This window comes from Puma concolor, chromosome D1 (genome assembly GCF_028749965.1).
Source record: "Puma concolor isolate L17-30 chromosome D1, mPumCon1.1.hap2, whole genome shotgun sequence".
Lineage (NCBI taxonomy): Eukaryota > Metazoa > Chordata > Mammalia > Carnivora > Felidae > Puma > Puma concolor.
Genome location: NC_141676.1, coordinates 44,729,512 through 44,801,600, shown reverse-complemented (window position 1 = coordinate 44,801,600; position 72,089 = coordinate 44,729,512). Strand labels below are relative to the sequence as shown.

The 72,089-nt window shown below is 39.9% G+C and overlaps 1 protein-coding gene and 2 pseudogenes across 3 annotated transcripts; 2 read left to right on the top strand and 1 right to left on the bottom strand.

Moving 5' to 3' along the window:
- Window positions 1-33,131: 33,131 nt before the first annotated feature.
- LOC112865530 (calcitonin receptor-stimulating peptide 1-like) lies at window positions 33,132-37,768 on the top strand. Of its 3 annotated transcripts, XM_025928636.2 has the most exons (5): window positions 33,138-33,271; window positions 34,258-34,352; window positions 34,669-34,806; window positions 36,840-37,019; window positions 37,569-37,768. In XM_025928636.2, exons 2-4 carry the CDS (start codon window positions 34,267-34,269, stop codon window positions 37,003-37,005), a joined length of 390 nt encoding a protein of 129 aa, XP_025784421.1. In that variant the 5' UTR covers window positions 33,138-33,271; window positions 34,258-34,266; the 3' UTR covers window positions 37,006-37,019; window positions 37,569-37,768. The 3 variants fall into 3 exon arrangements, with proteins under 3 accessions (XP_025784420.1, XP_086535526.1, XP_025784421.1); XM_025928635.2 differs by lacking the exons at window positions 36,840-37,019; window positions 37,569-37,768 and adding an exon at window positions 35,726-35,957 and having other exon boundaries at window positions 33,132-33,271; XM_086679400.1 differs by lacking the exons at window positions 36,840-37,019; window positions 37,569-37,768 and adding an exon at window positions 36,027-36,210 and having other exon boundaries at window positions 33,133-33,271.
- A 22,236-nt stretch (window positions 37,769-60,004) lies between these two features.
- On the top strand, window positions 60,005-61,269 carry LOC112865418 (heterogeneous nuclear ribonucleoprotein A1 pseudogene; annotated as a pseudogene).
- LOC112865642 (thymosin beta-15A pseudogene) lies at window positions 60,942-65,106 on the bottom strand (annotated as a pseudogene).
- Between the last annotated feature and the right edge of the window lie 6,983 nt (window positions 65,107-72,089).

The window sequence follows — 72,089 nt, the reverse complement described above, 5'->3', positions numbered from 1 at the left end:
ATTTACCTCTTTTTATGTTGTTTATTCATTAAAAATTTATAGCACTATAGTTATTTTTACTACTGTTTTCCTTTAAACTTTATACTACAGTTGAGTGGTTAAAATACATTTTTATCTATATTAGTGTGCTGTGTACTTTCCTGTGTTTTCATGTTGATTACTATCTTCTCATTTCAGCTTTGAGAACTCCTTTCAGCATTTCTTGCAATGCAGTGGTGATGAACTCTCTCAGCTTTTGTTTGTCTTGGAAAGCCTTTATTTCTCCTTCATATCTGAAGAATAACTTTGTCAGATAATATATTCTTGACTGGCAAATTTTATCCTTCTACACTTTGAATATGTCATTCCACTCTGTCTGCCTATAGAGTTTCTGCTGAGAAATCCACTGATTGCCTAATGGGGGTTTCTTTGTAAGTTACATTGTTCCCTGCCCGCCCTCCCCCTTCCTCCAGCCCCCAGCTGCATTTAGGATTCTTTCTTTGATTTTTGACAGTTTCAGTATAATGTGTCTTGGAGGAGGTATTTTTTCATTATGATAATAGGGTGATTTATTAGCTTTCTGGACTTGATGTTCAAGCCTTTCCCCACATTTGGGAAACTGTTCTTTCTTTCAATAAATTCTCTTCCCCCATCTATCTCCCTCTGGAACCTTGGTTATTCTGATATTTGTCTTTTGATGGATTCCCATAGTTCTACATATAGGTTTTCCTTCCCTTTTAAAATCTCTGTTATTTCATTTTTTTTCACTGTGTTATTTCAAAATTCCTATCCTCCAAGGCACATATTTGTTCTACCATCTGGTCTGCCCTGCTACAGAGGCTCTCTATTGCATTCTTCATCTCATTCATTGACTTCTTCAGCTCCAGAATTTCTGTTTGGTGCTTTTCTAGGATTTCAATCTTTTTGGAAAATAACTCATTTTGTTCATTTTATTCCTGATGTTATTGACTTGCCTTTCTCAGTTTTCCTACAACTCACTGAATCTTCACAACTGCTATTTAGGTTCCTCATCAGTTATATCACAATATCCCATGCCTTTGAGCTCAGTTGCCAGAGACTTGTCATTTTCTTTTTGTGTTGACATATTTCCTTGATTTTTTCATATTCCTTATTTGAACTAAAGGAGATCTGCTTAACTCTGTGCTCAATGCCTTCAGCAGATGGGGTATTACATTCTATGGCATTGGTATTATCTGGGTTTTTCCTCTGTGCTTGTGAAGCTGAACCTGCTGCACTCTTTTTGCTCTGTTCTACAGCAGAATTTTTTAAATGTTTATTTGTTTATTTTTAAAATTTTATTTAAATCCAAGTTAGTTAACATATAGTGTAATAATGATTTCAGGAGTAGAATTTAGTAATTCATCACTTACATATAACACCCAGCACCCATCCCAACAGGTGTTTTCCTTAACGTCTATCACCCATTTAGCCCATCTCTCCACCCAACACCCCTCCAGAAACCCTCAGTTTACTCTCTGTATTTAAGAGTCTCTTATCGTTTGCCTCCCTCTCTGTTATTATTTTTCCTTCCCTTCCCCTATGTTCATGTGTTGTGTTTCTTAAATTCTACATATGAGTGAAGTCATATGGTATTTGCCTTTCTTTGACTGACTTACTTTGCTTGGCATAATACATTCTAGTTCCATCCACATTGCAAAAGGCAAGATTTCATTCTTTCTGATTGCTGAGTAATATTCCATTGTAAATCCATTGTATAGACATATTGCTGGGTTACAGGGTAGCTCTATTTTTAATTTTTTGAGGAACCTCCATACTGTTCTCCAGAGTAGCAGCACCAGTTTGCATTCCCACCAGTAGTCTGGCAGAATTTTTAAGCTTCTTACGTTTTCTCTGGTTCTTAAAATTCACCAGGCTGGTTACTGGAAACTTCTTTTGTTGTCCAGAAGGTGGTGCTATTGCTCAAGTTTGTGTTTCTTCCCTGCCTGCCAACCACTATTTTCTGAGGGTGCTTTTTGTCTCTAGAGAGCTCTGGCAAGCACACCTGAAAGCATTAACAGGGCGCCTGCATCAGAGTGCCCAGAGGTGTGAATTTAGCGGTAGTGCATTGAGGGGTGCCTAGTAGCCTATCGGGGAGATCCTTGGTGGTGGTACTCCCAGAGGATAGTGGATGGACTTCTTGTTGAGCACAATCCCTTCGAGGTGGTTTGAACTTCGTATCTGCCTCTTTCCCAATAACTCTCCTTACTAAGTCTTAGAGCTCTCATTTTAGTACTCCCAGTGCTGACGGAGACAAAATGGGTTTTTCCAGCCACATTCTGCCCAGCTGGGGCAGCCAGGGATTCACTTGGCACTTTCCTTTTCCCTGTGGGCAGGTCACCATTGCCAGATAAATCAACTTTGTTCAGTGTTTCCTTAGGGAAGAGGAAAAGTGACAGGAAATTGTCTCTTACTGCCTCCAATGCAACCAAGTTCATATTTTTTCTTTTCTTCTTTTTCCAACGGGATGCTTGAGTCTCCTGCACATAGTCTGGACTTCTATAAGTTGTCACTCAGGTGTGAGTGACTGTCCTGTCAGCACTTACCTGGTTTTTGACTGAGGGCAGCTAAGGGGGTCTAGGCACTTTCGCTGGCTCTACCTGTTCTGCAGCCTGTTATGGAGGCTTGTCTGTCTCTTACTAAGTGCACTGGTGGGTGAGATTCCTCCCAGGCCCCTTGGAATAAGGTTCTCAGACCCAAAAGACCAATCAAGGCAAATCTGTTCATATATGGATGACTAATTCATTGATTAAAAAGGAGGATAAAGAGGAAAAATGGCTTAGGCCGCCATATTGCTGACATTACTCCCATATTGCTTTTAGTTATCGCATCACCATGGTCTCCTCTGATTCTTTTAATGGATTCTTAGTCTTTCCTAGCTTTTTCTGACTTTGACATTTTTGAATGCAATAATCATATATTTCTTAAACTGCCCCCGATTTAGGTTATCTGATGTTTTCTCAAGGTTACAAGTTATGGATCTTGGGAAAGATGAGAGGTGCCTATCTCATTGATCCAGTCAGGGAGTTCATGATGTCAAGATGTATTACTAGCAATGTTAATCTTGATTGATGAAGGCAGTGTCTGTCAGGTTTCTCCTGTTACTAAAGTTTTTATTTTTCCCTTTCTCTACTCTGTGTGTTAGGTGATGGTCACTATGTCCACCCCCACAGTTTGGATACTTGAGTGCTTCCTTACTTTCTGGCACTACAATAAATATGTTCCAGACCCATCTTGTATTTTTCCTTCACCTGCCCTGGAATCAGCTAATTTCCCAAGGATTCTTGCTTTGTTTTATGGGAATGTTATATAAACATTTACAGAGTGTGCTGGTTACAATGCTATGTGCTGGGGATGGAGAAGAAACCAAGAAAGGGATGGGGTTTTGCTCTCAAGGTGCTTCAGTCAGGTGTGACAAGCATTATAGAAAGGACGTGCATGGAGCTACAGGGCAGATAATAAGAGGATTTAAGCACCTTTGGGGTTAAAAAGCTTCCTAGAGAAAGTGGCACTAATGCTGAGGCTTTAAGGAAGAGCAAGAAATGGGGAAGAGAGGAAACCAAGATCTGGGTTTGTGCTACATCTTGTGATTGGCTTAAACCTCAAACAACTCATCTATTATCATTGTTTTGTGATTAATTCCCTAATCCCTTCCCTACTCCTAATCGTTTCCCTGAGCAAGATCCTACACTCTAGTATCCCTTCATTCATTCATCCATTCAACATTTTTTTTGAGAATAGAGGAAGGAAAAGCATTCTAGGTGGAAAGAACAGCCTATGGGAAGGCCAGGATATGAAAAAGAGCATGGTGTGTGCTCAAGGAACTGAAGGAAACTTATTATAACAAAAATGAGAGAGCAGGAGAAAGAGTGGCAAGAAATGAGGCTAGAGACATGGGAATGCACCAGGTCCTGTAGCTCCTTAAAGTCATTTGAGGGTTTTGGACATAATTCCAAGGGCAATGGAGAGCATGGAAGGCTGTCGAGACAGTGAGTGACCAGACTGGGTCACCTAGCTGCAGAGGGGAGGGTGGGTTGACAGGGAGAAAGGCATCAACCTCTGTAAGGCTTAGTAAGGTTAGATTCCTTCCTGCCTCACAGGATTGGGGTGAGGATTAAACAAAGGAACACATATAAATTCCCTGGAAGGATGTTTGACACATGACAGGCAGTCAGGAAATCATTTAATTCAACAATTGTGATTCTCTTTCATCTGATCTTGCTTTTCTCTTTGTTCCCCTGACTATATTTTGGTTAAGAAATTACCTTTTCAACTTTTTGCTCCAATTAAAATTGAATACCGTGCTAGCCAGTGAACAAATGTAAATAAGGCCTGGGTGCTTAAGACACAATTATAAGCAGCCATAACATGATGGTATGAACCACATTAGTGACATAAGCCCAGACTGTTAGAGGGCAAAGACAGCATCCTTCAGCTCTCTGCCCTTAAGGTCAGGCAAAATATGTGTCATGGAGGACTTCAGCATGGACTTTTCTACCAAATGAATGCATGCTCTGGGAGCTCAGAAGACAAAGCAGGAGCCTTGGATGCACTGTAAATCGAATCTCTTAGGATTTAGTATAAGCTCATTGAGGACAGTGGCTTACCTTCCTTATATTTGGTTGACATATGTTTGGGAGTATAGTTAGTATGTTTTCTGTTTTATTTCATGAAAATTGCTTCAAAGTCATTGTTAATCACATTTTTAAACAAAAAACTTTCCTATCATGAAGCGCACTGTAACATGAAAACATCAAATCTATACTGAGATGCTTGTCTTGATAAAGTTAAGTTCCTAATTATCTATTTCCATCTGAGTCACAGATAATATGGGAGAAATTTCATTCTTTATCACTCCCTTTTCCCACCACCTATCTGTACCCTGGTCACCTAACCTAACTCCTAGCTGATACGTGTCTAGAAAATCAGAGTGATTTTATCCTTAGCCCGAGTAATACACCAGTAGACTAGTGTGAGAATTCTGTAATGTCAGGTAAAGTAAATGACTGCGGAGGTCATAACTAACACGGTTCCCTCTATTAATGTGTGTAGTTTATACTAATGTATTTTATTTCTGAGGCCAATTGAAAAATGAGGTAAGTAATCATGTTGGCTGTGGGAACACTTAGCATTATTGTGGGAAATTAAAGCTGTTTTATTCTTGTATTTATGGTTCTTCAGATTCTTATGGTGGAATCAAACTTGGTCACATGGCTTACATTTTCTTCAAGAGTTTTACTGTTCCAGATGGAAGCCCTGGCTGCCTGTCCTTAAACTCACTGGAATCGGTGGCTCCGTCTGTGACAGCTGTTGTGCACCAACATGATCATCCAGGGAGGACAAACACACTTCAGATGCTTACTAGTGCCCCTCAGGTAAATAATACTGTTTTGAAAAAAACTTGGGAAGTAATTCTGATATTTCATAATGAATCTGTACTCTTTAGCTGCATTTTGAAAGTATATTATAAGGCCTAAACTCAAAGTAAGAAATTTAAAAGTACAGGGAATGTAGAAAAGGAATATATGCTCCTATTTCCCAATTCTTAGTTCATAATATTATGGTCTTATTGATTTTTTAATCACGGATATCCGTATTTTCTTGTTTTTCCTGGGGTCTAACTTTGAATATGTTTTTACTAGAACCATAAGTGTGCAGGTGTAATGCTTATGGCAGGTCCCCATTGTGGCTAAAATCTGTTGTGCTTGCATGATCATCAACATGAGAAGCAATTTATTTTGTTTTACCTTTTACCTTCCATTTAGCACAGCATCCATTTATTATTATTCTTTTTTTTTTTTAAACGTTTTTATTTATTTATTTATTTTTGGGACAGAGAGAGACAGAGCATGAACGGGGTAGGGGCAGAGAGAGAGGGAGACACAGAATCGGAAACAGGCTCTAGGCTCCGAGCCATCAGCCCAGAGCCTGACGCGGGGCTCGAACTCACGGACCGCGAGATCGTGACCTGGCTGAAGTCGGACGCTTAACCGACTGAGCCACCCAGGCGCCCCTATTATTAGTTATTCTTTTTACTATTTTTGCATAGGAGATACTGTATCTTCACCGATGAGTCAATCTAGGAAGATGGAAAAACTTTTCTAAAATCACTTCAGCGTTACAGATGGGATTGAACCTAGATCGTTGTTCTTACCTTTTTACTGTTCATTAAAATCTGTGTCAAGCTTTGGGTCAAGAATTAGGTGTCGAGTTTATTGGTAGGAAAATACTTAGTCATGATTCGATCCAAGTGAGCTGTGACACTCTCCAAAAATATGTGTCCTTGGATCTTTCATGCCAGGGATGTGGGCTACATACAGATTTGCACATGAATATTACTATGTCTGTTCTGTGTAAGAGAATACTTACACTAATATAACAAAGCAAGATCTAAAGATACGGTATGGAGAAAACTAAAATATTCCTTCTCAATTATTCTACCAATTCAATTTCATGATTCTGTAATGCATTGATTAAATGTCATAATAAATAAGGAGTTAGGAGATAAAAGGAGGCACAGAAATTTTGTTAATATAAAAAGAATTACAGAATGCTTCCAGAAAGAAGCTGATCTTGATCAGTGAGGTGAAGGAAAGGGAAGATCTATTGTGAAGACTGACAGTTTAAAGTCAGAGTGCATCAGAATCGTCTGAGGAGGATAGTAACTATTCAATGCTCAGGTCTGAACACTGGAGATTCAGATTCAGTTGGCATAGGGTAGGGCCTGGGAATGCATGTCTTTATCAATGCATGGATGATGCTAGTGTCATAAGCCTTCAGACTTTTTTTGTTTTTGTGTGTTTTGTTTTGTTTTTTTGAAGACAAAGGTTTAGGATGCAGTCAAAAGTTTTTTTTTTTTTTTTAATTTAAATTTCAATCTTTAGCGTTTTAAAAAAGTTTTGATGTCATTCTCTCGTATCATCAGGTTTTCTTTCTAGCTTTCTTTTGTGGGAGTATGTACAAGGGAATGTCTGTTCTTTAATAGAAGCCAAGATTCTGATCCATTTTTGCTGCTATCATATTAAGTTATTCTTGTATCTCTTGTGCTGAATCAGATGAAAGTCTATTTTCTTGTTTCCTTTGAATTAAAAATGGAATAAAACTCTTAGAGTATATGATTATGGGCTACTAGCTATGTTAGTAGTTAAATTTCCTTTAAATCTCAAAGTTTATTGCCAGTGAATTATAATAGTAGTGTTTGGCTGCACCTTCTTTTTTAGTACAGAAATGACTGCCTTCTAGAATCATCTTTCTTTCTTTCAATGTTTGCTACAACTTTGAAAATTGGATAAATACTCCAGTGACTTACCAAAAGGGTCTCTCCAAGTAGTGAATTATTATTATTTGGCATTCATCAGTATTTCCTAAATGCATCTAGAAGTCTCTTAGCCCCTTCCTTCTCTAATCAAAAAGTGCACTGAGGATGTTTCCCTACAGCTGTTTGAGGATTTTTATATTGGGCCTCAATCTCAGGAGGAAATTCATTAATTCAATAGTTTTTTGAGCATATACTATATTCTAGGCCCTAGATATACAAAGGCAAACAAAACAGACACCATTCCTGCTCTAATGGTGCTTACAGTTTGATGTGAAAGAAAACGGATCATTATATAATCTGGTAGAATAATTTTGTCAGGCAGTGTTCCACCAGAGAAATAGAAGCAGAAGAGATATATATCTGAAAATGTGTATATGATTGTATATGTACATATGTAAATATGTATTTATGTGTATATACATATACATGTATTTCAAGAGAGAAATTGAGGAATTTAGTGCAAAGAATTGGCATATGAAAATGTGGGGCTGGCTAGTCAAGTTCAAATTTCCTAGGGTAGGCAGTTAGCAGAGAAAGGCTGGAATCTCTCAAGCAGGAGGTGACAATGCATTTCACAGATGGAATTTCTTATGCCACAGGAAAGGTTTGTTTCTGCTCTTAAGGCCTTTCAACTACTTGGAACAGACCCACCATGACTGTGGGAGATGATCTTTACATAAGGTCAACTGACTGTAGATGCTAACCCCATCTATAAACTACCTTGATAGTAATACGTCAATTAAAGTTTGATTGAATAACTCAGCACTATAACCTAGCCAAGGTGCACATAAAACAGTATCACAGCAATGACTGGAAAATGCTATGTCAGAGAAAGTATAAAATACCAAGGACAGACACAACAGGAACATTTATCTTAGGCTAAAGGGGAATCAGATGTTTTCCTGAAAGATGACAATTAGGGTAAGACCTGAGAAATGAGTAGGAACTAGTTAGATAAAGAAGTAGATAGAGAATATTCTAGGATGTGGGAAGTGTAAGCAAATACCCAGAAATCACAGAGTAAGAACTAGGGATGTAATATTCTTTTATCGCATTTTTTTCTCTTTCTTTTCTCAGAATACCTATGAGGTGATGGTTGTTCTCTAACAGGAGCCACAATTTGATTCTTTTTTTGGTAGTTATTATATTAACTTGTAAATGTTCTTAGTGCTGAATCAGTTGAAAGTACCCATTTTCATGTTTTAATTAGCATTTCTAATAACTAGTGAGATAAAGCACCTTTTCGTATATTTAGTTGACATTCAGGTTTTCTTCTCTATAGATTGGCTGTTTGTAACCTTTGAACATTTTCTGTTGGGTGAATTTCTTTTCATTATGTATGATTTGGATATTACTAGAAATCTTTTGTCTCTATATGCATTTCAGATATAGTCCCCCAGAGAACATCAGTCCAAACCAAAAGGAGGAGCTGTGTAGACTACAGTTTGTAAGTGAATGCAAGGGGACCTCATTAAGTCAGAGAGTACTGGGGCGATCTTGATTTTGGACCCTATCACTTCTCGGACAGAATCCTCATATTGAGCAGGAACAATAGGGGCAAAGAAAGTAAAGGGGACAGCACAGTTCACAAAGTACAGTATTTTTAAACAATTCAAATAAGTGCCAGAAGAGGGAGCTCTAGAATCTTGAAGCCAGGAAAATTACACTGGCTCCCTTCTAGTACAAATAACTGGTCTCACTGAAATATGAGCAATAGGAAAGAAAAGCAGTCAAACTCATCAAAGATTATCAGTGGGAACCAGGACAAATAAAAAAGGGGTACCTGACTGGCTCAGTTGGTAGAGTGTGCACCCTCTTGATCTCGGGGCTGAGTGCAAGCCCCACATTGGGGGTAGAGATTACTTAAAAACAAAATCTTAAAAAAAACTATTATCAGAAAAAAGGAAAATTAGAAGCAGAATAACATTCTTTCAAGCAAACATACCAGAAAGACAGGATAAAGTGAATGAAAACTGTATTCTAATATTTTAAATAAACAAGCTAAAGGAAATTAAGAAAATAATAGCAGTTATAAAAGAACAGCTTAAATTGGAATCAAAATAAATTGGAATCAAAAATTATCAGAGAAAAGAAAACATGAAGATTTGAAATGGAGCTTAGAAAACCAAGGAAAGTGTTAGAAATAAAAGAAACAACATCATAGAAATGGAAACTAAACTAGAAGCAATATATTAACTAATAAATACCATGGGCATTGCATAAAGAGAAACAGAAGATAGAAAGGAGGAAAATTTTAAATTAAAAGCATGAAAGAAATGAAAAAGGATTTCGGAGAAAGTGACACAGAACCTCAGCAAAGTGTCTGTGTGTGTGTGTGTGTGTGTGTGTGTGTGTGCATTTGCGCGTAAATTCCTGAGAAGAAAACCAAAGCTACTGAACAGAATAGACTGAATGCTACAAAATAATCATTGAAGAGAACCATTGTGAAATAAAAGGCAACTTGAAGTCACATATTGAAAGAAGACGCTGCATACTCTGGAAAATCAACTCAGAGTGCCTGACTTGACTTTATTCTGGTAAAATAACTGGAACTGAAGAAAAAAAGAAAAATGAATTAAAAATAAAGATCCAATAACAAAAATTTTAAGAGTCCCTTTCAGCTAGCTATGAAACAAACATGCTTCAGGATTCATCCTGAGGGGTAACAGCAGGTGAATGTGTCATGGCCTCCTGCCAGTCCTTGGGCAGCTGTGGCCTTAGCCCTGGGTGCCCACCCCACAATGCTCTTCCCGCACTGAGTGAGGCAGCCAGCACCCATTTGGGCCCTTTGTGCATTCCAGTATGTGCACTTATGAGTGTGTTTTATCAGAATGAAGGAGACTGAGGGTCTGAGATGGGACAGCCTAATTCATAACCTCAGAGGTAAAATTATACAGGAGAATATACTGCATTCCTAGGCAGTAAGAAATGAAAGGTTAAATGAGGGCTTTGTCTTCTACTGGATAATCATAACCATAAAGTACCTGCAGGCCAAATGTAAAATTTGTAGAAATCATTTATGTGTTAATACCTGAAGAGCTCTCCCAATGCTAAGAGAAAAAATAATTTCTCTTACTGATAGATGAAGTTCCATTATTAGACATTCATTCTTTGGTTTAAGTCTTAGCTTTGGCACACTGGAAATATTCAAAGCACTTGGATGTTAAGATAGAAATGGTATCAGCACACTCAGGATCCCTTCAACCCTCCTAGTTATTTGGAAAACTAAGTCATAACTGTTCCCACACTTTTTTAAAGCTGCTGTCTAAAGGCAAATTTTGCCCAGTTAGATGTCTTATGTGCAATTGGAAGGCAGAAATACAAACATTATTTAAATTTTTAAAAAATGTTTATTTATTTTTGAGATAGACAGAATGTGAGCAGGAGAGGAGCAGAGAGAGAGGGAGACACAGAATCTGAAGCAGGCTCCCGGCTCTGAGCTGTCAGCACAGAGTCGGACACTCAACCGAGCCACTCAGGCGCCCCACAAACATAATTTTTAATACTTTAGTTCCCTGTGTGAAATTCCATTCTATTTAAAATACCTACAGGAGCTTTTATTTCTAAAACTGACCAGGGACTGTCACAGATGTGAATAAGAATGCCTACTGGGAGAATGGATGAAGCAATGTGAAGGAATATAATTTCTCACAAACATAGGGAGAAAACAAGACTCACAAGAAAAAAAGTCCCATTAATATTTGACTGAAAGATGGCTTCTTTAACACTTGGCTCTTCTGGAGGTGCCTGTGTGGCTCACTTGGTTAAGCGTCCAACTCTTGATTTCAGCTCAGGTCATGATGTCATGGTTCTTGAGATCAAGCCCGGAGTCGACTCTGTGCTGACAGTGTGGAGCATGCTTGGAATTCTCTCTCCCTCTCTCTCTCTCCCTCAAAATAAATAAACATTAAAAAACCAACTGGTTTTTCTGGAAGAACTTATTAGGAAATTAGGCTAGACTTCTCTGCAAAAATAAAATAAAATAATAATCATCAGTGTCTTTCAACTAAACTCCAAGTAAATCTCATTGCCATCACACAACGTCCTTATTTGTTACTGGTCCTTATTTGTTATTTGTTCTAAAATTTTTAAAAAGTTTATTTATTTTGAGAGAGAGAGAGAGAGAGAGAGAGCGCGATTGAGCACTGGGTAGGGGCAGAGAGAGAGAGAGAGAGAGGGAGAGAGGTAATCCCAAGAAGGCTCCTCCCTGTGAGTGTTGAGCCTGATGCAGCGCTGGAACTCATGACCCATGAGGTCATGACATGAGCTGAAATCAGGAGTTGGACGCTTAACTGACTGAGCCGCCCAGGCACCCCTATTCTTCTATATCCACCTCCTTCATCCCTCTCCCCATTTTAATAAGTTAAAATGTAAGGCTGGAATGAGCCTCACAGCCATTTTAGCTATATGTTACTACTTTCTAAACATATAAAGAGGCTAAATCAGTAGAACGACTTTCCTAATATGATCTATACTTGATCTACTGACTAGATATGATCTACTTTTACCCCACACCTAGTAGGACTTCAGAGAATAAAAATAAAATGGAAGAGGGCTAATCTAAACATTTAATGCTAAACATACATGACAGAAGTAGGAATAAATTTTCTCAACAACCTCTCCCTATTCTGCCTCATCTCCTGCAGGAACCTGGTATCCCTATTCCTACAAAACAAAACAAAACAAAACAAAACAAAACAAAACAAAACAAAACAAAACAAAAGACAAAAACAGAAAGGATTTCATGGCAGTATTTTGGCCAGTGAAAACTCCTGAAGTTGTAAGGCAAAAAACAAAACAAACAAACAAAAACAAGTAATTCCTAGGTATGCCACAGGTAAAGCAATGAAAGGGAGAAACCACTCTAGCCCACGATCTCTACTTATCCCTTGGGGAGCCTAGTCATCCCACGACTCCTTGGGGAGCCTATTTTTCACATTTTCATTTTAACTGGAAATTTCCATGGATGGTGCTTATTGGTACTGAAGAGAAGTTTGGCATTGATTGCTTACATGTGTTTAACTACTGCTTAATGGGGTGCTGAGGACAACTGGCCTAGGGCTGAGGGGCTTCCAAAGGACTTTTATGGTCTTCTGGGTCCTTGATGCCAAAAGCTGACTCGGTATTAGAGAAGTCAATACAAGATCTAATATCTGAAAGCTGATTGATCGCACAGCAACTACAAGGATATTTGCCTGGAAATAGAAACACAATTTCTATTCATGTACTTGGAGGCCAATTATCCAGGGACACACTCCTCACAAGAATTGCGGCCTGGATTTCTGAGCCCTTCCCATGTCATGAACTTGGTCTTCGCCATTACTGTGCCTCATGAAAGAAACTACAAAAACACCCACTCATCAGGTGTCCCTTGCCTGCAGACCTCCCTTAAACCAGACAAAGCTGAGAAGAGACCAAGAATATCACCTCTGGATAACTAATATAGGTGTCACAACAATTCATTACTTTGACCACGACTAAGCCCTCACTCAAAGCCTATAGACTATTCACATATAACTCTACCTGTATGGCTGTTTCCTGTTTGTTTTCCAAGCTGTTGTTTTAAAAGACCCATGAAGGAGGGTTTTGGGAATATGGCTATGCAGGAAGTACCAGATATCTGGCTCCCCACCTACCCAATTGCACTTGTAAACCTGTCTAAGGTAGTTACTTTGGAACTCTGGAAACTGTTGAAGGCTTGCAACTTCCAAGGGAAGACTTGACTGAAAACTGCAGTGAATTCTGGCCAATTCCAGTGCTTAGCACCATAATGGCTACCAATCCCCCACTCCTAGCCAAGAAGCAATCAGCTGATTGTGTGTTTTGGGAGCAGCTTGCAAACAGCTTGTGGGAGCCAGGGTGGACAAAAAAGACCCTGTCCTCCAAATATCAGGGGTCTGTCCTCTGATTGATGATTTCTGTTTTTATCACAGAGGTTCAGATAAGGAGGAGGTCTGGGGCTTTGCCGTTGCACCTCCTTCCATTGTTGTAAGCCCCTCCCCTTTGCCGAAAGTGACTACTAGGGGACTTAAAGGGCCAGAACCCATTTTCTTCCTCATTCATTTTTCTCTTTCTCATGGGGAAAAAAACTTATCAAACACCAGGACATTCAAAAACAACTGCATTTATAGGGGAAATTAGAAGGTGACCATGTACGTAAAGGAAAAGGCTCTTAGAAGACCTTATGTTTCCACCTCAGATTGATCCACAGCATAGCAATAGCCTATAAGAACAGTAACGACCAGACTTCAGCCAGGTCACGATCTCGCGGTCCGTGGGTTCGAGCCCCGCGTCGGGCTCTGGGCTGATGGCTCAGAGCCTGGAGCCTGCTTCCGATTCTGTGTCTCCCTCTCTCTCTGCCCCTCCCCCGTTCATGCTGTGTCTCTCTCTGTCCCAAAAATAAATAAATGTTGAAAAAAAAAAATTTAAAAAAAAAAAAATAAAGAAAGGGGCGCCTGGGTGGCGCAGTCGGTTAAGCGTCCGACTTCAGCCAGGTCACGATCTCGCGGTCCGTGGGTTCGAGCCCCGCGTCGGGCTCTGGGCTGATGGCTCAGAGCCTGGAGCCTGCTTCCGATTCTGTGTCTCCCTCTCTCTCTGCCCCTCCCCCGTTCATGCTGTGTCTCTCTCTGTCCCAAAAATAAATAAATGTTGAAAAAAAAAAATTTAAAAAAAAAAAAATAAAGAAAGGGGCGCCTGGGTGGCGCAGTCGGTTAAGCGTCCGACTTCAGCCAGGTCACGATCTCGCGGTCCGTGGGTTCGAGCCCCGCGTCGGGCTCTGGGCTGATGGCTCAGAGCCTGGAGCCTGCTTCCGATTCTGTGTCTCCCTCTCTCTCTGCCCCTCCCCCGTTCATGCTGTGTCTCTCTCTGTCCCAAAAATAAATAAATGTTGAAAAAAAAAAATTAAAAAAAAAAAAAAAAAGAACAGTAACGACCAAAACAAATATTGTTTAAAGAACCCCAGCAAACCCTAAGGAAGGAGGAGAATCTGATTTTTCAGAGTTATCAAAACATTAGATTCAAATGCCAATGTTACAAAAGAAGAAAAAAAAAAAAACCCAGGAGACATACAAAGAAACAGAAAAGTATGGTCCATTCCAAGGAAAAAGATTAAATAAATAGAAATTCTCCAAGAAAAATATTTGAATGGCAGATATAGTAGTCAAAGATTTAAAACCACTATCTTAAATATGCTCAAAAAACATGAAAGGAATATGTGGGAAAAGATAAGAAAATGATGTGTAAGCAAAATGGAAATACCAATAAAGAGAAAACCTAAAAAGAAACAAACAAAAAAAGTGATTCTGGAACTGAGAAGTATAATAATTGAAATGAAAAATTTGCTAGTGTGATAAAAAGATTTGATCAGACAGAAGAAAATAAAATCAGTGAAGTTGAAAATAAGACAATGGAAATTATTAATCTGAGAAACAGAGCCTAAAGGACCTGTTGGAAACCATCAAATGGACCAACATATACATTTTGGGAATCCCAGAAGAAGAAAGAGAAAAAAGGGCAGAGAGAATATTGGAAGAAATAATAGCCAAAGCCACCTAAATTTGATGAAAGACATAAATATAAATAGCTAAGAAATTCGGCAAATCCAAGCAAGGTGAACTCAAAGAAACCTACACCTAACACATCATAATCAAACTTTGAAAAGCCAAAGACCAGGAAGAATCTAGAAAGTAACAAGAGAGAAGCAAATTACTGTAAACAAGGAGTCCTCGATAAGATAGCATATTTCTTATCAGAAGGCAGTGGGGCAATATACAAAAAATAATAAAAGAAAACAATTGTCAATCAAGAATCCTATATCTGGGGCACCTGGGTGGCTCAGTTGGTTAAGAGTCTGACTTCGGCTCAGGTCATGATCTCGTGGTTTGTGAGTTCCAGCCCCGAGTTGGGCTCTGTGCTGACAGCTCAGAGCCTGGAGTCTGCTTCAGATTGTGTCTCCCTCTCTGCCCCTCCCCCACTCACACTCTGTCTCTCTTTCCTTCAAAAATAAACATTAAAAAAAAATTTTTAAAAAGAATCCTATTTCTGGAAAAACTCTTGTTAAAAAATAAGGTTTATATTAAGACATTCCTAGATACACAAAAGCTGAGGGAATCTGTTACCACTAGATCTGCCTGATAAGAAAAGGTCAAGGATTTCCAACAAGGTGAAATACAAGGACACCAGACAGTCTAGAAAGTACAAGGAGAAATAAGATCTCAATGAAGATAAATACATGAGCAATTCTAAAAGCTAGTTTTATTATAATTGTGGTTTGTAATGGACTTTTTGTTTGCTATATATTGTGAGATTAATAAATTAAAAACGATTAGTCTAAAAGCTAATAAATTTGGTTTGTAATTCCCTATTTTATTTTCTATATAATTTAAGAGAATAATGCATTTAAAAGAATTATTGGTTCATATTTTGGGATGCTCAGTGTATAAAGATAAAATTTTGTGACAGCAACAACTGAAAGAGGTGGGGTGGAAATGTAAAGGAGCTGAGTTTTGGTATGTTATTGGTTTAACTGGTATGAATTCAAATTAGGGTATTACAACTTTAGGATATTAAATATAATTCCTATAGTAATCACAGAGAAAATAGCTACAGAATAAAAAAAAGGAAATGAGAAAGGTATTTAAATATATATAACAAAAATCAACTACACACAAAAGAAGACAGTAATGCAGGAAATGAGGGAAAGAAAAGCTATAAGGCATATAGAAAACAAATAGCAAAATGACAGATGTAAGTCTGTTCTTATCATACTTATATATTAAATGTAAATGAACTGAATTCTCCAATGAAAAGCTGAGATTAGCAGAATGGATAAAAACATATGATTAATCGATATGCTAGCTATAGGACTCACTTAATTTTTTTTAATTTAAATTTTTTTAAAATATTAAAATTCTTTAAATGTTTATTTATTTTTGAGAAAGAGAGAGAGAGAGAGAAAGAGAGACAGAGAGAGAGAGAGAGAGAGAGAGAGACAGTGCATGAGTCAGGGAGGGGCAGAAAGAGAGTGAGACACAGAATCCAAAGCAGGTTCTAGGCTCTGAACTGTCATCACAGAGTCCAATGTTGGGATCGAACTCATGAACTGTGAGATCATGACCTGAGCCAAAGTCAGAGGCTTACCTGACTGAGCCACCCAGGTGCCCCCAGGAGACTCACTTTAGACCAAAGACACAAATGTGTTAAAAGTGAAAGGACAGAAAAAGATATTCCATGCAAATACTAACCAAGAGGGAGCAGGGGTGGGTACGCTATTATCAGATAAAATAGACTTTAAAGTTAAAAAGTTATCAGACAAAGAAAGACATTATATGGTAATAAAAGGCTTAGTGCAGCAAGAAGTTTTATAATTATTATTTATACACATAATATTAGACCTGCAAAATATGGAAGCAAAACCTGACAGAATTAATGGTAGAAATAGACAGTTCCATGATAATTGTTGGAGACTTCAATTCCCCACTGAGAAGAATGGATAGAAAACCGGACAAAACATAAGTAAGGAAATAGAGAATTTAACAACATAATAAACCAGCCTGATCTAACAAACATCTACAGAACATTCTATGCAAGAACAACAATATAGACATTCTTCTCAAGTGTACATGCAACATTTTCCAGGATAGACCGTATGTTAGGCCACCAATTAAGTCTCAATAGATTTTAAAAGATAGATCTAATAAAAAGTATCTTCTTCAGTTCAAACAGGATGAAGTTAGAAATCAGTAACAGCAAGAAAATTGGGAAAATTCAGAATGTGTACAAATTAAACACATTTTTAAACAACCAATAAATTAAAAAAGAAATCACAAGGAAAATTAGAAAATACTTACACATGAACGAAATTGAAAACTCACCATACTGAAGCTTATGGTATGTAGTATTAAGGAGGTGTTAAGGGGAAATTTATAGTCTTAAATGCTTATATTAAAAATCAGGAAGAGGGCACCTGGGTGGCTCAGTAGGTTGAGTGTCCAACTTCAGCTCAGGTCATGATCTCACAGTTAGTGGGTTTGAGCTCTGTGTCAGGCTCTGTGCTGTCAGTGTGGAGCCTGCTTGGGATTCTCTTTCTTTCTCTCTCTGTCCCTCCCCTACTTACCCCCCCCCCAATAAATAAATAAGTAAAATAAAAATCAAGAAGGACCTCAAATCAACAACCTACCTTTACAATGTAAGAAACCAGAAAAAGAAGAACAAGGTAAACTCAAAGTTAGCAGAAGGAAGAAGAATACATGTTAGAGCAGAGATAAGTGACATGGAGGATATACACAATAGAGAAAATAAATGAGACCAAAACTGGCTCTACTAAAACATCAACAGAATCGACAATGTTTTAGGTAGATGGACTACAACAACAACTATAACAACAACAAGCCTCAAATTCCTAAAGTAGGAACATAAGTGGGGATATTACTACAAATTCCGGATAAATAAAAAAGGACAATAAGGGAGTACTATGAATAATTATACACTAACAAATTGAATAACCAATGGTGAAATGGACAATTCCTAGAAATACTAAGCCTACTAAGACTAGATCATGAAAACATAGAAAATTTGAATATATCTACAACTAGTAAGAATTTGAATCAGTAATCAAAAATCTCCCCCAAAGAAAAACCCTGTATCTGACTGTTTCACTGGTGAATATGACCAAACAATTAAAGGAAACAAAAACCAATCTTTATCAAAATTTTTCCAGAAAATTGAAGAGGAAGGACCCTGATACCAAAGCCAGGCAAAGATACTACAAAAAACAAAAAACAAAAACAAGACAAAAACAAAACAAAACACATAACATAAAACAAACAAACAAAAAAAACAAACAAAAAAACCCCACTATAGGCCAATATCCCTTTAATGTCCCACTTATATCAATGAGTATATAAACCACACAGAAAATCAGTAAGGAAACATAGGCCTTAAGTAACATGGACCAAATGGATTTGACAGATATATACAGAACATTCCATGTGAAAGCAACAGAAGCAATGGAATACACATTCTTCTCAAGTGCACATGGAACATTCTCTAGGATGAGTCCTATGTTAGGCCACAGTATAAGTCTCAACAAATGTAAGAAGATTCTAACCATAATTCTAATCATATCAGTATCTTTTCTGAACACAATGGTATGAAACTAGAAATCAATTACCAGAAGAAAACTGAAATATTCACAAATATGTGGCGATTAAACAACATGCTACTGAACAACCAATGGGTCAAAGGCAAAAATCCAAAGAGAAATCATAAAATACATTAATACAAATGAATATCACAACACAACATATCAAATGTATGGGATGCAGCAAAAGCAGTTCTAAGAAGGAAGGTCATAGTGATAAATGCCTGAATCAAGAAACAAGAAAAACTCAAGTAAATTGTCATTACACCTCATGAAACTAGAAAAAGAACAAACAAAGCCCAAAGTTAGTAGAAGGAAGGACATAGCAGAGATCAGAGTAGAAATAAATGAAAGAGGGCCTAAAAACAAAACAAAACAAAACAAAAAACAAGTAAAAAGATGAATAAAACTAAGAGCAGGTTCTTTGAAAAGACAAACAAAATCAACAAACTTGTAGCTAGATCCACCAAGGAGAAAGAGAACTCAAGTAAATAAAATCTGAAATGAAATTGATGATATTACAACTGATATCACAGAAATACAAAGGACCGTAGGGAGACTACCATGAACAATTTTATACCAAAATAGGACAACCTAGAAGAAATGGACAAATTCCTAGAAAATTACAACCTACGAAGACTGAATGAGGAAGAAGGAGAAAATCTGAACAGATTAATTGGTGAAAAGGAGATTGGATCAATAATCGAAAATCTCCCAACAAACAGAAGCCCAGGACTAGACAGCTACACTGGCAATTGCATTCTACCAAATATTCAAAAAATAATCAACACCAGTCCATCTCAAACTTTTCCAAAAAAATTGAAGCTGAGGGAATACTTCCAAACTCACTTTATGAGGCCTAGTTTTACCCGGATACCAAAACCAGAGAAGGGCACTACAAGAAAAAAAAAATTACAGGCCAATATTCCTGATGAACATAGATGTAAAAATGCTCAATGAAGTATTAGCAAGCCAAATTCAACAATACATTAAAAGAATCACATATCATGATCAAGTAAGCTTTATTCCAGAGATGCAAGGATGGTTCAGCAAATCAATCGCTTTGATATACCACATTAACAAAACGAAAGATAAAGATAATATGATCAGCCTAATATATGCAGAAAAATCATTTGACAAAATTCAACATCAATTTATGATAAAAACTCTCAACAAAGTGGGTACAGAGAGAAGATTTCTCTAAATAATAAAGGCTATATATGACAAGACCATAGCTAACGTTATACTCAATGGTGAGAAGCTAAAAGCTTTTCCTCTAAGAGTAGGATGCCCACTCTTACCACTTTTATTCAACATAGTATTGGAAGTTCTAGCCAGAGCACTCAGACAACAAAAAGAAATAAAAAGCATCTATATTGGAAAGAAAAAACTAAAACTGACCATCTGCAGGTGACTGGATATTATTAAATATAGAAAATGCTAAGGACTCCACCAAAAATTTTTTAGAACTAATAAATGAATTCAGTAAAGTTGCTGGATGCAAAATCTATTGACAAAAATCTGTTGCATTTCTCTACACTAATAACAGTAATAATTTCTCAAAAAGAGAAATTAATAAAAAAATGTTTACAATTGCATCCAAAAGAATAAAACACTTAGGAGCAAATTTAACCAAGGAGGTGAAAGATCTGTACTCTAAAAACTATAGGATGCTAATGAAATAAATTGAAGAAGGTACAAATAAATAGAAACATACTCCATGCCTATGGCCTGGAAAAATTAATATTGTTAAAATGTCCATATTACCCAAAGGAAGCTGTGGATTATATGCAATTCTTATCAAAATTCCAGTGTCATTTTTCCACAGAAATAGAACAAACAATTCTAAAATTTGTATGGAACCATGAAAGACTCCACATAGCCGAAGTAATTTTGAGCAAGAACAAAACTGGAGGCATCATGTTCCCTGATATCCAACTATGCCACAAAGCTATAGTAATGAAAACACTAAGGTATTGGTATCAAAACAGACACATAGATCAATGGAACAGAATAGAAAGCTCAGAAATAAATCCATGCATATATGTTCAATTAGTTTATGACTAAGGAGCCAAAAATATACAATGGAGAAAGTATGGTCTCTTTAATAAATATTGTTAGAAAAACTGGCTGTTTACATGCAGAAGAATGAAACTGGACCACTGTCTTATACCTTACACAAAAATTAACTCAAAATGGGAATACTTGAATGTAATGCCTGGAAACCATAACACTTCTAGAAGAAAATACAGGCAGTAGTAGACTCCTTGACATCAGTCTTGGTGATTACTTTTTGGATCCAATACCAAAAGCACAGGCAACAAAAGCAAAAATCAGTGTGAGACTATATCAAAATAAAAAGCATCTGCACAGCACAGGACACTATCTCCAAAATGTTAAGGCAGCCTACTGAATGGGAGAAAATATTTGAAAATCATATATCTGATAAGGGGCTAATATCTAAAATATATAAAGAACTCATACAACACATAAAAGAACAATTTGATTAAAAAATAGGCAGAAGATCTGAATAGACATTTTCCTAAAGAAGACATACAGATGACCAACAGGTACATAAAAGAGGTTCAATATCACTCATCATCAGAAAAATGCAAATCAAAACCATAAGGAGATATCACCTCAAACCAATCAGAATGTCTAGTATCAAAAAGGCAGGAAATAACAAGTGTTGGTGAAGATGTGGAGAAAGGGAACCCCCTGTGCACTGTGGTGGGAATGTAAATTTGTGCAGCCACTATGGGAAATAGTATAGAGGTTCTTCAAAAAATTAAAAATAGAAATACTGTATGATCCAGTAATTCCACTTCTGAGTACAAAGGAAATGAAAACACTAGTTTGAAAAGATATCTACATCCCTATGTTTATTACAGCATAGCCAATAAGTATATGGAAACAACTTTAATGTCTGTTGATCAATGAATGAATAAGGTAAAAATGGCATATATATTTGCATATGTATATATATGCATATTTATATATATTTCAGTCATAAAATGAAATGAAATATTGCCATCTGTGACAATACGGAAGATTCTTGTGGTCATTATGCTAAGTGAAATAAGATAGCTCATAGATACAGAGAACATATTGGTGGGTGCCAGAAATGGAGATGGAGGGGGCAGAATGGGTGAGGGAGTCAAAAAGTACAAGCTTCCAGTTATGAAATAAATAAGTCACATGGATATAATATACAGCATCGTGACTATAGTTAATAATACTGTACTGCATGTTCAAAAGTTGCTGAGAGAGTAGATATCAAAAGTTCTCGTCACAAGAAAAATATTTGTAACTATGTATTGTGATAGATGTTAGCTAGACTCATTGTAATCATTTTGCAATATATACAAATATTTAAATCTTTATGTTGTACACCTGAAACTAATGATATGTCAGTTATACATCAATAAAAATCACTTAAAAACATTTCTACAAAGCTACTGTAATCAAATCTTTGGTGCTAGCATATGGACAAACATGTAGACTAATGATTTAGAACAGAGAGCCCTGAAATATACCCTTGTGTATGTACGATCAAATAATTTCTGATAAGGGTGTAACGACCATTCAGTGGCGGAAAGGACAGTCTTCTCAACAAATGGTTCTGGGAAAACTGGATGCCCATATGAAAAAGAATTAATTGGACCTTTACCTAATATCATATACAAAAACTAACTTAAAATGGATCAAAGGCATAAGTGTAACACATAAAGCAATATATCTCCATAAGAAAACAAATTCTTATAAGAAAACAAAAACTTCATGACATTGGATTTGGCAACTATTTTTTTAATATGACACATATGGCATAGGTAAAAATTCAAAACGGCCAAGTTTAACGTGATGAAAAAATTTTAAATTTGTACATCAATAGAAACTACCAACAGAGCAAAATTGCAATTTATAGAATGGAATAAAATATTTATAAATCATATATTTGATAAAGAATTAAATGCAGAAATTATAGAGAATTCTAAAAGAAAAAACAAAACACAAATATCCTGATTCCAATATGGTCAAAGAACTTGAAAAGACATTTCTCCAGAGAAGATACACAAATGGCCAGTAAGCACATGAAAAGATGCTCAACATAGTTAACCACTGGCGAAATACAAATCAAAAACACAATGAGATACCACCTCTCACCTATTAGAATGGATACTAAAAAAAATGCATAAATAAATAATAAATGTTGGCAAGATTGTGGAGCAATTGGAACTCTTAGACACTTTTTGTGCATGACATGAACTGTAAATGACTGCACAGCCACTCTATAGCCAGAATGTAAAAAGGTATAGCCATTGTGGAAAATAATGTGATAGTTCCTCAAAAAATTTAGAAATAGAATTACCACATGATCTAGCAATTCTGCTTCTAGGTATATACCCCAAAAAACTAAAAACAGGGTCTCAAAGAGATATTTACATTCATACATATAGTAGTAGTATTCATAATAGATTAAAAAAAATGGATACAACTCAAGTGTCCACTGATTAATGAAAGAAGCAAAATGTATATCCATATAGTGAAACATTATTCGGCCTTAAAAAGGAAGGAAATTGACATGTGCTACAACATGGATGAAACTTGAAGACATTATGCTAAGTGAAAGGAGCCAGTAAAAAAAACCACAAATACTGTATGATTCTATTTAGATGAGGTGCTAAAAATACTACAAGAAATAGACAGAAAGTAGAATGGTAATTGCTAGGACTGGGGGGAAGGGCTCACGGAGAGTTATTCTTTCATAGGTACACAGTTTTAGTTATACAGGATGAAAAGGAGTTATGGAGATGGATGGGGGTGATGGTAGCACAATATCATGAATGTATGCACCACCAACCTGTACACTTAAAAATGGTTAATGTGGTAAATTTTATTTTATGTGTGTTTTACCACACACACACACACACAATTGTGGGAAGAAAACACCTGCCGAAATGTAAAAAAAAAACACAAAACATGACTTTCTGACCATGATTTCTTAAGTGCTTACTCAGCATCTCTTTGCTCTGTATTTACACATAATTCCAACAAGTTTTGTTTCTGTTCTCTTGAGTACAGATTAATTGAGTAGTTGACCACAAAGACCCCTTTTATAGTTCTTGACTGCGATTTCCAGGGTTTCAGTTAATGCCTATTGGCTGTTTGTTTCTATACCATTATACCAACCTTGGCTTTTATAGTTTCTGTTTTGTTGTTTGTTTCACCGCATACCCAATGAAAAGGCAAGTGGGGAGAATGTTGCTAAAGACAGTTACAATGACATCAGCTAGAAGAGATCCTTGACAACCCGATGGGAAGAAATAAAATAAAATAAACATAAAAGTATATAGTTGTTAGACATCAAAAAGAACCAACAGCATGATATCTAGTTTGGGGTTATCAGCCCTACATGTGTTATTCCCTTGAGGACAGCACTGTATTCAGGTCAACACATTAAGTGATGTTTTTTATGATGGTATCAATGAATCCTCAAGAAAGGATTTAAATTACGTTCCCTTTACTATATTTAAGAAGGGAGAGGAGTGTGCAATGCATTTTACCTAGTTTTCGATTCAAGTTGGTACAATTTGTCACTTCCAAGGGTAAGTTTTTGTTATAATGATAATAACAGCCCCTACTCTTGAGTGCCTCTCCCATGCCAGGCAATGTGCCAGGTGTTTAAGGTAAATGGTCATTAATCCTGCTGGACAGTGAGCCTGCAACATGGCCAGGCATGCATCTGACAGGTTTCCGGAAAGCAGATTCCTTCTACTGTGGCTTTGGCAGTTGGTTTTATTTTGAGAATTAAAGATACAGTGACTTCCTCTTAAGAAGGCAGAGTATGTACTGATTTCCTTTAATTTAACATATTGAGCTGATGCAGTTAGATAAGCTTTAGCAACAACAACAACAACAACAAAACAGCAATGGCCACCACTTTTAAGTCTCTGCTCTGTGCCAAGCAACGTGCCTGGTCTTTAACATTTATCTTTATCTTTATCTTTACCTTTACTCCTGCTAGGTAGTTATTACATATTCCCATTTAATGTGGTGAGAAACACTGGTTCCAGGGGAGTATCATCTGCTCAAGGACAACAGGGAGTGACAGAGCCAAGACTCAACCCCAGTTGCAATAAGATTCCAAAGCCATGCTCTTACCAACCCCAGACAACTCTGGTTAGAAAGGAAATTCACTTAACTGCACCTTATGGTTCCTGAACAGTGCCCTAAAGGAGTCACCTCTGCAAGGAGCTTTCTGGTACAGTGGAAAGGTTCCTATTTCTATCCCTCTTCTCCATGGAACAGTGTTTTCAGCCAGGGAGAGGAGAGCCATTCTGTATCGTGTGAGTCTGAGCCAAGGGAGAATCTTAATGATCGAAGAAGAACCCGGCCAGAATAATTTCTTGACGTCACCAGCTGAGTCCATCCACCTCTCCGAGTGACCTGGTCCTCCTCCACCACACTCAGTTCTTTCCCTGGCAGCTGAGGACACCCTAAACGTGGTCTCTGGAACCTGGAAGGAACCTCCCCTGGTGCCCAGAGCAAAGAAGGTGCCTGAGGGTTGGGAGAGCAGCCCTTGGTGCAAGTTGACTCCACTCTGCAGCAAAGTCAGCTGGGTTTTCTTATATTCCCACTGTGAGAGTCCTGGAAGGTCGCATGAACACAACATCCCATTCCTTCATTCTGCCATAAATGTCTCTCTCATTCCCTGTGTATTCTAAAATCCACTGATTGTCATCCCTTTGGTTCTAGGCTCTTCTGGCTGTTGGAAGGCTAGAGCTGATTAGAGCTGGGTATTTCCCTTCCCCCTGGTCAGTTAGGGATGATGATATTTCAGCACATCAGTCTCTGGTTAACTGGTTTCTCCTGAGGGCAGGCCTTCTGAAGAAGCAGCTCTGGTATATTAAAAAAGTGGTTGGTTCCTTTCCCCTCCCTCTCTAGGTACAACACTAGGTGATTTTTCTGTTATTCATTTTGAGAACTGGTACAGCTCCAGGAGGTAAATCCCACCAGTGGATTTTTCTCTCACATGTACTGTTGAGAACCTGGTCAAGTTCCTAGGGGTAAAATGCACATTTGTGGGAGTTTCCTATGAATGAGTGTCTGTCCCTGGAGTTTTTAACTCTCAGAGTTGCCCACACTGAGCCTCCAGCAGCTTGCCGGTGACCTACCCCAGCACTAGCTCCAAGCACTGAGATTTGCCCTTGTTGAGCGTTTGCTCTGGTAAGACATTACTCCCTGCATTCATCTGCCTCTCCAATCTTGAGGGCAAAGGTTTGCTATGTGTTCACCTCTCTTAAGCATCCTGCAGGGGTTGTTCTTTTCCCCTCAGTCTCTTCAGCTTTTCACTTATTGTTAGGACAGAGTGGCAACTTCCATGCTCCCTCCTTGGAGAACCCAGTGCCATCCACTTTCAGTGGAGATTCTCCAGGAAATTTGACAGCTCTGACTTTTCCCCAGGTTAAAGAGAATGAATTTGTGGTGTTGTTGCTACTGCTCCTGCCGTTGTTGTTGTGGTTTTGGTGTCATTGCTGAGTCTGTATCATACCCAAGCTGTGTAGAATTAAAGGAGCAACCCATTCGGTGTAATCCTTTTAAATGCATGAAAACTCACATAAGAATTTTCAACCAGGTACAAGACTCTGGCACACCCTGATAAATCATCTTTTAAAACACTTTAAATAAAAAAGTGCAGGAATCTGATTGAGAAGAATGGGAATAAATGGTACAGGTAGAGTTTATCAGCTTGCTGTAAAATTGTTTTCCCAAACTAGATTGTTTCTAATGTACCCTGATTTCCAGGTATAAAGCTATGAAATAAGATCATGATATCAAAGGTCAAATGGACAAATGGCTATTTTATTTTATTTTATTTTATACCAACTGTATTATTTTTTAAATTCTAGTATAATTAACATACAGTTTACATATTACATATTAGTTTCAGGGACATACATATACATATCTCTATCTATCTATCTATCTATCTATCTATCTATCTATCTATCTATCGTGATTCAACAACTCTATTCATTACTCATCACAGTAAGAACTTATTCACTCATCTCTCCACCCACCTCCCCTCTGGCAAGCACCATTTGTTCTCTATATTTTAGAGTCTGTGTTTTGGTTTGCCCCTTTTTCTTTGTTTGCTTTGATTCTTAAATTACACACATGAGTGAAAGTGTATGGTATTTATCTTTCTCTGAAGGATTTTTTTCCACTTAGCATTATACCATCTAGATCCATTCATGTTGTAAATGGCAAGATTTCATTCTTTTTTATGGCTGAGTCATATTCCATTGTATCTATATACCACATCTTTTTTTTTTTTAAACTCTTTTTTAACGTTTATTTATTTTTGAGAGACTGAGAAAGAAAAAACATGAGCAGGGGAGGGGCAGAGAGAGAGGGAGACACAGAATCTGAGGCAGGCTCCAGGCTCTGAGCTGTCAGCACACAGCCCAATGCGGGGCTCGAACCCATGAACTGCGAGATCATGACCTGAGCCAAAGTCGGACGCTCAACCAACTGAGCCACCCAGGTGCCCCTATACCACATCTTCTTTATCCATTCATCTATCAGTGGACACTGGGTTGCCTCTATATTTGGCTATTGTAATAATGCTGCAATAAACAGGGGTGAACTTGTCTTTTCAAATTAATGCTTCGCATTCCTTGGATAAATACTGAGTAGGGGAATTACTCGATCATAAGGTAATTATATTTTTGGATGTTTTGAGGACCCTCCATACTGTTTTCCACAGTGACATTTTGCATTCCCACCAACAGTGCATGAGGGTTCCTTTTTTGCGACAATATCACTAACAAATCTCTTGTTTCTTGGGTTTGTGATTTTAGCCATAATGACAGGTGTGAGGTGGTATCTCAGTGTGGTTTTGATTGGTATTTCACTGGCGATTAGTGATGTTGGGCATCTTTTCATGTCTCTGTCATGTGTATGTCTTCTTTGGAGAACTCTCTTTTCATGTCTTTTGCTCATTTTTTAATTGCATTCTTTGCTTTTTGGTGGTGAGCTGTATAAGTTCTTTCTATATTTTGGAGACTAATCCTTTAATGGATGTATCATCTGCAAATATCTTCTCCCATTTACTAGGTTGTCTTAGTTTTGTGGATTGTTTCCTTCACTGTGCAGAGCTTTTTCCTTTGATGTAGTCCTAATAGTTTGTTTTTGTTTTGGTTTCCCTTGCCTGAGGAGTCATATCTAGAAAACTGTTTCTATGGCTGATGTCAGAGAAACTACTACCTGTGCTCCCTTGAAGAATTTTTATGCTTTCAGGTCTCACATGTAGGTCTTTATTCCATTTTGAGTTTATTTTTGTGTATGGTGTAAGAAAGTGCTCCAGGATCATTCTTCTGCATGCAGCTGTCCAGTTTTCCCAAAACCTTTTGTTGAAGAGACGATTTTTTCCCATTGCATATACTTGCTTCCTTTGTCATAGATTAATTAACCCTATAATCGTGGGCTTATTTCTGGGCTCTCTACTCTGTTAAATTCATCTATTTGCAGACAGACTGACCTTTAAATTTTTTTTTTTCTACGTTTATTTATTTTTGGGACAGAGAGAGACAGAGCATGAACGGGGGAAGGGCAGAGAGAGAGGGAGACACAGAATCGGAAACAGGCTCCAGGCTCTGAGCCATCAGCCCAGAGCCCGACGCGGGGCTCGAACTCACGGACCGCGAGATCGTGACCTGGCTGAAGTCGGACACCAACCGACTGCGCCACCCAGGCGCCCCCAGACTGACCTTTAAAGTAAAACTTGAAATGGCTGGAAGTCACTCTAGCACCTTCTGGGTACAGACCCTGATTCTTGTCACACACCACCGGCCTGTGGTTTGTAACCACAAAAGATTTCCGAGTGAGGAATGAATGTTAGCTTTGAGGGCTCAGGGCACACATGGCAGCCAGAGGGAAAGTCCTGAGCCTGCAAAGTGAGGTAGCCATGAAGTTGGCCACTACAGCAGTCATCTCTTAGCCATTCGTCACCACTGCATTGGAGGAAGTTATGGCTGGTTCTCTCATCAGCAAAACACAGTCCATGGACGTACATATTTATAAATGATTTCATAGGGTTCTTATTTAGAAACTCCAAGACTTGGGGTGGAAATCATTTCTGTCAAAGTATGTGGCACCTGAGAGAAGTCTCCTATGACTGCCTCAAGTGGCAGAGTCCAACCCTCCTGCCATCCAGTATCTGCTTGCCGCCTTCACCAGTTTGGCCCCGCACCTCCAGGTGGAAAGCTCAACCTCAACTGCTGAGCCAAGGTCCTAGACTGGGTCAGCAGTGGTTGTCTGTGTAGCCTCTGGCATGCACTCACTGAGCCTGGGATCCACCATCCTGAGCCCTGTCCCTTGCTCTGCTCACCAATCTTTACTCTGTGCCTAAGCACACTTGCATCCTATTGACCATTCCCGGGTTCCCCTGCAGCCTTGCCAGCATAACCTGCACAGAGTTCTCCAGCCCCAAGCTTTTGTTCCCTCACGGCAGTGCCGCGCCAAGAGTTAAAAAGGAGGCACTCTGAATTAAAGACATCTTGGAAGCAGGGTGTCCCTGAGCACAGAGGCCACCAACCTGGGAGAGGAAGAGATGGGGCACAAGGCAGACGTGTCCTAAAACACTGAGGCTTTTGGGGACCGAGGGTGGGGGTGCACTGTGGTTCTGGTCACTCACGGCACACTCGGGGCGGTTTCTGCCTGGCTGGGGTCTCTGCCTGCAAGCACAGCCCCGTGATGCAGGCCCACCAACCACGTTCACAGCCCGCCTTATGGGCGGGGTATTTGCAGCCCGCGGCTGCCGACGCACCTGCAGCGGTGCTGGGAGAGTGTGTAGAGCCTGAGAATCACACACTCTGCTCTTAGACTGGGAGATTCTGGCAACGATGCACAGCTTCTTTCTAGGCACTCTACCTGCTGAGGGCAGCAAGTCTGAACTTCCGACCTTCCCGGCAAGCTTGGAGTAGAAAGATCAGGTGGAGGGGTCCTAAAGCCCTCCAGGTGGGTTGGGTCCTGAAGAGGGTTGAGGTGCTGCATAACTGTGTTTCGGGAGTGCGCTTAAAATTGAGAGTTAGTGCAGGTATGACAAGAGCAGATCGTTGTCAGGCTGTGTGTGCAGGCGGTCCCACGAGAAGCCCAGAGAAGTTTCAAGGATTGCCTGTCTCAGTTTAAGCCATCTGCACACAGAAAGGTCTGAACGTGTTCCTTGCTTTCACTTGATAATCAGGCATGTAGCTCAGTAGAAAATGGTTTTGGATTTATTTTCTCTCTTTAAATTATTTCGTGCAAGGAGAATGGGAGAGGATAGTCAGCGGGACTGAGGTTATCCCTGACTCGCTGAAAATTCCCAGCTCAGCTAACAAGGCAGGACAGGACGAAAGTTAGTGGGGATTCCGGCCCCATCCAAAATTGGTGACACACAGGACCCAGAAATACCAACTGACTGTCCTCAGTCTGTCGTCCACGAGGGCATAGGTCGGATCGCTTGGGGCACAGCCCGCAGACTACCTACAATGTGGGTACTAGGGGTGCCATGGTCCTTCTTGAGAGGGGTGTGTAGGGGGTCTTACTGTGTCCTGTGTCGGAGGTGCCCCTATGGTGAAGGCATCCGCTATGCTCATGGACAAGGTCTTGTCAGGGATCTGAGTGAGGTACCTGTGAGGCACCTGTAATCTTAGTTGTACTGGCAGATACCTTCCACCATGGCGGTGATGGCTGTAGGGGTCCCCTGATTGTGTGAAGGGGGCTGGAACTGGCTCAGAAGATGATCAGGAAGTTGTTGGCCGTTGATCTTCTAAACTTCTTGGAGAATGCACTTCCGTGGTTTGTTCACCCAGGCTTCCAGGCAGCAGTGTTCAGGGCTTTGTGGGAGATGATCTTGTGGAACCTGGTGCTGGGCTCAGTGTCCAGCCAAGAGCCTGTGTACTCAGGAACTGACAGCAGGGAGGAGACATTGCTACCGTTCCCCCAGCTGAGGTCGTGGCTATGAGGCCAAAGACAGGGACTAGATTCCCGATGCAGACGGAGCCCACACGTGGGTCCTTTCACACCAAGTTACGAAATAAGATTACAAAATCAATCAAGAGCAAAACAGTCAAATTGCTATTTTAAAATCAGTATTTTCCTTGGTGATTTATTTTTTAAAGTTCTTTATTTTGAGAGACCGGGGCGGGGGGGGGGGTGGTGGTGGAGAGAGAGAGAGAGAACGGGGGAGGGGCAGAGAGAGATACAATGTGAGATAATCCCTAGCAGTCTCAGCAGTGTCAGCACACAGCCCGATGCAGGGCTCCAACCCAGGAACCGTGATATCCTGACCTGAGCCGAAACCAAGAGTCCCAAGAGCCACTCAGGTGCCCCTTCCTTAGCGATTTATATATTAGCCTTAAGTTGGGAGAGGATTTAGGGATAGCTGGACATAAGCTAGCAATCTGCACACACGAAGGTCTAAATTTCCTTGAATTTACTTGGTAAATCAGGGGTGGACTCAGAGAACAGTTTTGTAGCTCCGAACTTACTCCTTCACGTTGGGGGCAGCACCAGGAGTTAAGAGCGAGGAATGCTGAATAGAGCATCTTGGAAGTTAGGTGTCCCCAACACAGAGGCACAAAATTGGAAGGGAAAGAGACATGGCAAAAAGCAGGTGTGTTCTATGAAACGCAAAGGCTTCTGGGGACTGAGGATAGGGATGCACCGTTGCCCGGGTACGTTGCCCGGATCACATAGGACGTACCCGGGCAGGATTTCTGCTCTGCCTGGGAAAACCACGTAACTCGGGTCTCTGCCTGCCCGCCACAGCCCGTGATGCAGTCCCCACCCACTGTGGCTGGAATACCAGACTTGCCGCCACGGTTATGCTTGCCGCGCTGGGAAAGTGTGTAGAGGCTGAGGCTTGGACGCGCTGCTGGCTCACACCCGGAGATCCTCGCAACAGTGAGAAGCCGCTTTCTCGGCACTCTCTGAGCCGAGGGCAGCAAGTCAGGACCTTGGACCTCCAGGCAGGAGAGGAGTGAAAGATCAGGTGGAGAGGTCCTAAAACCCTCCAGTTGGGATAGGTCCCGGAGAGGAGCTGGTGCTGAATAATTGCATGTTAGAGAGCACGCTTATAATTGGGAGTTAGTGCGGTGGCACAGGGCGGCTAGTCTGTCGAGCATCCGACTCTCGCTCAGGTCACGATCTCCCGATTTGTGAGTTCGAGCACTGCATCGGGCTCAATGCTGTCAGCCTGTTAGCACATAGCCCGCCTCCAATCCTCAGTCCCCATCTCTCTGTCCCGCCTCGAATCCTCTGTCCCCATCTCTCTGTCCCTTCCCTGATGGTGCTCTCCCCAAAATAAATATTTTGTTTTGAAAAATGAGAGTGAGTGCATTTGATGAGAGCAGATCAGCATCATGCCATGTGTGCACGCGATCCTATGGGGGAGAGACTCAGAGGCAGGCTGGGCTGCGATTCAGAGAGAACCCACAGGGTGTCCCGTGTGTCAGACCCCCGCGCCTGCCTGAGCTCTGGGGAGTGGGCACATGATTTGGAGACAGAAGTGAGTTTGTGTGTGTGAAAGCTTTGAATGTGAGTGTTAGTGTCCGCAGGGACTCTTCAGTACCTGCAAGCATTCTCTGCTCTCTAGAGGAGGACTGAAGTGCGGGGGATGTGGGCGCAGGGCTGGGACTGCACGCCATTGGGACAACTTGGCAAACAGCAGCCGGAAGCAAGGGGCAGCTGAGCAAATGGCTCCAGCAGGCTGAGGACCTGGGGTGATGGATAGCGGATAGGAAGAGGGAAGGGCTGGAGGTTTGTTTGGTGGCTTGGGAAGCATTGGTGCCTTACACACTTATGCTGAGGCACAGCGGGGCTCTCCACTCCTAAGCACACGACAGACCACTCAGCAGGAGTCCAGGAAGCCACATAGGGTGGGAAGAAGGAAAACCGATCGCGATTTCACAGAATCCCCCATTTGGGCCTGAGTGTTCTTCTAAATCTCTACCTTGTTATGGGACAGGTACATGGTTACTAAGGACACCACACTGTCAAAATGGGACTATGGTCCCCATTTCAAAGGTGAGTACGTTGAGGTGCTAAGAAGTTACCTGCCCTTGATTCTACAGCATGGAATTGGCACAGCTGGAATTGAGTTCTGACAAAGTTCTTGCTATCACTTCTATCTCCGACTTCCCGGGAGTTCTGCCCCTCAGAGTAATTCCAGCCCAGAATCAACACTGATGCACGTTGTCAACCCTCCAAGCCTCCACTGGACGGGGGTTGGGGGTGGGGAGGTCTCGGGTCAGACTTGAGGAGCCAGGATTCCCTGCTTCCTGGATCTTGCCCTGTAAGAACGCAAGCTAGGGACGGAGTGGGGCACATGTTCAAAACCCGTGCAGCGGAACTGCACCGGTGAAATTTACCATGACATCAAACTGCCCTCAACTTCCTGCTCACTTTATAAGGATGTTCCTTCTTGGTCCCATCCCTCTCCCTCCCTCCACTTGCATCAATGACCTCAATGCAAATACAAGTGGGATGGTCCCGCTGAATGTTCTAGGTTCTAGACGCAAATGGGTGACACAATCCATCTGGGGTACGTGATCTTTTCCCTCATTGGTTGCTCAGAGCTCCTGGACACCCCCCCCCCCCCCCACCCAGACCCAGAGCGGCGGGAATAAGAGCAGCTGCTGGTGCTGGGAGGCAGCCGAGCCACTGCTCTGCTCAAGTGTCCCTGACACTTCCACAGCGCCATCGCCCGACGCCAACGCTACCGCAGCTGCCACCGCCTGGGCTGCAAGCCACCTGCTGCCTGCTGCCAGGTGAGCCCCGAGATTCCTGCCTTCGCTCTATGATTCCTTCTCTCCCTCTTCTTCTCTCCCTCTTCTGCATTAGTTGTTCTTGTATCCGCTCTTCCTGCCCATCTTTGAGTCTCTGGGCACTTCTGTCTGGGTCTCTTCGTCACAAAATCTGTTACTCCGCTATTCAAACCCCAGGTACACTGAGCTGTCTCAGTTCGGAGACTTCCCGCTTTAATCTTTCCATCAGTCTCGCTGTCTCTTGCTACACTTGCGCTTAGGACGCTGGAGCTCCGCAGGCACTGTGCACACAGTAGGACACAAGGGTACTCACGGGATCATGTCTTGTGCCTAGTGGTCCCCCGGGAAATCGGTTCGGAACCTGGACCAGCGCCAGTGGGTGGCAAATAGGTGCAATGACTAGGGGCCGGCAGCCCAGGAAGGAAAGCCCCAGTAGTGAGTCCTGGGAGCTTTTTTCCTGGTTTCCAGGAGACTCTGCTAAACTTGGTTCTTGCAGGGGATTCTCTACTAGAGTGCAGAGCAGGTGAGCAGTAGTATTTGTTTCTTCAGTTTCCCTAAGATTCCCTTGGGACAGATACTCCCTTTTTAGCTAACTCCGCCCCCCCCCCCGCCCCCCACCATGGCCAGATATGATCAAAAGCCCTACACAGGGAGTACAGCTCTGGGTAGGAAACAGGAGATTGTCCCGGGATTGTCTTCAATGGAGACCTGGCCAGCAGGTAATGTAGTGTGTGAGGTGGTGGGGAGGGGGCTATGGACTGAGTCCTCTTTCCCCAGTTGTCCTGCTAGGATAGCTTGCTTCAGTCTCACTGGATCTTCCCACAGTCCACTTCCCCAGTGAGGAAACACTGGGGAAAGGAATGGCATTACCAGCCTGAAGCCACCATGCCAGGGAGTTACAGGTAGAAAGAAGCAGGACCAGAGTCCAGGTTCTTGGGCTCATGGAACTTCAAACTGGTGCAGAAAATGACATTATTTTTCCCTTGCAGAGAAGCGCCATGGGCTTCTGGAAGTTCTCTCCTCTCCTGATTCTTGGCATCTTGGCCCTGTACCAGGTGGGCATGCTCCAGGCAGCACCATTCAGGTAAGCCAGCCCTGCCTGGAGGTCACTCCTCTCCCACTCCTCCTGGGATCAGACAATTCCATTCTCAAAATTGTGGTGTGCTAAAAGTTTACCAACTGGTGAGCTGGGCAAAGGGGAGTGTATATTTTCTGATATAAGGTGTGTAGCACATAATTGAAAAACAGCACTGATATACAATATTCTTTATTATAAATTTCAGATAACTCATTGATCTCACAGAATGCTTCTGGTGCTTTTACTAGGAAGCCTGGGTGCTTATCTTGGGAGAGACAGGGAGCCACCCAGAGCTTCTATTGTGTTTTCTTCCCCACCCCAGGTCTGCTCTGGAGAGTCCTCAGGACGCTGCTATGCTCAATGAGGAGGAACTGCGCCTCCTGCTGGCTGCAATGGTGAAGGACTTTGTGCAGAGGAAGGCCAGTGAACTGCAGCAGGAGCAGGAGACCGAGGGCTCCAGGTGAGGATCCCCACTCCACTTGGCTCAGGGCATCCCCTCCCTCCTGTCCTGCCAAGGAAGGCATATCCTAAGAGGTAAGACAGAACACGGCTGGAGAGGAGGCCAGCACACTGCCATGGCTCTCCTCGGCCTGGGGCCCAGCTATTCTCACGCACCACTGAAAACAGAGGTCCCACACAGAGACTATGGTTAGACCACATGTAAAAAGATCCATTTCTGAAAGCAATTGGGGAAGGTATGAAATCCCTCCCTCCGGAAACTGGTCTGAAAGCACTGAGGAGACTTCCCAGCATTGGAGGAGTTAGGACTGGTAAGTGTGAGGCCAGCAGATGAACCCCACAGATCCCAGGAGATTTTAGAAATTGGTTTCTCCTTGTAAACCTGCACTTGACGTTCTCTCGCATCCACATGGAGCCTTCATTGCACATTTGCAAGGTGAAGCCAAAGGCCTTGCACAGGGTGGGGTCAGGTAGAGCAGTACCTGAGGTAGGTCTGGGGGCTTAAGATGTGTAGGATCTGTGGAGACGTGCATGTTGTCATGGGGCCAGATGCCCTTCCCCAGCCCCACCTCCCCGTGTCCCCTGAGCCTGGAGCTCACGCCAGCCCCTGGCCCAGCCCCGGCACTGCCTGGCATGTTGCTGCACCTGCATCTACCCTAAGGACCTCTCTGCAGAGCAAGAAGGACTGAGCGGCATGCGGAAGGCTAGGAAAGGGCACCCCTTCCCCGCTGCAACCCTGCCCCACGCTGCCCTGGCTCAGCAAACCTCGGAGTTCTCCTAATGGAGGATGTGTGAGCTGCCCTCCTGCCTGCCCCTCCTGCCCCCACTCAGAGTGCCCCCTCCCTGGTCTAACCTTCTGGGCGATCGCCACAGGGGCAGACCTGGTGCATGGTACCACCTGGCATGTCTTTTCCCTGCAGCCTGGACAGCTTCCGAGCTAAGCGGTGCAGTAATCTGAGCACCTGTGTGCTGGGCACATACACACAGGACCTCAACAAGTTTCACACGTTCCCTCAGACTGCAATTGGGGTCGGAGCACCCGGCAAGAAAAGGGTCATGGCCAGCAGCTTGGACAGAGACCACGGCCCTCACGATGGCATGACCCAGGATGCCGATTAAACCCCTCCCTCTCTTTTCTAATGTCCTTTCTTCCTTCCTTCCTATATCGTGATACGTGTGGTCCTCTCGGGTTGCTGGTATCGGTGGCTTTCTTTATGGCAGTGGATGTCTGGAACCTCAGATGGGAGGAGAGCAAGAGGAACAGGCCAGAAGAGAATCACGCAGGAAGAGATGGGGGGGGGGGCAGCCCTGTGCTTCCCCTGAGGAATCACAGCACGGCTTCTCAGTCCTGCTTGTGAATGTGTTTGCCGATGGGGAATAAAAGTATATTTCTCAAAAGACCTGAGCGGTGGTGGTTATTGCTCTGGCCCACACCACAGGATTCCCAGATTCAGGGACCTGTGCTTAGAAGTAGCCTCAGCCCTGTGGTAGCTGGGTGCAGGGTGGAGTAGCTAGTCCTTGGACCAACCTCAAGTAGGAAGAACAGGAGCAGTAAAGAACAGGTAAGCACCTCGGGGACCCAATGCTGTAAAATCGCCTTTTCTTCCAGGTAAGTCGGGGAATTTTTGTATTTCTAACAAGGGATATTTGATGCCTTTGAGTGGGATGTGACTTCCAGACAATCCTCATGTTAGGATCAGTTTGGGGCCATAATTCTCTGTGTCTCATAAGCCTTTCTTGATTTGTAGTTTATTTATACAAGAAAGACAGGCTGTTACAGCTCTGTGTTCCATGGCCACTCACCCGGAGCCACCTTGGGTTTTCTGACACCCCTGGGAATGTCTGTGGGAGTGATCATGGCATTTTCCCCAAGAGCCTGTGTATTTCTGCAGTGATAATTGTGATTGAGGAAAGACACAAGGTTAACTGGTGCCTCTCAGAGCAGTAATTTTACAATGATGGTTCTATGTGGCAGGTATCTGTTCCAGTCTCTTACTAACAGGTCTTCTCTTCTTTTTCCACCTTGCTAATCAGAGTCACTGTCCAGAAGAGAACCTGCAACTCTGCCACCTGTGTGGCCCACTGGCTGGGAGGCCTGCTGAGCAAAGCCGGAAGCGTGGCAAACACCAACTTGCTGCCTACCTCTATGGGCTTCAAAGTCTACAACAGGCGCCGCAGGGACCTTGGACTTAAGCAGTAAACAACTCCAGGAAGGTGACTGCCCTTGTACTGTCAGATGGGAGGCTGGAAAACTGGGTATTGCAGGGATGCAGTCCACACTTTAACCCTCCCTAAGCTCATGTAGTAGAAAAATCCACAGGGCAGTGTGCCCAACCAGTGTCTGGAAAGAGAAGAGGGAGTTCCAGTAGCTGAAACTCCTAAAATTTAGGTTCATTTTCCTCCATTTTCCCAGTATCTCCCTGTGATACTGGGATAATCTGCTAGAAAATACAAATCTATTTAAATGTCTGTCCCATGAAGTTATAATTATGAATATTCTATCATTTGAGTTTGAAAGGTAGGGACATACTTTTGGTATATTTACATATGAATTCAGAACATACATTTGGAGTCAAGAATTATTTGCCTTCTATTAGCCATATGACCATGGGTCACACATTCTTTGAGCTTCAATTTCCCTATTTGTGAATCAAAGGCAACAATATCTACTAGCTAGTATTAATATAAGAGTAAATGAGATAATAGATTTCAATATTTTCACAATAAAGTTACAAAATTCTGTCTGCTACTGTTTTTTTCCAGGTCATCATGAAGCGAAGTCTACTTTTAATTTGTAATGAAAGCAACTCATTGGATACAGAGCATGGAAGAGACATATAAATGCATGCTTAATATTAAAAACATTCTCTTTAGTTTGAAATAAACTAAAGCTGTGCTCGCTTCGGCAGCACATATACTGAAGTAAACTAAAGCTAACTATGAAATAAAATCATTGCAAAGACCTACTGTGTATCTTGTTGTATTGATTGTTCAATAAACGTAACAGCAGGTCTCACTGGCTTATCTGGTGGCAAAGGTGAGCCCCGTCAGCCTACCTTTTGATGTCGGCGATCCTGTTAAACCTCAGGGGGAAGTGGCGTAGCTGCCGGGTGGGTGTCTGGGGACACATAATATTGCTTGTGCCCACACAGAACTCTTTGTTTGAAAAAATACTGTCACTGGTGAACTTCATTAAGACGAGAAAAAAAAAAAAGAGGTTTTAAATACACTTAACAGGCATCCCTACTGCTATTTATGGTGTTTTTCCAAGGAAAGCCTAAAGACCTGTGAACACTTTGTTGACCAGGCTGACCACGAAGCAAAGGCAACATGCTTGGGATGGGATAGGATAGGTCTTCTGTATCCTGTATCTTTAGCTTTTAAGGAAACACCTTTAATGGAAGAAGAACTCGAGACATCTCCAAGACAATCCACCTTCATGTTTAGAGATCCCTAGCACCAGAGGTTCTCTGTGTACTTCCCCTTGACTCAGCTTTGCCACTGCCCATCCCTGCCGTCCCTCCCCATAAGCACCCTTCATACACCCTATAGCCTGCAAAGCCCTTTAGAAACAATGGCTCAGAGTCTGAAATGCAGTCACACTGACTGGCAGGCCTGGAAAACTCATCAGGTGCCATCCAACCAACTATTCTTATTCTCTGAGGTGCTGAGAACAAAAGTATGATGCTCAAAAACCTGCAATTTTTTTTTTAAGTTTATTTATTTATTTTGAGAGAGAGGAAGCATGAGTAGGGGAAGGGCAGAGAGAGAGGGAGAGAGAAAGGATCTCAAGCAGGCTCTGGACTGTCAGCACAGAGCCCAACATGGGGCTCGAACCCACAAACCAGGAGACCATGACCTGAGCCAAAGTCGGATGTTTAACTGACTAAGCCACTCAGGCACCCCTAAAAACCTGCAATATGTTTAATAGGGACATTCAAACATTTACAAATGCTAATTGAGTGGCTGTTATTTACTGGACACTATTTAAGGCACCAGGATAGATCAATGAACAGAAGGGACAAAACTCCTTATATTCATGGAGCCTATATTCTAACTGGGGGAGATTAGGGTGATATATGCTGTGGCACCAGAGATGCTCATTAGTGGAAGGAATCTGGGATGTCAGAGTTTAATGCCTTATTTGATGTAGCAATTTCCCAGCATCAACAACCCTCACATCTACTGGGACTGTCAGTTACGTGCTGCTGACTCCCAAGGTGACTGAGTACCCAGTTTCACTGGTGGATAGTCAGTTAGGTGAGGTTCTTTAGTTGGTAAAGTCACCCCCTTATATCCACTGACTCTAATGATTTCTCAGGAGCACACAGAATATGACCCTTGTTCCCATTCAGTCTGTATTCCACACTGTTGCCCAACTGGCGCTATAAAGGTAAATCACCCAAATGTCTTCATTATGCACAAAGTATTCCACTGACTCCCCACTTCATGGAATAAGCACCTGGATCATTGTGGGGACTTCCAAGGTCCACACTGATCTTCCCTCCCTCCTCTCACCACCACCCCCATGACCTGTCTGGCCTCATCTTTCTCTCTTCCCATCATCCACTCACACTCTGTCTCTCTCTCTGTCTCAAAAATAAACACTTAAAAAATTTTAAAAGAAAAACAGAGAGATAGCTGAGATCTTTCTCTTTCCCTCTCCATGTACACACAGAGAAGTGGCCAGGTGGGGACACAGCTGGTGGACAGCCATGTGTAAGATAAAAGTGAGATTTCACTACACATTAATGCTGATGGGATTTTCATCTGGCACTTCCAGCATCCAGAACTGAGAGAAAATATATTTCTGTTGTTAAGCTATTTAATCTGTGTTATTTTGTAATGTCTGCCAGAGCAGACTAATACAGGGGTCATCAGTTGATGGAACTGTTTTTGGTACCATGGCTTGTTTTTCCTCTTATTTAGATTTTATGTCAATTCGCTTAATGTCCAACTTAGCAATTTTATCCATTTATTTTTATGAGTTCATTTGCATTTCATCTCCTTAAAATCCTTGTAAGAATGTTCACTTTGGGGCACCTGAGTGGCTCAGTCAGTTGGGTGGTCGGCTCTTGGTTTCGGCTCAGGTCATGATTTCATGGGTCATGGGTTTGAGACCCACATCGAGCTCTGCGCTGACAGTATGGAGCCTGCTTGGGATTCTCTCTCCCTCTCTGTCTGCCCCTCTTCCCCCTCTCACTCTCTCTATCAAAAAATAAATAAGCATTAAAAAAAATAATGTTCATTTTGTTTTGGTTCCAGTCTACTGCTTCTGAAACTCACATACCTTATTATCTCTTTATCTATCTATCTATCTATCTATCTATCTATCTATCTATTGATAATCTATACCTTAGATAAACTAATTGTGGTTTATTCATATAATGGATATGTACAATACACTACAGAACAATGAATATAAATATATATATCAACCTGGATAAATCTCACATATAATGTTGGATGCAAAATAAAGTAAGTTGCAAAAGGTACCATTTGTATTGAATTTAAAACATGCATAACATTACTATACATAATTTAGGGATACATATATATGTAGCAAAAATATAGTTACATGCAAGGAGAATAAATATCATATTTTTAAAAGTTATTAACTTTGAGTGGGTGGGAAGAAGATGTCATGAAGGGGGGTATAAAGGCAGCACCCACCATGGTTTTGTTTCCTTAGGTATCATTTTCTAAACTGAGTACTGGAATATATGGATGGTCATTTATACTCATGTTTAGTAAAAATAAATGTCATAAGTATAGGTCTTTTATATTAAGGGACATATCATAAAATTTAAAAAGAATGCATACATTAAAAAAAATTTTTTTTAATGTTTATTTATTTTTGAGACAGAGAGAGACAGAGCATGAACAGGGGAGGGTCAGAGAGAGGGAGACACAGAATCTGAAACAGGCTCCAGGCTCTGAGCTGTCAGCACAGAGCCCGACGTGGGGCTCGAACTCACGGACCGCGAAATCATGACCTGAGCCGAAGTCGGCTGCTCAACCAACTGAGCCACCCAGGCGCCCCCTTTTTTTAAAAAAATTTTTTTTAAGAATGCATACATTTTTAATACTGAAACAGAATCTGTTCTGTTCAGTGGAAAGACCTGTTCATTGGGAATGCAAGCTGGTACAGCCACTCTGGAAAACAGTATGGAGGTTCCTCAAAAAACTACAAATAGAACTACCCTATGACCCACCAATTGCACTACTAGGTGTTTATCCATGGGATACAGGTGTGCTGTTTCGAAGGGGCACATGCACCCCAATGTTTATAGCAGCACTATCAACAATAGCCAAAGTTTGGAAAGAGCCCAAATGTCCATCGATGGATGAATGGATAAAGAAGATGTGTTATATATAGACAATGGAGTATTACTCGGCAATAAAAAAGAATGAAATCTTGCCATTTGCAACTACGTGGATGGAACTAGAGGGTATTATGCTAAGTGAAATTAGTCAGAAGAAGACAAAAATCATGACTTCACTCATATGAGGACTTTAAGAGACAAAACAGATGAACATAAGGGAAGGGAAAAACAATAATATAAAAACAGGGAGAGGGACAAAATATAAGAGACTCATAAATATGGAGAACAAGCAGAGGGTTACTGGAGGGGGTGTGGGAGGGGGGATGGGATAAATGGGTAAGAAGCATTAAGGAATCTACTCCTGAAATCATTGTTCACTATATGGTAACTAATTTGGATGTAAATTAAAAAAAAAAAAAGACTTGTTCATGAAAAAGACCCCTGACATATAGTTAATGCACAATTTGAGAAAAGATGGCAGTAATAAGTATTCACATAGCTTTAAAATAATTGTAAATTAATTAAAGTCACCAAATAAAAGACCAAGACTATCAGGTTGCACTTTCTTTTAAGGCTCTAGCAATGATTTTTTTTTTTCTATGAAATAAACACTTAGGATTCAAAATTATTTAAAATAGATGGGTAGGAAAAGATACATAAGACAAATATGAAGAAAAACAAGTTGAGCTTCATTATATATGATTAAAATAGAATTCAGGAGGAAAAAAACCTTATTGGAAAAGGAAAGAGATCATCTAGTGGGAAAAGGAGCAAAGTGGCAAGAGTATCTATTGATAATAGACACACATGCATCCAACAACACAGCCTCAAATTATGTGAAATAAAAACTGACAGAATTTCAGGTGAAATATGTATAACAAGAGTTCTTATTATAGAATTAATGTACCCTACTCAATAAGCCTTCGGCTTTTGGAATCACTTCCAAAACGCATGGTTCAAATTTGGTTCTGCAAATATCGCCTGACAATATGATGGATTTCAGAAAACATACAGTATTTACAAATGCAATGGAGTGATAGATTTTATTAATAATAAGATTATGTCTACTTTTCACAAAACATTTATTAATTAGCCAACAATTTTCACAATGATTTGAAACACCACCCTTATCATATGCTATCTTCTTCTGGTCTTTCTTTTCTCTTGTGTTGATATGTATATCTCTTGCACTTGTAAAAGATGAGGCCTCGTATAAGCCAAAAGCACCTCATACTTCTCTCTCTCTCCCATGTTCTTAATGTTTATTTATTTTGAGAGACAGCAAGTGTGCAAGCAAGCACAAGTGGAGGAGGGGCACAGAGAGAGAGGGAGAGAGAGAGAGAATCCAAGGAGGCTCCTGCTGTCAGCACAGAGCCTGACCCTGGGCTTGATCTCACAGGTGTGAGATCATGACCTGAGGCAAAATCAAGAGTCAATTGCTTAACCAACTGTGCCACCTAGGCACCCCAATACTTCTCTGTTTCAACATGCTCTTGGCAATTTTTATACATTATTTTTCTTCTAGAAGAAAGTTAGAATAATTACCAATTGTTTAAAAATCCGGTTTGGATTTAGACTGGCATTGGGTTTTCTAGGTAGACAAATGTATCATTTGTAAATAATAATAAATGTTATTTCATATTTTTTGTTCTTTTTGTATCACATCATGACAATGTTGGTGATAATAGGCATCCTTGATGATGAAGGCTACAGATTTCAAATGGAGCTTAATTATTTTAAGAAAATATTTTTCTTCTTACTGTATACTAGAACTTTTTTAAAATAATAAATGAATATGGAACGTTATCAAAATACTTTTGATATCTAACAACATTACCTTATGGTTTTTCTCCTTTGACTTGCTAATACGAACAATATATCTCCAAACATAGAAACTAATAGTCATTAATATTTTTGAGTGCTTACTATATGCTTGGCTTATAATAAGTGCTTCACAGAGTTACTCTTTTAAGTTTATTTATTTATTTTTGAGAGAGACAGAAAGGGAGGGGGAAGTTAGGGAGGGGTAGAGAGAGAATCCCAAGCAAGCTCTGAGCTGTCAGCACAGAGCCTGATGCAGGGCTCAAACTCTCGAACTGTGAGATCATGACCTGAGTCAAAATCAAGAGTTGGACACTTAACCCACTGAGCCACCCAGGCGCCCCCACAGAATTACTCTCTTAATCTTTACAATGACTGCATAAAGTAGTTACTATCAGAAGCCCCATTTGATGGATAATGAAACTGAGATACAGAGAAATTAAATAGATTGACCAAAGCCACACAGCTAGCAGATCCATAGCAAACCTGTTCCTAGGCTATCTGGTTCCAGAGTCTGGTGTCTTAAATCTCTACACTGTTTTGGCTGGCCAGAGGGTATGTATTAAAATGTGCTTCCACATCCCCAAAGGCAAGGGAATTAAAAGCAAAAATGAACCACTGGGACCTTATGAAGATAAAAAGCTTCTGCACAGCAAAGGAAACAACCAACAAAACTAAAAGGCAACCAACGGAATGGGAAAAGATATTTGCAAATGACATATCGGACAAAGGGCTAGTGTCCAAAATCTATAAAGAGCTCACCAAACTCCACACCCGAAAAACAAATAACCCAGTGAAGAAATGGGCAGAAAACATGAATAGACACTTCTCTAAAGAAGACATCCGGATGGCCAACAGGCACATGAAAAGATGCTCAACGTCGCTCCTCATCAGGGAAATACAAATCAAAACCACACTCAGATATCACCTCACGCCAGTCAGAGTGGCCAAAATGAACAAATCAGGAGACTATAGATGCTGGAGAGGATGTGGAGAAATGGGAACCCTGTTCCACTGTTGGTGGGAATGCAAATTGGTGCAGCCACTCTGGAAAACAGTGTGGAGGTTCCTCAAAATATTAAAAATAGACCTACCCTATGACCCAGCAGTAGCACTGCTAGGAATTTACCCAAGGGATACAGGAGTACTGATGCATAGGGGCACTTGTACCCCAATGTTTATAGCAGCATTCTCAACAATAGCCAAATTATGGAAAAAGCCTAAATGTCCAGGGGCGCCTGGGTGGCACAGTCGGTTGAGCGTCCGACTTCAGCCAGGTCACGATCTCGCGGTCCGTGAGTTCGAGCCCCGCGTTGGGCTCTGGGCTGATGGCTCAGAGCCTGGAGCCTGTTTCCGATTCTGTGTCTCCTTCTCTCTCTGCCCCTCCCCCGTTCATGCTCTGTCTCTCTCTGTCCCAAAAAATAAATAAATGTTGAAAAAAAAAAAGCCTAAATGTCCATCAACTGATGAATGGATAAAAAAATTGTGGTTTATATACACAATGGAGTACCACGTGGCAATGAGAAAGAATGAAATCTGGCCCTTTGTAGCAACATGGATGGAACTGGAGAGTGTTATGCTAATTGAAATAAGCCATACAGAGAAAGACAGATACCATGTGTTTTCACTCTTATGTGGATCCTGAGAAACTTAACAGAAACCCATGGGGGAGGGGAAGGAAAAAAAAAAGAGGTTAGAGTGGAAGAGAGCCAAAGCATAAGAGACTCTTAAAAACTGAGAACAAACTGAGGGTTGATGGGGTGGTGGGAGGGTGGGTGATGGGTATTGAGGAGGGCACCTTTTGGGATGAGCACTGGGTGTTGTATGGAAACCAATTTGATAATAAACTTCATATATTGCAAAAAAAATAAAGAAAAATTTAAAAATAAATAAATAAAATGTGCTTCCAAATTCAATTTGTTGTGATTTATTTAGGACTTTGTACTACTATTGTTAAAGTTAGTATTGGGGCTCTGCCAAAGTTATCAAATGAGTTGGCAAACTTTTGAACTTCTTCTGTTTTAGGTCAATGTAAATAACATGGAAACTATCTGTGCCTTTATATAATACACTTCTAAAACTTTCTCACAGAGTTCCTTTTATAACATAATTCTTAACAAGGTTTTTCAATTTCCGCTATGGTCAGTCTACTCTATTATTATTCTATTATTTTTTTGAAGTTTTTATTTAAATTCCAGTTAGTTAACATACAGTGTAATACTAGTTTCAGATGTATGATACAGTGATTCAACACTTCCATACATCACCCAATGCTCATCACAAAGTGCCCTCCTTAATACTCATCACCTATTTAACCCATCCCCCCACTCACCTCCCTTCTGGTGACCATCAATTTGTTCTCTATAGTTAAGAGTTTGTTTTTGGTTTGCCTCTCTCTCTCTTGTCTTTCCCTTTGCTTGTTTTGCTTCTTAAATTCCACATGAGTGAAATCATATGGTTTCATCTTTGACTGACTTATTTCACTTAGCATAATGCTCTCTAGCTTCATTCATGTCATTGCAAATGGTGAGATTTCATTCCTTTTTTTATGGTTGACTAATATTCCAGTGTGTGTGTGTGTGTGTGTGTGTGTGTACACTTCTTTATCCACTCATCAGTCTATGGACACTTGGGCTGGTTCCATAATTTGGCTATTGTAGGTAATGAGCTATAAAATATTGGGGTGACTACTCTATGATCCAGCAATTGTACTACTATGTATTTACCCAAAGAATATAAAAATATTCTATCCTTGATTCACTTATATTTTTGTGCAACTTGTTAATTTGAATTTTTGCATGATTAGCAAATTGTATCTTTTCATTATAGCTTAAAGTATTCATATTTGTTTATGTCTTCTTTTCCATTCTGAATGTTATATATCTGTATTTTCCCTTTTCTTTTTCCTTACTTACTTTACCAAAAATTTATTTTATCAGACTTTACAAAGAACATAATTTATTTATTTTTTAATTCTATGTATATCTTTCACTATATATCTTTTTGGTTTCTAATTCACTCATTTCTTTCCTGCCCACTTAATTACCTTCACTCAGTTGATTGAAAAGGTTGTTTAGCTGGTCTCTTTAGATTTCTGAGTTGAACTATTAAATCAGATGGCCTATATTCTCTTTTCCTTGATTACTTGTATTTAACCAATTCTCCCCCACCTCCACTGAGTCTCTCCTGATCCAAGTCTCCATCATGTTTTACCTGGATTATTACAACAACCTCCCACCTGATCTCCCTGTTTCTACCCTTTTTGCTACATAGACAATTCTGGAATGATCCTTGTAAAACATAAGTTATATCATGTTTATCCTCTGCTCAAAACCTTTCACAGGCTTCCCATCCACTAGAATACAAGTTAGAGTCCTTGCGGTAGCCTAAGAAGTACTACATGATTTGATCCCACATCATTTCTCTGATTTCCCTTTCTACTAATTTACCCATCGCTTGCTCCACTACCAGCTTCCCCAGGGTCTTGGCACTTGCTAATTATTTTTCACCCTAGAATCCTGTCCTCTCAATGTCTGTATGATTGCCTCCCTCCTTTCCTTCAGAACTTTACTGAAATGTCAGTTTCTCAGTGAAGGCTTCCTTGACCAAAATGGTATTCCTTCTTTGATCAGTCTCTGTCTACCTTATTCGGTTTTATTCTTATTCATAGAATTTACCACTATCTTAAATATTATACATTTATTATATGTTTATTATTTTGTTCTCTGAGTTCATCCTTTAACTGTATAACATGTTATGAGATGTAAAGATCTTGCCTTTAAAAGTCTATAATTTTTGTTTTGACTTCCACTTTGACTCAAAAGTTGTATAGTAGTTTTTTTTTAATTTAAAATAGCTTTTAAAAGTATGCTTCAGTTATCAGTTCTATGTTTTTGCACTGAGGTTTGATCAAATGATCTTTATAATTTTTTACATGGGAAATTGAAATTTTCTATGAGGTTTATTAAAAGATCCTTTCCCATAATGATTTAAAAATACCAGAAAAATTTCCCTAAGGCATAAAATTACATTTGTAGATATCTATATCTATATCTATATCTATATCTATATCTATATCTATATCTATATCCATGTGATTAAGTATGCTATTTAATATATGGTATTTTTGCCTGGGTAGAAAGCAATAAAGTTTCCAAATATTATTTTGTTTCTATGAATTATCCCTCCCATTCTAAAATTGTTGTTTAAATATTTTGAACATTTTTCCTATTTTTTAAATATTTATTTATTTTTGAGAGAGAGAAGTGGGGGAGGCACAGAGAGAGAGAGAGAGAGAGGGAACTAGGATCTGAAGTGGGCTCTGTGCTGACAACAGCAAGCCTGATGTGGGGCTTGAACTCATGAACCATGAGATCATGACCTGAGCCGAAGTGGACTGAGCTCAACCAACTGAGCCACCCAAGAGCCTTTCTTCTTATTTTTAAAATCAAGTTTCATAAGGTATAGGTTGCACAATAAAACATTATATGTTTTAAATTACATTTCCATGAGTTTTGCCAAATGTTCTCCATGTAACCATCACCACAGAAAAAGGTATGGAATATTTTCTTTGTCTCAGATGTTCCTCATGACACTCTGAAGTCAGTATCTCCCAAACCCCTATCCCATACAATCATTGACCTGATTTCTATCATTGCAGATTCATTTTCCCAGAGATAGACAGATGGTATGTATGTTCTTTCCCTGAGATGTTCCACTTAGCATAATGACTGAGATTTATTTATACTGCTATGTGTATCAATATATAATTATCTGGGAAGAGGGAGAATTAAGAAATATTTCACGTTGGGGCGCCTGGATGGCTTAGTCAGTTAAGCGTCCGACTTCAACTCAAGTCATGATCTCATGGTTTGTGAATTCGAGCCCCCCATCAGGCTCTGCTGACAGCTCAGAGCCTGGAGACTGCTTCGGATTTTGTGTCTCCCTTTCTCTCTGCCCCTCCACTGCTCACACTCTCTCTCTCTGTCTCTCTCAAAAATAAACATTAAAACATTAAAAAAAAAAAAGAAATATTTCATGTGTACACAATTTGTTGGATGGACCCACAAATGAATTGTTTCTTGACTTGGATATTATAAATGATACTCTTATAAACATTTATGTACAGTCTTTTGTGAAAAGCTGAATTCATTATTCTTAAATTACTGGAAGTGGTATGGTAAATGTGTATATAAGTAAAGTTTTTTTTAATGGCTCTGACATTTTACACTACAGCAGAAGTATATTATGATCACTTAACTCATTCCGCATGTCCTTGCCAATGCTCAGTATTTTCAGTCTTTTAAATTTTAGCTATTATTATTACTCTGTAACCATCTCTTATTGTGGGTTTTAATTTTGTTTCCCTAATGACTAGTGATAATTGAGTATCTCCTCGTGTGTTTTTTGGCCATTTGTTTATCTTCTTTTGTGGAATTTCTGTTCAAATACTTTGTCCATTTTTTTAGGAGGGGGGCTGCCTGTCTGTTATAGGAGATCTTTTATATTGTAGATAATAGTCCTGTTTCCTTTGTGGGCACTATTTCACTCACTCATTCATGTTTCTCTCCCTTTTGAATCACTTATTCCTTGGGAAGCCTGATGCCATGTCATGAGGCCATTAAAGCAGGTTATGGAGGGGTCCATGTCTCTGTCCAATAGCCAGGAATAAAGTCTGCAACAACCAAATAAGAGAGCTTAGGAGAGACTTCTTTAGCCCTGTTTGAACCTGCATATGATTCTAGACGCAGGTGAGAGCTGGACTATAAAATAATATATTTGTATCTATCTACCTATTTATCTATGTAGAGAGGGACCCTGAGCCTGAACCACCCAGCTGGACCACTCCTAGATAGTCTCAGAATCTGTGTGACAAAATAAAATATTTGTTCTTCTAAGCAACATTTTGAGATAATTTGCTACACAGCTACAGATAACTAATATCCATCTTCACCATAATAACCCTAGCCCAACACCAAAATCTGAAGAGCACATTCACTGGAGTTGGGTAGATGTGCAGACCTAATTTCAAGTTGGAAGCCACAGTTCCCAGAAAGAATGCACTGTTAGATTTCTTCCTCTTCATTCCCAAACCCAGATCAGTTTAGGGACAATGGCATAAACTGCTTCTACTCCAAACAAAATTAAGCCCTTCTGTTCTTTATAACTGAATGCTTTTTACAAGCAGCCTCTTTCTCTTGCTCAGTTCTCAGTTCTCTCTATTCTATGGTTACTCATTCACATTATTCTTTCTGCCTCTGAGATTCTCATGGTGGGAAGAAACCATTAAGTTCATGTAGACCAACCCATAAGCTTGAATCTCCTCTGTAACACCCCAAGTGGCCTACTAGCTTATTTTTGAAGTTTTGAGATCACTATCTTCTGAGGTAGCTCATTCTATCTTTGGATCACTCTAATTGTTAGAAAACTCCTCCGGTAGCAGGAGAGAATTTACTTTCTCCGCTCTCCTGCTTCACTTGGCTCTCTCCAGGGAGAATTGGCTGTGACTAAGAGCATACCTTGGAAGCAAGGAGTGGTTCGTAATTGTTGAAATTTCAAGAAAATTCTGTTTTCTTCACTATGAAGTCCTAGCTTGACTTAACTTTCTAAGAGCCATGTCTTTACCTGGATCTATCCTAGACAATCAACAATTCATTCTCAAGAATGCCTCTGGAGTAGGGGGTAAGGCTCTTCAATTATTTGGATCCTCAGATATTTCTGCTCTTGATGAAACTTTTCTGGATATTCTTGTAATAGCTGCTGCGTGTAAGTGATGGGCAGAGCTAACAAAAGTCTTGCCCTTGTCTCTGGCAGGGCCCTGAGCCAAGCGCTATAAATCTGGGCTTCATCTCTCCTACTCTGGCTTGCCAGGGCAATGATAAGATTAATTGTTTCCATAAAGAGGGGGTAGTTTTGAGACTTCCTGGAGATCTTGGCTTATCTGTAAATCTAGGAAGATTGTATGTGTGGTTTCTTGCCTTCACAGAGATAGTCAACGATCTGCCAGGTCCTGTACAAAACCCTTAATACAGTCCACAAAGTTACATATAATGTGGCACCTGACTATTGTTCCAGTCTGAATTCTCACTATGCTCTCCCTCCCACTCTGAGTTCTAGTCACATTGGCATTTTTTAAATTTGTCAGAATCTGCATGTTCTTCCAGTCACAGTATCTTTTCCACTGGTCTGGTCTCCCCTTATTCTCTATTTCCAGTTAAGTCTTACTCATCTTCAGATCTCTGCTGAGCATTGCTTCCTCAAGGAAGCCTCTCCAGACTTGCCACTCTCTGAGTCTAGGTTATATTTCTTTATTTGATTTAAAAAAAATTTTTTTTTCAACGTTTATTTATTTTTGGGACAGAGAGAGACAGAGCATGAACGGGGGAGGGGCAGAGAGAGAGGGAGACACAGAATCGGAAACAGGCTCCAGGCTCTGAGCCATCAACCCAGAGCCCGACGCGGGGCTCGAACTCCCGGACCGCGAGATCGTGACCTGGCTGAAGTCGGACGCTTAACCGACTGCGCCACCCAGGCGCCCCTTTATTTGATTTTAAAGAGTGGTCATACCTTTCTTTCAGCTCACTACTTGTTTTAGTTTATATATCTAATAGTGTAGTTATTTGGTTAATGTCTACCCCCCCCCCCCCACTTAGACTGAAAGTTCCATTCACACAGGGACTGCATCCGTTTTGCTCTCCACTGTAACACTTAACATAGAATCAAGTATGGTAGATGCTTGATTGGTATTTGAGGCATGAAGGAAGGGGGCAATTAGAGCACAGTGTGATAAACAGCATCTTTGGAGTAGGCACAGGAGGTTGTATTCTAACCTAATCCAGATAGAAAAGCTTTCCTGGGTAGGTGATATCACTTCAAATATATTTATGTGTATATTCAATTTCACGTAAATACTTTGTGTGATCCGAGAACAGACAAGTCTAAAATCTGTAGGGCAGGTTGAGACGCTGGAAACTCTCAGGCAGAAGTTGATGCCTCCTCATCAACTTTTTTGCTTGTGCGTTTCAATACATGATCTATATATATGTTGTATATAAGCTGTACCTTGCTAACAAAAGTATTCAATTATTCTATAATGTTGTACACAGCCAAAGCAATATTTTTTTCTCAGTTTTACTGAGATAAAATTGACATATAGCACTGGATAAGATAAAGTGTATAGCATAATGATTTTTACCTATATGGTGAAATGATTACCATAACATTTAGTTAATATCCACTATATCATACACATACAAAACAAAAAAAAATGAAAAATTTTCTCCTTGTGATAGCACTTTGGTTTTATTCTCTTAACTTTATATATACCATACAACTGTGTTAACTATGGTCATGCTGTACATTACATCCCTAGTACTTATTTATCTTATAACTGGAAGCTTGTAGCTTTCGACCACCTTCTTCCAATTCCCTCTCCACCACTCCCTGCTTCCGGTAACCACAGATCAGGTCTTTTTTCTGAGTTAGGTGTTTTTTCTTTTGGATTCTCTGTATAGGAGATCATACAGTATTTGCCTTTTTCTGATTTATTTCACAAAGCCTAATGCCCTCAAGATCCATCCATGTTGCAAATGGCAGAATTTCCGTCTTTTTATACTGAATAATATTTCATTGAATATATACCTTACAATTTCTTTATTCATTCATCTGTCAGCAGACACTTAGGTTGTTTCTATATTGTGGCTATTATAAATAATGCTGCCATGAACATGGGGTGCAGATATCAATCTGACATAGCGTTTTCAATTCCTTTGGATAAATACCTAGGAGCAGAACTGCTGGATCATATGGTAATTTTATTTTTAGTTTTTTGAGGATCCTACACACTGTTTTCCATAGGGGCTGCCCTGGTTTAGATTCCTACCAGCAGTGCACAAAGATCCCCTTTTTTATACATCCATGTCAGCACTTGTTATCTCTTTTTGATCATATCCATTCTAACAGGTATAAAGTGATATCTCATTGTAGTTTTGATTTGCATTTCTGTGATTAGTGAGACTGAACACCTTTTCATGTGTTAGCCTGTTAGTCATTCATATATCTTCTTTGGGAAAATGGTCTTCTGCTCATTTTAAAAGTGGATCATTTGGGCTTTTTGCCATTGAGTTGTACAATTTCTTTATATATCTTGGACATTAACCCCTTATCAGTTATATGGCTTGCAAATATTTTTTCCTATTCTGTAGGTTGTCTTTTCACTTTGTTGATGGTTTCTTTTGCTGTATAGAAGCTTTTTAGTTTCATGTAGTCCCACTTGTTTATTTTTTATTTTGTTGCTTATGGTTTAGGTGTTATATCCACCCAAATTATTATCAAGACCCATGTGGAGAATCTTTCCCCCTATGTTTTCTGGTAGGAGTTTTATGATGTCAGGTATTACATTTAAGTTTTTAATCCATTTCAGGTAAATTTTTGTGAATGGTGTAAGACAGATGTTCAATTTATTTTCTTTCTTTTTTCTTTTGCATGTGGTTATCTGGTTTTCCCAACATCATTTGTTAGAGAGACCATCATTTCCCCTTGGATTCCTTTTTGGCATCCTTGTCAAATATTAGTTGGTTGTATATGTGGGAGTTTAATACTGAACTGTCTGTTCTGTTCCATTGGTAGTATGTCTTTTTTTTTACATCAGTACCATACTGTTTTAACTGCTATAGCTTTGCATATCATTTGAAACCAGGAAGTGTGATACTCTGGCTTTGTTCTTCTTTCTCAGGATTTGTGGTTTCTTTTGTGGTTTCATACAAATTTTAAGGTTGTTTTTTCTATTGCTGTGAAAAATGCCATTGGAATTTTGACAGGGATTGCATTGAATCTATAGATTGCTTTGGGTAGTGTGGACATTTTAACAGTATTAATTCTTCTGATCCACGAACATGGAATATCTTTACATTTGTTTGTATCTTCATCAATGTCATCCAACAAAATCTTGTAGCTTTCATGGTTCAGATCTTTCAGTTTCTTGGTTAAATTTATTCCTAGATATTTTATTGGTTTTCATGCTATTGTGAATGGAACAGTTTTTTACATTTCTTTTGTCAGATGTTTCACTGTTAGTGTATAGATTTCTGATTTCTGTATATTGATTTTATATCCTGTAACTGAAATTTATTGATTAGTTCCAAGAATTTTTTGAGTCTTTGGGATTTCCTATATATATGATCATATCATCTGCAAATAACCATTTTGCTTCTGATTTGGATGCTTTTTATTTCTTTATTCCTTATTTCTCTAGCTAGGAATTCCAGAACTGTATTGAGTAAGTGTGGTGAGAGTGGGTAGCCTTGTCTTCTTCCTGAACTTACAGGAAAAGCTTTCAATTTTTACAACACTGAGAATAATATTAGCTGTGGGTTTGTCATATATGGCCTTTATTATGTTGAGTCTTGTTCCTTCTATACCCAGTCTGTTGAGGGTATAATTTATCATGAAACCATGTTGTATTTTGTCAAATGCTGTTTTTGCATCTATTGAGATAATCATGTGACTTTTATCTTTCTATTAATGTAGTATATCACATTTGTTGATTTGCATATATTGAAACATCCTTGCACTCCAGGGATAAATCCCACTTGGTCATGGAGTATAATCCTTTCAAAGTATTCTCAAATTTGGTGTGGTAGCATTTTGTTGAGAATTTTTCATGTATACTCATCAGGGATATTGGTCTGTAGCTTTCTTTTCTTGTAGTGTCCTTGCAGGCTTTGGTCTCAGGGTAATGCTGGCTTTGTAAAATAAGTTTGGGTGTGTTCCCTCCTCTTCAATTTTTTGGGAGAGTTTGAGAAGGACTGCCATTAATTCTTCATTAAACGTTTAGTAGAATTTGCCACTGAAGCAGTCTGGTCCTGGTTTTTCTGCATTGGGAGCTTTATGATTACGGATTCAATCTTATTACTTATTAGTCTATTCAATTTTTTTTCTTTAAAAAAATTTTTTTTTATGTTTATTTACTTTCCAGAGAGAGACAGAGACAGAGTGTGAACAAGGGAGCGTCACAGAGAGAGGGAGACACAGAATCTGAAGCAGGCTCCAGGCTCTGAGCTGTCTGCACAGAGCCCAATGCGGGGCTTGAACCCACAAACTGCAAGATCATGACCTGTGCTGAAGTCAGAGGCTTAACTGACTGAACCACCCAGGCCCCCCAATTTTTTTTTCTTCTTGATTCAGTCTTGTAGGTTGTATGTTTCTAGAAATTTCTCCATTTCTTCTAGGTTATCTATTTGTTGGCATATAATTCTTCATAGCAGTTGTGTATTGATCCTATGTATTTTGGTAGTATCAATTTGATAGTATCAACCATTTTTTATTAATTTGTCTTCTCTCTTTTTTTCTTAGGTTTGCTAGGGTTTATCAATTTTGTTTATCGTTTTGAAAAATCAGTTATAGTTTTGTTGACATTTTCTATTACTTTCCTGGTTTCTATTTCATTTATTTCCACTCTTATCTTTATTATTTTTTCCGTCTGATAAATTTGGGCTTAATTTTTTCTTTCTTTCTTTTTTTTTTTTTTTTATAATTCCTTGAGGTATAAAGTTAGGTTGCTATTTGAGATTTAATTTCTTAATATATGTGTTTATTGCTATACAGCTCCATCCCAGAAGTGCTTTCATATCATCCCATAGGTCCGTTGGGGATGTTATATTTCCATTTTTGTTCTGAAATATTTTTTATTTTCCCTTTGATTTCTTCAACCCATTAGTTGTTCAAGAATGTGTTGTTTAGTTTCCACATATTTGTGGGTTTTCCAGCTTCCCTGTTGTGGATTTCTAGTTTCTTACCATTGTGGTCAGGAAAGATACTTGGTATGACTTTAATATTTTAAAATTTTCTGAGGCTTGTTTTATCGCTTATCATATAATCTTTCCTTGAGAATATTCTGCGTGCATTTAAAAAGAATGTATATTCTTCTGCTATTGGAAGGAACAATCTACAAATCTCATTTGGTCTAATGTATGGTTCAAGTCCATTGTTACCTTGTTGACTTTCTGTCTGGGTGACATACCCACTGCTGAAAGTGGAGTATTAAAGTTCCACTCATATGGTATTGTTGTCCATTTCTCCCTTCAGATGTTTGTATTTGCTTAATATGTTTAGTTGCTCTGATATTGGATGTGTATATATTAACTGTGTATATGTGTATATACTAGTGTGTATAATTAATTGTTATATCTTCCTGATGAATTGACCCTTTTATCATTTTGTTTCATTATTGTTTTTGGCTTAAAAGTTTATACTCTCTGATATAAGTATAGCTACCTTTGCTTTATTTTGGTTACCACTGCATGGAATATATTTTTCCATACCTTCACTTTGAGATTATGTGTGTCCTTAATACTGAAGTAAGTCTCTTGTAGGTAGTATATAGTTGGATATTGTTTTGTTTTTTTTTTTTTTCAATCCATCTAGCCACTCTGTGCCTTTTGACTGGTGAATTGAATCCATTTATATTTAGGTAATTATTGATACGTAAGGACTTAGTAATGCCATGTTTGCCTTATTGTTTTCTGTTTGTTTTGTATTGGGATTGCTCTTTTTCTATTTCTGCCTACCTCTGTAAACTGTCGATATTCTAGGATGGTATGTTTTGCTTCTCCTGTTTTTCTTTTGTAAATCTACCTTAGATTCCTGCTTTGTGGTTACCATGAGGCTTACATAAACCATTTTACAGATAAAATGTTCCATTTTATGCCGATAGCAACTTATCTTCAATCTCCTACAAAGGCTCCACCTTTTACCCCCCCTCTTTTTATGTCACACTTACTTTCTATGTTGTCTATTCATTAAGAAATTGTGGTTACTATAGTTATTTTTAATACTCTTTGAACCTTTATTCTATAGTTAAGTGGCTGACCAACCATTCTATTTTAGAGGTTTCTAAATCTGGCCTGTGTATTTTTCACCTATACCAGTGTGCTGTGTACTTTCATAAGTTTTCATGTCTCTGATTATTGTCTTTTCATTTCAGCTTTGAGAACTTCTTTCAGCATTTCTCCCTCAGCTTTTGTTTATCTGGGAAAGTCATTCCTTCTTCATCTCTGAAGAATAACTTCACTGCATAGAGTATTCTAGTTGCAGTTTTTATTTTCCAAACACTTTGAATATGTCATTCCATTCTCTCTTGGCCTGAAGGGTTTCTGCTGAGAAATCAACTGATAGCCTAGTGGGGGTTTCTTTGGAGGTTATACTTTTTTCCCTGGCTGTGTGTTTAGGATTCTTTCTTTCTCTTTGATTTTTAACAGTTTCCTTATAATGTGTTTTGGAGAAAGGTCTTTTGGCATTTAGATAATATGGTAATTTATTAGCTTCATTGAAATTGGATATTCAAGTCTTTCTCCAAGTTTGGGAAGTTCTCAGCTATTTCTTTAAATAAACTTTCTGTCCCCTTCTCCTTTTCTTCTCCTTCTAGAATCCTGATTGTTTTGGTATTTGTCCTTTTGATGGATTCTCTTAGATCATGAGGCTTTCTCTGCTCTTTTTTTCTTTGTTCTCTTCTGTGTCATTTCAAAACTCCTGTCCTTTAAGTCATTTATTCTTTAATCTAGTATACTCTAATACAGATGCTGTCTGCTGCATCTTTTATTCTATTTCTTCATTCTATTTTATTGTATCACATTCTTCATCTCATTCATTGAATTCCTCAGTTCCAGAATTTGTTTGGTTCTTCTTATGATTTCTCTTTCATAAAGAACTCAGGGGGTGCCTGGGTGGCTTAGTTGGTTAGGCGACCGACTTCGGCTCAGGTCACGATCTCACAGTTTGTGAGTTCAAGTCCCATGTCGGGCCCTGTGCTGACAGCTCAGAGCCTGGAGCCTGCTTCGGATTCTGTGTCTCCCCCTCTCTCTGCCCCCTCCCCTGCTCACACTCTGTGTCTCTCTGTCTCTCAATAATAAATAAACGTTTAAGAAAAAAAGAACTCAGATTGATCTTTTTCTTTTCTCTATCTTTTCTTTTCTGTTTCATTGCATTGTCTGAGTCTTCTTTTAGCTTGTTGAGTTTAAGTTTTTTAAATGTTTATTTTTGAGAGAGATAAACACAGAGTGCCAGTGGGAGAAGGACAGAGAGGGAGATATAGAATCTGAAGCAGGCTCCAGGCTTGGATCGCGGAGCTCTGCATGCAGAGCCCCATGCAGAGCTCAACTCAGAAACCATGAGATCATGACCTGAGCCGAAGTCGGACACTTAACCGACTGAGCCACCCACACGCCCCATTAGCTTGTTGAGTTTTTTTAAAAGTAGCTATTTTGAGTTCTTTATCTACTAGATCATACTATACACCTTTTACTTGAGGATTATTGATATCTTTTGGAGATGATATATTTCCTTGATTTTTCATGTTCCTTATATTTTTACATTGCTACTTGAAGTAGTAGACATTTCTTTAAATCTTTATTGGTTGCCTTCATATGGGGTACTGTTGATTGGTGCTGCTATATGTGGGTTTTCCTCAGCTTTTGAATGAGTAGACCTGCCCCACTCTTTTTTCTTCCTCTTGTGGCAGAATTCTTAAGCTTTTACATCTTTTCTTGTTCTTAGAAGTCACCAGGCTTGCTGCTGGATGCCTCTCTTTGGTTTTCCAAAAAGTGGTGGTTTCTCCCTTGTCCATAGCCCTGTTCCATTTTCCTGAGAGTACTCTGATTACTGGACCTCTATTACCATTGCACTTGGGAGCACACAAGGATCTTGTCACAGAGTGTGTGTGTGCACATGCGTGTGCATGTTGGGAGGTGTGCGTTAGTACTGTTGGCATACGAGTGCCTGTGGACCCAGTGGGGAGATCTTAATGTGGTTGTACTCCCAGAGCCTTATCAGCAGAGTTCATGCTGAAGTCCTGAAGTAGTCACCAGGAACTGAATTACTTTGATGTTCTTATCTGCTTCTTACTCGTCTTGCCTCCCCTTAGTCATGAGGTCTCACCTTAGTGGGCTGCATGTTGTTGGATACAAACAGATTTCTCTAGTCACCACCACACAAGTAAGGTAGCCAGGAACTCACCAATTTCTACCTCCTCCACAGGAGAGGTCACCATGGATGAACAGTGTGGCCCTGTGCAGTGTCTCTTTTGGTTGGAAGGGTGGCTCTGGCAGAGTTCTTCCCTCTCCACTATGACCAAACTCATATCTTTCCTGCTCTAGTGGTGTTCTAGAATCTCCCTTCAGGCAGGCTGAACCTCTATAAGTTCTCTCTCACCCAAGGATATCTTTCCAGGTCAGCATTCTCCAGGCTTTTTTTCTTGGCCACTGAGAGGGGGTGCAGCAGTTTTGCTGACTCTAAAATCTTTACCGAGATCCAAAATCTGTCTGCCTGTTTTTAGATGTACTGGTGGGCAAGAGTTATCCAGGTCTCTTGGCATATTAAACTGGGTCCAACACTTCTTACTGAGAAATTTTGCTTGTGGATGAATGTCTAATTAGTTGTTTAAAAAGGGAGAGAGAAAAGACTAATGTCTTATGCCACCGTGATGCTAATGTCACTCTGATTTTTTAATGTAAGCATTTATAGCTTTGTTCCTTAGCACTGTTCTCACTGTTCCAAATTTTAGTTTGTTGTGTTTTCATTCGCTTCTAAGTATTTTCTAATTTCCCTTGTGATTTCTATTTTGACCCATTTGTTGGTTAAGGATATGTTAATTTCAGCAAATTTGTGAATTTTCCAGTTTTTCTTTTGTTACTGATTTTTAACTTCATTCTGATGTGACTGGAGAAGACACTTTGCATGGTATCTGTCTTCTTAAAGCTACTGAGACTTAACTGGAGGCCTAACATATGGTCTACCCTGAAAATGTTCTAAGTGCACTTGGGAAGAATACGTATGCTGTTCTTGGGTAGAGTGTTCTATGGATGTCTGTGAGATCTACCTTAGTTTATTCTAGTAAGCCCTCTATTTGCTTACTTATCTTCTGTCTGGTTGTTGCATCTACACTGAGAGTGGTGGTACAGTAAAGTCTTGGACTATTATTGCAGAACTATTGCTCCCTTGAATTCTGTCAGTTTTTACTTCACATATTTTGATGATCTGTCATTAGACATGTAAACATTTACAACTGTTATATATATTTGCTGTACTGAGCGTTTTATTAACATGTAATATTCTTTTTTGTTTCTTTGGAAACTTTATAAAGTATACTTGGTTTGGAGCACCTGGGTGGCTCAGTCAGTGAAGCATCTGACTTTGGCTCAAGTCATGAGGTCAGGATCTCAGGGTTCATGAGTTTGAGCCCTACATCACGCTCTGCGCTGACAGCACAGAGCCTACTTCAGATCCTGTCTCCCTCTCTCTCTGCCCTTCCCCCACCCCTGCTCACATGCATGTGCACTCTCTCAAAAATAAATAAGCATTTAAAAAATAATGTATAATTTGTCTGATATCAGTTTAGACATCCCTGCTCTTTTGGTTACTATTTCTGCAGTATTTTTCCATATATTCACTTTCAATCTATTTGTGTTTTGGGATCTAAAATGAATCTTTTGTAGATAGCATATAGTTGGATCATGTGTTTTTATCCACTCAGCTAATCTCCTTTGGTTGGAAAGTTCAATCCACTTCTATTTAAAATAGTTACTGATAAGAGAAAAACTTACTTGTATAATTTTGTTGTTTTCTAAATGCCTTATAACTCTTCTGTTGCTCATTTTCTGAATTACTGTCTTCTTTTGTGATTAAATTTTAAATGAAATGTGTAATTTCACATTTCCTTTTGTGTATAATCAATCTACAGTAGTTTTCTTTGGGGTTACCATGCAGGGTACATTTAACATCTGAAGGTTATAATCTAATTTGAATTTATACCAGTTTAACCTCTTCTTTAACAGCAAAGTTTGGTTGTTGATGTCACAACATTGCATCCTGATATGTGTGCGTCCAAAAGCATACAGGAACAATTCGTTTAAATGTATTAGTTTGTTTAATTATTAAAAAAAAAAGCCAAATGTGGAGATAAACACTGTTATAATAATACTGGCTTTTAGAAAAATAAAATTTTTAAATTGTTAATCTGGTCTTTCTGCCCGTGGACGCCGCCGAGTAAGCATTGTGAAAGTCTCCCCTCCCACCGCCATCATGTCTAAGTCAGAGTCTCCCAAAGAGCCTGAACAGCTGCAGAAGCTTTTCATCGGAGGTTTGAGCTTTGAAACAACCAATGGGACTCTGAGGAGCCATTTTGAGCAGTGGGGAATGCTTACGGACTGTGTGGTAATGAGAGATCCCAACACCAAGTGCTCCAGAGGCTTTGGGTTTGTCACGTGTGCATGCCACTGTGGAAGAGGTGGACGCAGCCACGAATGCAAGGCCACACAAGGTGGATGGAAGAGTTGTAGAACCAAAGAGGGCTGTCTCGAGAGAAGATTCTCAAAGACCTGGTGCCCACTTAACTGTGAAAAAGATTTTTGTCAGTAGCATTAAAGAAGACACTGAAAAACATCACCTAAAAGATTATTTTGAACAGCATGGGAAAACTGAAGTGATTGAAATCATGACCGACTGAGGCAGTGGCAAAAAGAGAGGCTTTGCTTTTGTAACATTTGGCAACCATGACTCTGTAGACAAGACTGTCATTCAGAAATGGCCACATTTCTGTGAATGGCCACAACTGTGAAGTAAGGAAACCTCTATTTAGCAACAGATGGCTGGTGCTTCATCCAGCCAAAGAGGTCGAAGTGGTTCTGGAAATTTTGGTGGTGGCCGTAGAGGTGGTTTTGGTGGGAATGACAGCTCCGGCCGTGGAGGAAACTTCAGTGGGCGAGGTGGCCTTGGTGGTAGTCGAGGTGCTGGTGGATAGGTGCAGTGGGGACGGCTGTAACGGATTTGGTAATGATGGAAGCAACTGTGGAGGTGGTGGAAGCTATAATGATTTTGGTCATTACAACAATCAATCTTGACATTTTGGGCCCCTACGAGGAGGAAGTTTTGGAGGCAGAAGCCCTGGCCCGTATGGTGGTGGAGGCCAATACTCTGCCAAACCATGAAACCAAGGTGGCTATGGTGGTTCCAGCAGCAGCAGTGGCTATGGGAGTGGCAGAAGGTTTTAATTACTTCCAGGAAACAGAGCTTAGCAGGAGAGGAGAGCCAGAGAAGTGACAGGGAAGCTACAGGTTACAACAGAGTTTTGAGCTCAGTCAAGCACAGTGGTAGTGGGGCCTAGCTGCTACAAAGAAGACATGTTTTAGACAATACTCATGTGTATGGACAAAAATTCAAGGGCTGTATTTGTGACTAATTGCATAAGAGGTTATTTTAGTTTCTGTTCTGCGGAAAGTATAAAGCATTCCAAAAAAGGGTTTTAATGTAGTTTTTTTTTTTTGCACCCATGCTATTGATTGCTAAATGTAATAATCTGATCACGATGATGAATAAATGTGTCTTTTTTAAAAAAATAAATAAAGGGACACCTGGGTGGCTCAGTCGGTTAAGCGTCTAACTTTGGGTCAGGTCATGATCTCACGGTTTGTGAGTTCGAGCCCCGCGTCCGTCAGGCTCTGTGCTGACAGCTTGGAGCCTGGAGCCTGCTTCGGATTCTGTGTCTCCTTCTCTCTCTGTCCCTCCCTGACTTGTGCTCTGTCTCTATCAAAAATAAATAAATGTAAATAAACAAATAAATAAAAATTATTAATCTGAGGGGCGCCTGACTGGTTCAGTTGGTAAAGCATGTGATCTTGATCTCAGGGTTGTGAGCTCGAACCCCACATTGGGTGAAGAGATTAGTTAAAAATAAAATCTTTTTAAAAGTTTTATTGACCTGCTAAAACATGTAGAAAACAAAAAGTTCAGTTATAAACCATTATTACCACAAAACTAGATTTTATAATTGTCTATGTAATTGTATTTATTGAAATCTTTAGGGGTGTCTGGGTGGCTCAGTTGGTTAAGTGCCCAACTTCGGCTCAGGTCATGATCTCACAGTTCATGAGTTCAAGCCCCACAATGGGCTCTGTGCTGACAGCTCAGAGCCTGGAGCCTGCTTTTGAGTCTGTGTCTCCCTCTCTCTCTGCCCCTCCCCTGCTTGCACTCTGTCTCTGTCTCTCTCAAAAATGAGTAAACATTAAAAAAAAAGAAATCTTTATTTATTCATATAGTTTTTAAAAATCATATGATCATCTCAATAGATGCAGAAAAATTTTTGACAAAATTCAACATCCTTTCATGATAAAAACTCTCAAATTAGGAGGAATCAACCTCAACATAAAAAAAAGGCCATGTATGACAAGCCCACTCTGTCATTTACATGACACTCAATGGCAAAAAGCTGAAAGCTTTTCATCTATTATCAGGAACAAGACAAAGGTGCCCACTTTCAGCACTTCTAATCAAAATAGTGCTGAAATTCATAGCCAGAGCATTTCAAGTAAAAGAAATAAAAGCATCCAAATCAGAAAGTGAGAAGTAAAACTGTTTGCTTGCAGATGACATAATCTTATATAGAAAACTCTAAAGACTCCATCAAAAAAACTGTTAGAACTGATAAATGAATTCAATAGATACAGGATATAAAATCAATACACAAAAATCAATTGTGTTTCTATATTCTAACAATAAACTACACAAAAAAGATGTTAAGAAAAAAAATCCCCTGTACACTAGCATCAAAAAGAATAAAATACTTAGGAATAAATGTAACCAAATAGGTAAAAGATATTGAAACCACTAAACTACAAAACTACACTAAAAACTGTGAAACACTAATGAAAAGAATTGAGGAAGACACAAATAAATGAACAGATATCCTATGTTTATGGATTGAAAGAATTAATATTTTAAAAATGTCTAGCAAAAATGAACTATTGGGACCTCATCAACATAAAAAGCTTCTGCACAGTGAAGGAAACAATCAGAAAAACTAAAAGGCAACCAACAGAATGGGAGAAGACATTTGCAAATTATATATCAGATAAAGGGTTAGTATCTAAAATCTCTAAAGAACTTATCCAACTCAACACCCAAAAAACAAATAATCCAGTGAAGAAATGGGAAAAAGACATGAATAGACACTTCTCCAAAGAAGACACCCAGATGGCCAACCGACACATGAAGAAATGCTCCACATCACTCATCATCAGGGAAATACAAATCAAAACCACACTGAGATACCACCTCACACTTGTCAGAATGGCTAACATTAACAACTCCGGCAATGACAAGATGTTGGCGAGGATGCAGAGAAAGAGGAACCCTTTTGCACTGTTGGTGGGAATGCAAACTGCTGCAGCCACTCTGGAAAACAGGATAGAGGTTCCTCAAAAAATTAAAAATAGAACTACCCTACAACCCAGACATTGCATTGCTAGGTCTATATCTAAGGGATACAGCTGTGCTGTTTCAAAGGGGCACATGCACCCCAATGTTTATAGCAGCACTATCAACAATAACCAAAGTATGGAAAGAATCCAAATGTCCATCGATGGATGAATGGATAAAGAAGATGTGGTACATATATATACAATGGAGTATTACTTGGCAATCAAAAAGAATGAAATCTTGCCATTTGCAACTATGTGGATAGAACTAGAGTGTATTATTATGCTAAGTGAAATTAGTCAGAGAAAGACAAATATCATATGACTTCACTCATTTGTGGAATTTAAGATACAAAACAGATGAACATAAGGGAAAGCAAAGATAATATAAAAACAAGGAGAGGGACAAAACATAAGAGACTCTTAAATATAGAGAACAGAGGGTTGCTGGAGGGGTTAAGGGAGGGGGGATGGGCTAAATGGGTAAGGGGCATTAAGGAATCTACTCCTGAAATCATTGTTGCACTATATGCTAACTTAGATGTAAATTAAATAAAACAAAAATAGAAAAAAAGAAAAAAAAATTGTCTATCGATCCGGGATGCCAGGGCACCTGGGTGGCTCAAGCGTCTGACTCTTGGTTTCAGCTCAGGTCATGATCTCATGGTTCATGAGTTCAAGCCCCACAGTGGGCTCTGAGCTATCAATGCAGAATATGCTTGGGATTCTCTCTCTCTCCCTCTCTCTGCCCTTCTCCTGTTTGTACTCTCTTTTTCTCTCTGAAAATAAATAAACTTAAAAAAAATTGAGGCGCCTGGGTGGTGCAGTCGGTTAAGCGTCCAACTTCAACCAGGTCACGATCTCACGGTCCGTGAGTTCGAGCCCCGCGTCGGGCTCTGGGCTGATGGCTCAGAGCCTGGAGCCTGTTTCCGATTCTGTGTCTCCCTCTCTCTCTGCCCCCTCGCCCGTTCATGCTCTGTCTCTCTCTGTCCCAAAAATAAATAAACGTTGAAAAAAAAATTAAAAAAAAAATAATGGTGGAGTAAATTTTTTTAAAAAAATGTCTATACAGCCAAAATGAACTACAGATTCAACGCAATACTTGTCCAAATTCCAATAGCAGTTTTAACAGAAATAGAAACAAAAATTAGAAAAAAAAATCTTAAAATTTAATGGAACAAAATTAGACTCAAAGAGCTAAAGCAATCTTCAGCAAAAAGAACAACGCTGGAGACATCACACTTCCTGCTTTTGAACTATATTACAAAGCTATAGTAATCAAAACAGTATGGTATTGATATAAAAATAGACACATAGATCAATGGAACAGAATAGAGAACCCAGAAATAAAATCATGCACAAATAATTTTTGGATTATGTTTATTATTTTGTGGGTACATTAGAAATGAAAATAAACTGTGAGAAGCTATAAACACATGCCACATCATGAAGTTTATGGAACAATGGAGGCACCCAATGCAGAAGGTTAAAAGTGGCTTATCCCGTAGGGGGTGAAAGAACTTCACACACAAAAGTCATCAATGCTGAGATTATTGATAGCATTTGCCAGCTGGAGTTTATGCACCAATGGAAATTTTAAAAACAAACATAAGGGAACACTGGCTACTCCTGACCTCTTAGCCAAGGAGTAAGGGTAAGTAAGAAGACATCAGAAGGTGCCTACAATCTCTACAAACACATAGGTTTACCAAAAAAAACAAGCCCCAAACCAAACATTCAGGCAATGCTGAATTTGCTCTTCAAGGATCCCCATTTTATGATGTTTCAACAACTCTTTCTCTTGCTAGATAGTTTCCTTTGAGGAAAGAGTATTTTTTTCTTTAGTTTCATTTTCTTCCATTTTGACCTGTCAAGCTTCTCCACTTTGGACAAGTCTGGCTTATCATTCATCTTGAGGAAAAGACAGACTCAAGGCTTGAAGACCCGTAAAAGGCTGACCGCGGGGCTAACACTGCTCCACACAACACAAAGTTTCCACAGTCAAATGATTTTTGACAGAGGTATCAAGAATACATAGCGGGGAAAGGGGACAGCCTCTTCAGTAACCGATGTTGTGAAAACTGGATATCCACATGCAAAGGTACGAAATTCGATCCCTACCTTACACAACATACAAAAATCCAATCAAAAAAAGATTAGACTTAAACTTAAGACCTAAAACTGTAAAACTTCTAGAAGAAAACATGGGGAAAAACTCCTTGACATTGGTCTTGATAAGCAATCTATAAAATGAGAGAAAACTTTTGCAAATCATACATTCAGTGAGGGATTCGTATCTAAAACATAAGGAACTCTTACAACTCAGTAGCAAAAAACCAATAACCCAATTTAACAAATGGGCAAAGTGGGGCGCCTAGGTGGTTCAGTCAGTTAAGTGTCTGACTCTAGATTTCAGCTTAGGTCACGATCTCATGGTTTGTGGGTTTGAGCCCCACATCAGGCTCTCCACTGGCAGTCCAGAGACTGCTTAGGATTCTCTCTCTCTCCCTCTCTCTCTCTCTCTGCCCCTCCCCTGCTCATGCTCTCTTTCTCTGTCTCTCAAAATAAATAAACTTAAAAAAAAACACTTGAAAAGTAAAAATGGGCAGGATTGAACAGACATGTTCCCAAAGAAGACAAATGGCCAAAAGGTGTGTGAAAAGATGTTCAGAGTCACTAATCAGCAGGAAACCAAATGAAAACCACAAAGTGATATTGCCTCACACCTGTTAGGATGGCTAATATAAAAAAGTGAAAAGAGAAGTTTTGGTAAGGATGTGGAAAAAAGGGAACCCCTATATACTGCTGAATGTTAACTGATACAGCCATTATGAAAAGCAGTATGGATATTCCTTGAAAAATTAAAAAGAGAACAACCATATGATCCAGCAATCCCACTTAGAATATATATCCAAGGACATAAAATTGCTACCTTAAAGAGGTATTTGCACTCTCATGTTCGTTCACTGCAAAATTATTCACAATAGGCAAGATATGGAAACAACCTAAATGTCTTTCAATGGATGAATAAAGAAAATGTGGTCATATATACAGTAAAATATTACTTAGCCTTTAAGAAAAAGGAAACCTTGCCATTTGCAAAAATATGGATGAATCTGGACATTATAAAGCTGAGTGAAATGATCAAGACTCAGAAAGACAAGTATTGCATGGTCTCACTTATATATGGAATCTTGAGCAGAAAAAAAAGCTGAATTCTTAGTAGTAGAGTAGAATGGTAGTTTTCAAAGCATGGGGCATGAGAGAAAAGGGGGAAATAACAGAAAGAAAAGAACATAAAAGAAAGAGAGAGAGAGGAAGGAAGGAAGGAAGGAAGGAAGGAAGGAAGGAAGGAAGGAAGGAAGGAAGGAAGGAAGGAAGGAAGGAAGGAAAAGAAAAGAAGGCAAAGGAAAGAAAGGAAAGGAAAGAAAGCGAGAAAGAAAAGTTAGAATGGTGAGGGGCTGGGAAGAGGAGTTCATAGGGAGTTACTGTTTGATGGATACAAAGTTTCAGTTTTGCAAGATGAAAAGAGTTCTAGAGATGGATAGCAGTGATGGTTGTGCAACAACATGAATGTACTTAATATCGCTAAACTGTACACTTAAAATGATTTAAATAGTGAATTTTATATTATATGTGTTTTAGTTGCTGGTATGCTGCCCTGGGGAGCAGGTGACAGTGAGGCCAGCAGTGGTTCTGGAAATGCTGCAGACCAGCCAGAGGTTGCAAAACATCCTGTTGCCGAGCAGCCTGATGGGGAGTACATCTGGGAGGTAGAAACCCTCTCCCCAGGGCTGACAGAGCAGCCTCCCCTGGCCCATTGGGACCGAAACTGCTCATCATCTGCAGAGCCCCAGTCATTGAGCTGCTGAATAGCAGCATTAAGGAAGGTAACACTAAACTGTAGCTGCTGGCCCCAGGGCCACCTGGTTCAGTTTTGCCGCTGAGGGCGTCCCCGTGGCTCCCATCTCTCAGATGGTACAAGCTCCTGTGGTCCTGGCAGGAGTGGCAGCTGGGGGCATGACCCCACAGGACCCACCCTCCATCCAGATTGTCTAGGCTCTGTCCCCAGTCCAGTTAGTGCACACATTTTGAGTAGAACTGGTACCTCTTCTTGTCTCACATACAGACCCCTACTAGCTGTCTGCCTTGGGTGGGCTAGGCTTGGGTGGGGGAGCTGCAGGCTGGGCTTGATAATAAAGATAAGAATTTCTCCCCCCAATTTTTTTTTTGGGAAAAAAATTTGTTAAACTTACATGTAAGACTGGTAGTAAGGGCTACCAAGCTACAGCCACTTCAGAATATCCGCCTAGGAGAAGGTACGTTCGGCTAAATGATGGTTTTCAATCTTTGCCCAAGGGCACCCCCTTTCCCCTAATGCAAAGAATAAACTAGCACTTGACCTACAGGGCTAGGAGTATGTTAACTCATGGGAGCTCGTGTCCCAGCCTCACTGAGCACCCTGGTGAGTTCAGAGCTCACCCCGGAAGACTGCAGGCTCTTCTTCCCCTATTTCCTGCCTCTGTCACCACTGCTCATGAACCCTCTTTGTAGCATGGTCATGCTATCCTAAATCTGGAATGGAACATCACATTGTTGTGTCTTTATACAAATGTCCTATCTCTTTGAGATAACTTACAAATACAATGCAACTTCAGGAGGATTTTTCTCTTGGGATAAACAGAGGAGTTCTAAAGTTTACTTAGAAAATAAGTGGTCCAGAGACCTAAAAAGAAGAGCTTTGGGGTACAGATCAGCTTTAACAGCTGTTAGAACATATTTAAAAGTAATGATTGTTTAAAATACTATGGTTATGATAAGGTAAAAATGTGTATTTGAGGAACTGAATGCAAAGGCACAGAGTAGACCCAATAATTTAGCTAAAGAGAGCTAATTTGTGCTAAGAGGTGACTGTGGGACAGGGTTGATATCCATTAGACACAGCAGGCATAGCTTAGTGGCCCACAAAAATGTTTTCATTTTCAAATAAGTAAAAAAAAAAACTTTAAGAATGAAAATGAACATGTAGTAATGAATCCAGCCTGGGTTGTATTTGCCTTTATTACACACAGTTATAAAATAAAAGCAAAAATGCCTAAGGCACATGAAAATCACAAGGCAATCCTAGCCAACAGAGCATAAACCTTTCTCTATTCATGATCTGTATCATGCTCACCACCATCATAATGGTTATAACCTAATTATTAACCCATAACCCTATAGCCATAATTATTATACCTAATAATATGCATTGTCAGTGAAAACAACACAGCTTCAAGACAAGGGCCTGTCTGCTCGTTTTAGCAAGTTTGTTCCCTAACTCTTACATATTGACTGTAAACAGCCACTGGATTATCCGTTTGGGCAAACATTAAGTTATATTCAAAATGTGTGTTTAAAAATTATAAATTAGTGGAAGAACTGTCCAAAAATTGCACAAAATAGGATTGAGAGTTTTTGCAGGTTAAAAAAAAATTTTTTTTAAGTTTATTTATTTTGAGTCGGGGGAGAGGCAGAGATAGAATCTCAAGCAGGTTACACTCTGCCAGCTCAGAGCCCAATGCAGGGCTTGAAGTCATGAACCGTGAGATCATGACCTGAGCTAAGATCAAGAGTTGGACACTCAGCTATCGACAACAGCCAAAGTATGGAAAGAGCCCAAATGCCCATTGATGGATGAATGGATAAAGAAGATGTGTGTGTGTGTGTGTGTGTGTGTGTGTATACACACACAATGGAGTATTATTCGGCAATCAAAAACAATGAAATCTTGCCATTTGTAACTATGTGGATGGAACTGGAGGGTTTTATGTTAAGTCAAATTAGTCAGCCAGAGAAAGGCAAATGTCATATGAGTTCACTCATATGAGGATTTTAAGATACAAAACAGATGAATATAAGGAAAGGGAAGCAAAAATAATATAAAAACAAGGAGGGGGACAAAACATAAGAGACATAAATAGAGAGAACTGAGGGTTGCTGGAGGGCTTGTGGGCGGGGGGAATGGGCTAAATGGGTGATGGGCATTAAGGAGGACACTTGTTGGGATGAGCACTGGGTATTATACACAGGGGATGAATCACTGGAATCTACTCCTGAAATCATTATTGCACTATATCTAACTTGGATGTAAATAAATAGATGAATGAATGAATATGTACATACATACATACATACATAAAATGTTTAAAAAAATTTTTTTAAACATGAAAAAAAACACAAGAGTTGGATGCTCAACCAACTGAGCCACTCAGGTGCCCCATATAAGCTTTTTGTTGTTGCTGTTGTTGTCGGTGGTGGTGGTGGTGGTAATGGCAGCATTTAAACTTATAAATCACAGGGGCCCCTAGGTGGCTCAATCGGTTAAGCCTCTGACTTCGGCTCAGGTCATGATCTTGTGGTTCACAAGTTTGAGCCCCACGTTGGGCTCTGTGCTGACAGCTCAGAGTCTGGAGCCCGTTTTAGATTCTGTGTCTCTCCCTCTCTGCCCCTCCCCTGCTCATACTCTGTCTCTCTCTGTCTGTCAATAATAAATAAACATTAAAAATTTTTTAATTTATGAATCTTTGAAAGAAAAGGATCAAAAGATAATTTCTGTACAAGAACCAACTAATCACAGTGAAAAAGTAATCAGCACGAAAAGCATTTCATTCAAATGTTATAGAAATGGATCATTATGTTTAATATATAAAAAGTTTATTCTAATGTGGAAGTATCAATAAATGCTCCCTTGATAGCAAATGACATAATGCAAAATATAGATAGAAAGCAAATAGGGGTAAATGTTCATCTTGTAACCAAATTCAAACTAAATAATGAGGTATGTTTTTATATCCTTAACTTGTCAAGAAAGGTATAATAATAACACTAGCACCATTGTTTACAGTGAAATGGATGAGACTTTATGACTGTGGATAAAAAACAGGAACACAGTAGTAGGTACTGAAACCATAGAAGGTTCCTGCCCTTTAACCCAGTAATTTCACTCACTGTAATTTAGATGAGGAGCTAATTCAGGAGAAGGGCAATCCCTCTGTATGCTGCTCCTCCCTGTAGCATTCTCTGTAATAGCAGAAATTGAAAACAACCTGAATGTCCAACAACAGGGACAGTGAAGACAGTGATGTAAATTGCAGTACATTAACTGGATAAAATGTTGTGCAGTTCTCACAATAATTATGAAGAATATGAGCCAGTGTAAGGTGTTGTTCAAAATAGTGTTTGGCGGGTCGCCTGGGTGGCTCAGTCGGTTGGGCGTCCGACTTCGGCTCAGGTCATGATCTCGCGGTCTGTGAGTTGGAGCCCTGCATCAGGCTCTGTGCTGACAGCTCAGAGCCTGGAGCCTGCTTCAGATTCTGTGTCTCCCTCTCTCTCTGACCTTCCCCCGTTCATGCTCTGTCTCTCTCTCTGTCTCAAAAATGAATAAATGTTAAAAAATTTTTTTTTTAAAAATACTGTTTGGTAAAACTAAATGTCCAATTATGCAGATGTTTGATTATAGCTCTGTAAAATATGCTAGAATGTAGACAAGGACTATGAGGGAGCAGAGAAAAATAGTGTTTGCTCCTGCTCCTTCCCTCCCAATCATGAGGCTCTCATGAAATTTCTTTCAGCATCGACACACTCCATGTTCCCGCCTTGTTCCCTCTTTTCCATTGTTCCTTCTTCCATTCATTGAGTGGATTCCTGTTGCTCCAGGGCACCCATGTCACTTACTATTTTTTGTATTCAGCACTAGGATCCAATAATGAGGAAGACCTATCCCCCTCTGCTCACTGAGCTCACCGTTCACACACAGATGCATAAGGAAGTTATTTGTGATACAGTATAGAAATCCATAAAGTGATAGGAAAAAAAGGAAGCTAAGTGACAACCAGATTCCTTAAGAATCAATCACATGTTTTATCTCTTGAAAGGGATTTTGCATGGAGAAAGTGCTGGGGGAATTTGATCCCTTGATTACCAGACTTTCCCCACATGACAAGTTTCCCTCCTGCTGGCTCCTCCCTCTGAAGTAAAAATACTCAAGTCTCTCCTCCAACACAAAAATCAAGTTTTCACCTCCACATTCCCCACTCAACATCTTTTCTATAAACTCCTTCCTTTTCAGTCACAATCCATACTTCTAATTCCATACTGAGCAGTCACTGCCTACCCTGCTGCTAGTTGAGTGCATTGCGATAATAAAAACCACAAGAAAAGATGAGGTTACACTGGAATATGTAGGGCTCTTGCAATCCAGGTGGAGGAGACAGAAATTGCAGAAAGAAGGAAGAACTCGGTATTCCAGAGCAGAGACAAGCCGGCGTGTCTAGAACATGTGAACACAGATGGGAATGACAAGTGTTGAACCTGGAGGTGTAGGCAAGAGCCCCACCATGTGGGGTCTGTGGGTCTGAGTAGAGTTTGAAGTTCATTCTAAGCTCAATGGAAGCCATGGAGTGGAGACACAGCTCTGCTGTTTCTTCTCTCCCATCCTAGACTGTTTGCACAGCATCCTCATCAACCCTGATTTTTATGGCAATAATAGGAAATACATAGATTAGGCGATGATACCCATCTTACAGGTGAGGAAAAAACACTTGACCAAGGCCATATGACTGGTAAGGGAAAGAAGAGTGGTAAATGGGACTATTAATTGTCCTGGGAACTCAAGAGATAAAATGTAAGGCCCTTTCTTTGTCACTAGTCCATGTAGGTATCTTTCCCTCTTGGGCTGTGCTTCACCTGAGAAGCTGTGCTCTGTAGGGGTCCCTCCCGCTCTCCACTATGAAATGATAAAATCTCTCCATTCCCTTCAGCCTCCTCATCTGGAGCATCCTAACTCTGATGTCCAGGCCACAAGCTAGACCAATTTAATCAGAACCTGGAGGACGTGGTTAAACCCAGATATG

What these genes read in the sequence shown, in the direction of transcription:
- LOC112865530 (XM_025928635.2), top strand. Translation starts at nt 34,267, where the DNA reads ATGGGCTTCTGGAAGTTCTCTCCTCTCCTGATTCTTGGCATCTTGGCC. An exon ending in CTCCAGGCAGCACCATTCAG is followed by an intron (nt 34,353 to 34,668) that starts GTAAGCCAGCCC and finishes TCCCCACCCCAG; the next exon opens with GTCTGCTCTGGAGAGTCCTC. An exon ending in CAGGAGACCGAGGGCTCCAG is followed by an intron (nt 34,807 to 35,725) that starts GTGAGGATCCCC and finishes TTTTCCCTGCAG; the next exon opens with CCTGGACAGCTTCCGAGCTA.